This window comes from Quercus robur, chromosome 10 (genome assembly GCF_932294415.1).
Source record: "Quercus robur chromosome 10, dhQueRobu3.1, whole genome shotgun sequence".
Classification (NCBI taxonomy): Eukaryota; Viridiplantae; Streptophyta; class Magnoliopsida; order Fagales; family Fagaceae; genus Quercus; species Quercus robur.
This window is the reverse complement of record NC_065543.1, coordinates 43869174-43941262: the sequence shown is the minus strand read 5'-3', so window position 1 is coordinate 43941262 and position 72089 is coordinate 43869174. Positions and strand designations below refer to the sequence as shown.

The window sequence follows — 72089 nt, the reverse complement described above, 5'->3', positions numbered from 1 at the left end:
AACAATCACAATGCAGAACATTTAGATTAAAGTACTGATTTCAACATAGCATAAAGGCTGCACTTAAGCCTGGTACAAACCACAAGGCCTACAAACTATGCATAAAACATTAACCCTAAAAGCTTACAAAAGCACATGGGTACAAACACATTATATTGAATAAAAACTTAAACAATATAAACTAAAAGTGCTTAAAGTTTCTCCCCTTCAAAATGATGAGAAGCTGTGATGCACTTGGAACATATATACTTGTAACCTGAAACACTTGCACAAAACACATTAGACCCTCAAGGTAAAGCAAGTAATAAAAGGACAAGTATAATGTAACAGGCAAATTGCGATCAAGTAAACATGATGTAAAACATATGAGCAACTTGATCAAACACCAAAACAGTCATATAGAAATGACTACAATGATCACATAGCAAAGCAATTGATCATCCGAACATGCATTCAATGAAGCACAATAGCATAAGGAAGTATGCATATCCAAAACAAAAACATGATGCGAAGAGAACCACAAAACATAACTCAAAGCACCATAAAGCCTGTGCTTATTCAAAACAAAGTTTTCTTATTATCTCAATGTCTTCTCCCCCTTGGTATATGCATCTCCCCTATGGAATATCTCTCCCCCTACAAATGTGCATGAGAAATAGAATTTCTCCCCCTAAGGATGTGCATAAGAGTCATATAGAAATGACAAAACACTCCGACATACTCATTAGAGTATACTCTCCCCCTTTTTGTCAGGAATAGACAAAGGGTCAAGGAGAAACAAGGGCAAGAGATGAAGGTACGAACAATGCCAATGATGCATGAGGGGAAAAATGAAAAAAATTTTTTTTTTTTTTTTTGAAAACAACTTTGAAAATAACCCTCAATATGCAAAACACGCGATTTTCGCGACTGAGTTAAGTCGCCAGGGCAAGCCGCCAAAACGCTTAAAGACAAAATTTTGAAAAATTTTCTAAGTGTTTTTCGCGACTGGAGGGTCTACCCGCGAGGGAGTCGCGAGCTGAGCCGCCAAAAACTCTGAGTAACCCTCGCGACTGGACCTTCCACTCGCGAACAAGTTGCCAAAAATGACCCGCGAAGACGCGACTGAGTCTCGCGACTTGACTTACCTGCGACTGAGTCGCCAAAACAGGGCAAAACTGGATTTCTTGAAAAATTTCAGATTTTTTAACAAAATACTTTCCAAAAACACCTAAAACACTCAAAAATCTTTTTGGCTTGAATTAACAAAGATTGAGCATGTGAAAACACATTTCATCAAGTACAATCACACAAATGAATATGGCATTTATTGAACATAAACTTGTGTGTTGTGTGTGGATATCAACAATGAAATAGTCCTTAGTCTAATGTGAAGCTTCAATGATCAATTCAACCAAGGCATACACAATTAGCACTAGATCAAGTGATCCATCTCAATTATAGAAATATGTATATATGACCTCCCACAAAACTTGATAACATATCTTGGAGCTTTACATTTGACTCCATAACATTTGATCATTTTGATCTCTTGAGACAATCGCCTCTCATTGTGAGAGTGATATTTGATATTTCACTTTAATGAACAAGCCTTTGGCTTTTTGAATAAACATTCTCTTTAATATAAGGTCGCTTACCCTTTTTCCTAGTCGAATACTAGAATGTGCGACAGGCTTTTGCAGCTCAATATCTCTTTTCATTTGGAGATTTACATTTGGTGAGCTCTTCTTAGCAAAAACAAAAATAAAGAGTGGGAAGATATATAGACACAAGTCTATGCAAGTTTCAAGATCAACATAACCATTCACTAATCATTCATGACAAGTTTGAAGATCTATTTACAACAATCACATAGATTTCAAGATTTCTTCCACAGTGATATGAGTGCAAAGAAACAAGCAATGCTCGAAAATGCACAAAGCCATTAGCACAAAGGTACAAGGCAAAACAAGTTTTGAGACAAAACTCAACAACGTCGATCAAGCTTTTTGATTTTCTACTTTTTTATGTGGTTTTGGATTTTTATACACACAAACCAAAGACATAAAAGTAAGATCAAAACAAAAACAAAACAATGCATATAAAGATATGCATGATGCACAAATGCATGACAATGAAGCATCTAATGCATGAAGGGTCCTACAAAGATCGAAAGAATTAGATCAAGGACCAAAGGAGCAAAAGCTCAACCATAGGAACCCTTCCTCATCCAAACAGAACAATTGTTTGGAATGAGTGTCTCATGAGAAGTGAGACGAGGGTTGGAAGAATGAGAACCGGAGATGCACATAGACAAGGAGTTAAGAGCATTAAACACTTTCTTTAACAACATGCTATTATCACTCAAATCCGGTTTATCCTTTTTAGCACAACTTCCAAGAAGCTCAAGTTTTTCTTTTCTTTTGATTCTTTTAAAAGCATGAAACTTAGAGCATTGAGGTCTTAGATGACCAAAGGCACCACAATGGTGACACACAATGTGTTTAGGTCCACTAGGCCTTTTGGGAAGGGATCTAGCAATATGGTTTTGTTCCCTCTTCAACTTATGACATTGAGGTCTTATATGACCAATCACACCACAATGGTGGCAAGTTGGAACAAACTTAGATCCATCCAGAGCCTTAGGTTGAGACCTAAACAGAGGCTTTGACTTAACAGCCTTTCTCTCCACCTTTTGATTTCTTTTATGTGGAGGAATGTACACCGATTTGTCCTTTAAGGTAGAACACACACTAGGCACAAAATCGGGTATCACAACATGATTGCAACAAATATTTTCATCCTTTTTAACAATAGGTTCAGCAATCAAACACTTGGCATGCATCTTAAGAGATTCATTTTCACATTTAAGATCATCAACAAGTTTGTTAGACAAAACAAGTTTAGCATCCAAGTCCATATTCAAACATTCAAACTCTTTCAGCTTTTCAAGAGAAATTTCAGCAAGTTTTTTATATTTCTCAACCAATTTGTTGGATTCATTGAGCTTAGCAATCAAATCATCCTTTTCACAAAATAACTTGCTCAAATTCTTTTGAAACTTCTTAGCATTTTTATTCAAGAGTTTGTCAACAACACCCATGGATTCAATTAACATGTCATCACAATTATGAGGATTAGCACTCATAGAGACATTTTCACAAACACGTGGCATGTTACATTCATCACCAACCAAATCATGCAAAGAGGCATACAAAGCACAATCCATGGCAAATAAACAAAAGGGGTCAAGGATCACACTTAGGTATTTAAACCACAATAAGTGTACCCGCTCTGATACCAATTGAAAGTTCAAAAACGTGTACAAGAACACTTTTGAACGTTTAGACCCCCAAAAACCAACTTAACCAACACAAGCAATATGTTAAACAACTAGTGTGCGGAAACTTAACATATGCTACAATATGAAATTGGTTAAACAACTATCTAAGCCATAACAAAATAAACCACAGCAGATAATGTAAAGGCATAGATAGAGAGGAAGGAAGATGCAAACACAGAGATAACACCCGGATGTGTTATCGAAGAGGAAACCGAAGACCTCGGCGAAAAACCTCTCCACTGCCCTCCAAGCGGTAATCAATCCACTAGAAAATACAGTTGGAATACAAGGACAGCAATAGACCCTCCAAGCCTAATCTACCCAATGCACCTAAGCCCTCCAAGCTTCTTGCTCCAACGAGGTTGCGCCGAACCTTTTTCTTTTCTAGCTTTCCGGATTCCGCTACTACACCGTAGCATCAACCAATGAATATTGGCTCCTTCCTAACTGCTTCCCAGAACTCCAAACGACTGTCTCACAGAGATGATAATGGTGAGAACCAGGTTTGGTATAAAGCCTCTCAAGGATTTGACAATGGAGAGGAAGAGAGTGAGGGAATTTGATGAGACTCTAAGGTAGAGATTGTGGGTGAAACAATCTGGTTTTTCTTTAGGGTTTCTCTCTCAAAATTCTCTCTGGAAGCTCTCTTTCAATCGTGGGTTAAAAGGGTATTTATACTGAAGAGGAGTGAAATGCGAAACGTCAGGTTTTTCCAAAACAGGGGTGGCTCGCGGCTTGACCTCGTGGCTTGACTGAGTCGCGAGTTAACCGTATGGCCAGTTGTCCTGTTTTGTCCTGTAGTGCTCCAGCTAGCATGACTGTTCATCTTCCAGCATGCTTGGCACGTGTGCAGATTCTGGCGGGTTGAAGCCGCGAGTCCAGCCGCGAGTCCCAGCCGCGACACTCTGTTTTCTTGCACACTCTTGAGCAATCTTCACATTATCTCACTCACTACCCTTACAACAATCCCACCTAAATACAGGGTTACTAAATGCTGAATTACAAGCAAATTTGGCACGGAATAAAGCCAATTAGATGGTTGAATAAATTCAACCTTACAATCTCCCCCTTTGGCTATTCCGTGACAAAACCCTAAAACAGACTCTAGACTTAACATGTGAGTTGGGAACAGTTGATCAAAACTCACTCACACCTAATTCTAGAAGCTGTGAAGCACTTGAATCATATGAACATAAACTCCTGAAACACAACAATACACCATGATCATTGTAAGCAGAAAATTATAAATGCATATGAAACAGGCAAAAAGAGATCAAGCATAAGACGGAGTTAATGAACAAACCATGGCTTGATCAACCAAGTGAACACCACAAAGTAGTGATCACAGTGTTCATTCACACTTGGAATGAACACAAAGACATACAAGTTAACAAGCACAAGGCAAGACACTTGTATGCTCAACACTCAACCAATGCATAGCACACATGGCATATGCATCTAGGAACAATCCTACAAGGGCACAAGAGTGACAGTACAACAATCACAATGCAGAACATTTAGATTAAAGTACTGATTTCAACATAGCATAAAGGCTGCACTTAAGCCTGGTACAAACCACAAGGCCTACAAACTATGCATAAAACATTAACCCTAAAAGCTTACAAAAGCACATGGGTACAAACACATTATATTGAATAAAAACTTAAACAATATAAACTAAAAGTGCTTAAAGTTTCTCCCCTTCAAAATGATGAGAAGCTGTGATGCACTTGGAACATATATACTTGTAACCTGAAACACTTGCACAAAACACATTAGACCCTCAAGGTAAAGCAAGTAATAAAAGGACAAGTATAATGTAACAGGCAAATTGCGATCAAGTAAACATGATGTAAAACATATGAGCAACTTGATCAAACACCAAAACAGTCATATAGAAATGACTACAATGATCACATAGCAAAGCAATTGATCATCCGAACATGCATTCAATGAAGCACAATAGCATAAGGAAGTATGCATATCCAAAACAAAAACATGATGCGAAGAGAACCACAAAACATAACTCAAAGCACCATAAAGCCTGTGCTTATTCAAAACAAAGTTTTCTTATTATCTCAATGTCTTCTCCCCCTTGGTATATGCATCTCCCCTATGGAATATCTCTCCCCCTACAAATGTGCATGAGAAATAGAATTTCTCCCCCTAAGGATGTGCATAAGAGTCATATAGAAATGACAAAACACTCCGACATACTCATTAGAGTATACTCTCCCCCTTTTTGTCAGGAATAGACAAAGGGTCAAGGAGAAACAAGGGCAAGAGATGAAGGTACGAACAATGCCAATGATGCATGAGGGGAAAAATGAAAAAATTTTTTTTTTTTTTTTTTGAAAACAACTTTGAAAATAACCCTCAATATGCAAAACACGCGATTTTCGCGACTGAGTTAAGTCGCCAGGGCAAGCCGCCAAAACGCTTAAAGACAAAATTTTGAAAAATTTTCTAAGTGTTTTTCGCGACTGGAGGGTCTACCCGCGAGGGAGTCGCGAGCTGAGCCGCCAAAAACTCTGAGTAACCCTCGCGACTGGACCTTCCACTCGCGAACAAGTTGCCAAAAATGACCCGCGAAGACGCGACTGAGTCTCGCGACTTGACTTACCTGCGACTGAGTCGCCAAAACAGGGCAAAACTGGATTTCTTGAAAAATTTCAGATTTTTTAACAAAATACTTTCCAAAAACACCTAAAACACTCAAAAATCTTTTTGGCTTGAATTAACAAAGATTGAGCATGTGAAAACACATTTCATCAAGTACAATCACACAAATGAATATGGCATTTATTGAACATAAACTTGTGTGTTGTGTGTGGATATCAACAATGAAATAGTCCTTAGTCTAATGTGAAGCTTCAATGATCAATTCAACCAAGGCATACACAATTAGCACTAGATCAAGTGATCCATCTCAATTATAGAAATATGTATATATGACCTCCCACAAAACTTGATAACATATCTTGGAGCTTTACATTTGACTCCATAACATTTGATCATTTTGATCTCTTGAGACAATCGCCTCTCATTGTGAGAGTGATATTTGATATTTCACTTTAATGAACAAGCCTTTGGCTTTTTGAATAAACATTTTCTTTAATATAAGGTCGCTTACCCTTTTTCCTAGTCGAATACTAGAATGTGCGACAGGCTTTTGCAGCTCAATATCTCTTTTCATTTGGAGATTTACATTTGGTGAGCTCTTCTTAGCAAAAACAAAAATAAAGAGTGGGAAGATATATAGACACAAGTCTATGCAAGTTTCAAGATCAACATAACCATTCACTAATCATTCATGACAAGTTTGAAGATCTATTTACAACAATCACATAGATTTCAAGATTTCTTCCACAGTGATATGAGTGCAAAGAAACAAGCAATGCTCGAAAATGCACAAAGCCATTAGCACAAAGGTACAAGGCAAAACAAGTTTTGAGACAAAACTCAACAACGTCGATCAAGCTTTTTGATTTTCTACTTTTTTATGTGGTTTTGGATTTTTATACACACAAACCAAAGACATAAAAGTAAGATCAAAACAAAAACAAAACAATGCATATAAAGATATGCATGATGCACAAATGCATGACAATGAAGCATCTAATGCATGAAGGGTCCTACAAAGATCGAAAGAATTAGATCAAGGACCAAAGGAGCAAAAGCTCAACCATAGGAACCCTTCCTCATCCAAACAGAACAATTGTTTGGAATGAGTGTCTCATGAGAAGTGAGACGAGGGTTGGAAGAATGAGAACCGGAGATGCACATAGACAAGGAGTTAAGAGCATTAAACACTTTCTTTAACAACATGCTATTATCACTCAAATCCGGTTTATCCTTTTTAGCACAACTTCCAAGAAGCTCAAGTTTTTCTTTTCTTTTGATTCTTTTAAAAGCATGAAACTTAGAGCATTGAGGTCTTAGATGACCAAAGGCACCACAATGGTGACACACAATGTGTTTAGGTCCATTAGGCCTTTTGGGAAGGGATCTAGCAATATGGTTTTGTTCCCTCTACAACTTATGACATTGAGGTCTTATATGACCAATCACACCACAATGGTGGCAAGTTGGAACAAACTTAGATCCATCCAGAGCCTTAGGTTGAGACCTAAACAGAGGCTTTGACTTAACAGCCTTTCTCTCCACCTTTTGATTTCTTTTATGTGGAGGAATGTACACCGATTTGTCCTTTAAGGTAGAACACACACTAGGCACAAAATCGGGTATCACAACATGATTGCAACAAATATTTTCATCCTTTTTAACAATAGGTTCAGCAATCAAACACTTGGCATGCATCTTAAGAGATTCATTTTCACATTTAAGATCATCAACAAGTTTGTTAGACAAAACAAGTTTAGCATCCAAGTCCATATTCAAACATTCAAACTCTTTCAGCTTTTCAAGAGAAATTTCAGCAAGTTTTTTATATTTCTCAACCAATTTGTTGGATTCATTGAGCTTAGCAATCAAATCATCCTTTTCACAAAATAACTTGCTCAAATTCTTTTGAAACTTCTTAGCATTTTTCTTCAAGAGTTTGTCAACAACACCCATGGATTCAATTAACATGTCATCACAATTATGAGGATTAGCACTCATAGAGACATTTTCACAAACACGTGGCATGTTACATTCATCACCAACCAAATCATGCAAAGAGGCATACAAAGCACAATCCATGGCAAATAAACAAAAGGGGTCAAGGATCACACTTAGGTATTTAAACCACAATAAGTGTACCCGCTCTGATACCAATTGAAAGTTCAAAAACGTGTACAAGAACACTTTTGAACGTTTAGACCCCCAAAAACCAACTTAACCAACACAAGCAATATGTTAAACAACTAGTGTGCGGAAACTTAACATATGCTACAATATGAAATTGGTTAAACAACTATCTAAGCCATAACAAAATAAACCACAGCAGATAATGTAAAGGCATAGATAGAGAGGAAGGAAGATGCAAACACAGAGATAACACCCGGATGTGTTATCGAAGAGGAAACCGAAGACCTCGGCGAAAAACCTCTCCGCCGCCCTCCAAGCGGTAATCAATCCACTAGAAAATACAGTTGGGATACAAGGACAGCAATAGACCCTCCAAGCCTAATCTACCCAATGCACCTAAGCCCTCCAAGCTTCTTGCTCCAACGAGGTTGCGCCGAACCTTTTTCTTTTCTAGCTTTCCGGATTCCGCTACTACACCGTAGCATCAACCAATGAATATTGGCTCCTTCCTAATTGCTTCCCAGAACTCCAAACGACTGTCTCACAGAGATGATAATGGTGAGAACCAGGTTTGGTATAAAGCCTCTCAAGGATTTGACAATGGAGAGGAAGAGAGTGAGGGAATTTGATGAGACTCTAAGGTAGAGATTGTGGGTGAAACAATCTGGTTTTTCTTTAGGGTTTCTCTCTCAAAATTCTCTCTGGAAGCTCTCTTTCAATCGTGGGTTAAAAGGGTATTTATACTGAAGAGGAGTGGAATGCGAAACGTCAGGTTTTTCCAAAACAGGGGTGGCTCGCGGCTTGACCTCGCGGCTTGACTGAGTCGCGAGTTCCAGTCGCGAGTTAACCGTATGGCCAGTTGTCCTGTTTTGTCCTGTAGTGCTCCAGCTAGCATGACTGTTCATCTTCCAGCATGCTTGGCACGTGTGCAGATTCTGGCGGGTTGAAGCCGCGAGTCCAGCCGCGAGTCCCAGCCGCGACACTCTGTTTTCTTGCACACTCTTGAGCAATCTTCACATTATCTCACTCACTACCCTTACAACAATCCCACCTAAATACAGGGTTACTAAATGCTGAATTACAAGCAAATTTGGCACGGAATAAAGCCAATTAGATGGTTGAATAAATTCAACCTTACAATCTCCCCCTTTGGCTATTCCGTGACAAAACCCTAAAACAGACTCTAGACTTAACATGTGAGTTGGGAACAGTTGATCAAAACTCACTCACACCTAATTCTAGAAGCTGTGAAGCACTTGAATCATATGAACATAAACTCCTGAAACACAACAATACACCATGATCATTGTAAGCAGAAAATTATAAATGCATATGAAACAGGCAAAAAGAGATCAAGCATAAGATGGAGTTAATGAACAAACCATGGCTTGATCAACCAAGTGAACACCACAAAGTAGTGATCACAGTGTTCATTCACACTTGGAATGAACACAAAGACATACAAGTTAACAAGCACAAGGCAAGACACTTGTATGCTCAACACTCAACCAATGCATAGCACACATGGCATATGCATCTAGGAACAATCCTACAAGGGCACAAGAGTGACAGTACAACAATCACAATGCAGAACATTTAGATTAAAGTACTGATTTCAACATAGCATAAAGGCTTGACTGAGTCGCGAGTTCCAGTCGCGAGTTAACCGTATGGCCAGTTGTCCTGTTTTGTCCTGTAGTGCTCCAACTGGCATGACTGTTCATCTTCCAGCATGCTTGGCACGTGTGCAGATTCTGGCGGGTTGAAGCCGCGAGTCCAGCCGCGAGTCCCAGCCGCGACACTCTGTTTTCTTGCACACTCTTGAGCAATCTTCACATTATCTCACTCACTACCCTTACAACAATCCCACCTAAATACAGGGTTACTAAATGCTGAATTACAAGCAAATTTGGCACGGAATAAAGCCAATTAGATGGTTGAATAAATTCAACCTTACAAGATTGATTTGAGTGGTATTTATATCAAAGAGAAGGCTACAAGATGGAAAATTCCCGCCCATGTTCCAGTGGAATCCTCAACCGTTAGATCCGCATCGCGCAGTAGAACGTGGGGGACAAAGAGCCGTAAAAATTTAATGAAGGCGTGTCTCATATGCCGAAGTGTCAAGAGCGTGTCTTGGGCAGTTAAAAAGGAATCTACACAGGCAGAGGAGATGTGTGATGGGCATGGACTAGCTAAGGTGACATTGAAATCCTCTTTTCTTCCCGATGAGCCAGAAAGAAGAATCTTGAGGGGTATTGGGCCCAGGAGCTCATTATCTATGTTTATATTGGGCTTGAGGCCCAAGTCGAGGATAAGGAGTCGTTCGAGGAGGGGTAAATGTTGTAAAGGGGTCCCGTGTTAGTAAATGAAGAAGTTAGTTTTGATCATAATGGCCCAAGAGGTTGGGCCGAGGATGAATGCCTCCTCGGCTAACCAAAGTTGAGGTCCGTAGAGGTGGTTTGCCGTATGGGGGAATGTTCCAGGAAGTTTTGTTCGCACGGATAAGCATTGCAAAAACAAAGGACAGAGGGGAGTCCTAAAATATCTAAGGAGAAAGCAGCTACCACCGCATTAAATGCTTTGCAACTAACTCTCTGATCGCATTAATGTGGAGGTGATACCTGAACAGTAGTTTTCAGCCTTATAGTTACTATACAAAGACTTCAGGAAGGGGCTGATGGAGCAAGTATTAATACCAACCATTCGGCCTACACGTGGAGGGAAGAAATGAAAGGGGAAGATGGTATAAAAGAGGAAGGAGGCAATAAGAGAAGGAGATCGAGAAATCAAGAAAGAAACACTATAGCAATCAGGAACCAAACTTGTAATCAAAATTGTGAGAAATATTTAAAAACTGATCTCCTTGGACTATGCCGATGACGATTTTCTTTAGTTTAAATCAATCTATATTCCTGTTCTTGTCATTTGAGCCCAGTTTACTTGTTGTCAACTCATTTTAACCCAGTTTTCCAACACACTCTCTACAAATTCATTGTTTTGGGCTTTTGGGCGTAAGTCCATCCATCCTTTGGGTTAGGGATCCAAATCTGGTCCTTACATAATGTATTAAATGAAAATATAATTAATTTTTATCATTATTATTATGAGTCTAAAAAGCTAGAATGGCAAGAAAAAATATAAAGAAAAAATTATTAGAATAAAAAAAATAGTAAATGTTGATAATAATGAAGAAAATGTATATGGAAAATAATTTTGCAAGATGCTGAACATTATGATAACATTGACTTAGATGGAGCTTGTAGGGACACAACTTTTTTACGGCCCAATGATGATGTTGGGCTCGTAAATGAAAGATCCCTCACAATATGATTTGTAGAGAGTAGGCTTGAAAGGCTTGTCTTTGATCATGGGGCGATGGTCCGATTTTGTTTTTAGAGGAATTCGTGTAGAAAAAAGAGTTGGGTTTGAGCATTTAATCCTTATAGCGTCGTATCCTGCGGGGTTGGTCTCCTCGGACTTAGTCCGAGGATTATTAAGGTCTTACTCCGGTTACCCAACGGTGGGTTTTTTCCGTGATGTGCATGAGTTGTTAAGATGTTTTAATCCATGGGGTCTTTCTCCCCCCGGGATGGGAGTCCCTCCCTTTTCTTTTATACTAGCCTGCGTTCGCTGTCCTTCGTCCACGTGTAGGGTCAACCTTTACAAGACTGATATTTGTCCCGTCAGTCTAATCCCAGAATTGTTGGGGATGGTTGATAAAGCTGAAGAATACGGCTCTGTTAGGTGCAGAGTCTTATCTGGGAAGGGTAGTAAGGGTAACTTTCCCAAGATATTTTAGATCTCCTTACAGATTTGTTCCTATACCTCTTTTTTACCCCTCTTATTAAGGGAGCTTTGGGTCTGCCGAGGACTAAACTGTCCTCGGCTACATCTCTGGGCCATTTTTGCCTTATATTTTTGAGTTTGGGCCATAACCTTTTTCGGCTTGGGCCTTCGGATTCCCCATGAGCAAGTGGGCCTGGCCCATAAATTATTGGGCCCTACAATAGCCCTTCAAAACCCTGCTGTCCAACGTCATGGTTGGAGAGGGGGGTTTTGGTAATACCGAACCTTCATTATGGCTCATTTAATTTAGCCCTTGACTGACGCCGGCGATTCTTCACCTGCCCAGGGAGTGTACCGGTCCACAAGATGTTCCCCTTAATTTGCGCATGATGCGTTTATACCGTTTGGTTATCCGAAGCGCGTCTTTAATATCTTCCCTTTACGAGACCTCCCAAATTCAACGGTTTTTGATGGCGTGGGAGAATGAAACGGACGTATTCTTGTTTGCAGATTTCCTTGGAGATCTGGACGCATTAAGTACTCTCCTCTTCGTCCCCTATATAAAGAGAAGAAACAGGAGTTGTTTCTCCCACAGATGAATCCCTCTAATCCCCCCAAAATTTGAAACCCTTAGATTCCTTCCGGAGTTTACTTTTACTCCCCGGTTATACCTTAACCTGAAATACCCTCACCGTAGTAATAAGCAATGAAAAAATCATTCCCCTCCCAGAAACACCAGGTTTTAACGAAGCTCGAAATGGCTCGGTCAGGGTAAGGATGGCGGAGACTCAAGATTTGTCTCGCCTTCCTTTCAGCCAAAATCCGAAGCAGGGACTCGTTACGTCACACTTTCGGCGTGATTGAGCCGAGGAAGCACATCATCAGTACCACCCGCTCTCTCATGAGCATATCTAACATGGCACCAGTGTGTTAGGAGTCAGGACTGGGGCAGGGACTAAGTGCCCCTGCTTCTTCCTCTCTTCGTTCACTGGCGCCTCCCTTTGCCTCTCTTTCTTCTTCTTTCCACCACCAGATCCATCCTGGTGCTTTTCCTTCTCCCTCTTTTGCTCCTTTCTCTTCTTTTCCTCCTTCTTTTACTCATGTCCTCCATCTTCCTCATTCATCTCCTCCATCTTCCTCATTTATCTCCTCCATCCTTTTCTTCCTTCTCCTTCATCTTCTTCTTCCTTCTCCTTCATCTTTTTCTTCCTTCTCCTTCATCTTTTTCTAAAGAAGGTTCTTCTATCGATATGAGCAATACTGAGGCAGAGATTGGAGAGACTTTGAAGACGAGTTTAAAAGACACCTGACTGTTTATTTATCTGTATTGCGGATGTTATCGCTGCTTCCGCAGTTCACCTTTTGTATAGGCTTGTTTAAGCCCCTCTTTGTACGTTGTAATAATTTTTCATATTAATAAAAGTTGTTGTTATTCTACTTCGCATGTTCTGTTTCTATGTTTTTACAAGTTTACAAGCGCTGCTCGGCACAATAATATAGCATTTGAATCAATGACAACTAAGGCCAAAATACTTGCTAATAAAAAGATGTCACCATAACTTTAATAGAATTATTTGACACAGCAATGCCTATCTGTAAATAACGATACTTACCCAAAATAATGCCGAGATTAGAACTGAAGGCTCTATGCGGTGTAGGAAATAATCATCCGAAGACATATTACCCGCAAGAATGAACAGCCCTCGTAGGCCACCGAATAGTGGGGCATCCAGTCATCATCCTAACACTTTTATCGGCCTTAGCAATTTACAGTATTTGAGCCGAGGGCTTTCCCCATCCAAGTAGTGGGCGTCCCAATAGGCATGAGTCTGAGGACTTCGCAACGCCTTGGCTCTGTCCAACACCTAGTTTTGTCATCCAAGTAGTTGGTCTCCCCATAAGCTTGAGTCCGAGAACCATGCAAGGCCTTGGTTCTGTCCAAAACTTTTTGAGTTCTTGGTTTCCCCATAGGCTTGAGTCCGAGGACCATGCAAGGCCTTGGTTCTGTCCAAAACTTTTTGAGTTCTTGATTTCTCCATAGGCTTGAGTCCGAGGACCATGCAAGGCCTTGGTTCTGTCCAAAACTTTTTTTTTTTTTTGAGTGCTTGGTTTCCCCACAGGCTTGAATCCGAGGACCATGCAAGGCCTTGGTTCTATCCAAAACTTTTTTTTTTTTGAGTGCTTGGTTTCCCCATAGGCTTGAGTCCGAGGACCATGCAAGGCCTTGTTTCTGTCCAAAACTTTTTTGAGTTCAGTTTCTCCCTTTCCTCAGGTATTTCACGAGGTGCCGAGCAGGAGGTTGCCCTCGGCAACGGCTATTCCTCGACGTGGGCCATTGTCCCTGGGCCTCCATGTAGAACGGGCCTGGGGCGCGAATTCACTAGACCCACAAATGAAGGGGTATTTCTGTAATCTTTGGTCACGCGGTACTCTTTGGCGTCCCAGTGTTCGAGGTGCACCTTCCCGAGACTCCTTTAATCTCATGGTTGCAGGTGGCGTTGGAGATTGAGCCAGAGCCCTTTTGTCTGTAGCGTTCCTTGGGACGCTGCGTGAATTAAATGCCACCACCTTATCTTTTTTAAATAAATAGGAGAGAAAGTTGCTTCACCTACGCACCAATCCTTCAGTTTCCTCCCAAATCACAACTCCCATATCCAGTGCTATCCCTCCTTAGCATAACATGTTTGAGGCGAGGGTTGGGGAGAAGGAACTCTCTCCGCCACAGAGGCGCCGTGTCCTCCTGAGACTCGAAATAGTGAGGTACGGGCAAAGGAAGCATAAATTCAAAAGAATATTCCACTTTGACAGAGGGGAAAGGGTGTTTCTCCCTCTTTTAGTCAAAATCCGAAGCAGGTTCTGTTCATGCCAGGATTTTGGTGTGTCAGAAGAAAGATTCTCCGCCATCATCGCCTCTGCCCTGTCGCAGGCAAATTTTTGGTGAAGGCTCCTCAACTTCCAGGTCCCTGCACCTTTCCTTCAGCGGTGTGAGGCTCAAGTTGGGTTTCTTTTGCTGCCTGAGTTGTGGGCATGTAAAAGCATTGAGGAAGAACAAGGTCTTGGAGCAGTAGCCAACCTCTCCTCTGTGCCACTTCCTCGGCTTAATCTTATTCTCTTGTATCTTTCTTTTCGGTTATGTAATGGGTTTTGACATAAGCTGATTCCAGCTTTTCATTGTACGATGTACTATTTCTTTGTTTTAGTAAAAAGAGAAATTTATCTACTTGTTTTGAATACTATTCTTTTCGCAATACTACTTTGTGAATGAGTGTGCCCCATGTGTGTGTTTACTCAATGATACTTAGAGCAGGAAACCTTGAAACATAATCCAACTAATTCTGATTTACCGACACCACCAGGCATAATAACGATAATTCACAGTAAATTAGACTTAGGAAACTAACCGAGATAGCAGCCGAATATTTCGTAACAAATGCGAGGATGTCGTCCGAGAACGTTAAATTCTAAGTGATTTACCCGAGGGGGTAATCGAGCAACAAAGGACTCTGATTGTGTTTATGGTAACATATTGCCTTAGATAGCATCAATCCCTTGGGTACTGAAGATCCGAGGGCAGACTTGAGAGTCCATGCAGTTCAGGAGTTGACACAATTGTTAACGGAGAGTTCTCCTCGGATAGAGTCTAAGGTCCATATAATGTAGTTCTTCTTTTTAAGTAGTTGGTTTCCCCATAGGCTTGAGTCCGAAGACCATACAGTGCCTTGGTTCTGTCCAAAACTTACGTTTTTTCTTGTGTGTACTTGGTTTCCCCATAGGCTTGAGTCCGAGGACCATGCAAGGTCTTGGTTCTGTCCAAAACTTACGTTTCGTGTACTTGGTTTCCCCATAGGCTTGAGTCCGAGGACCATGCAAGGCCTTGGTTCTGTCCAAAACTTGTTTCGTGTACTTGGTTTCCCCATAGGCTTGAGTCCGAGGACCATGCAAGGCCTTGGTTCTGTCCAAAACTTGTTTCGTGTACTTGGTTTCCCCATAGGCTTGAGTCCGAGGACCATGCAAGGCCTTGGTTCTGTCCAAAACTTGTTTTGTGTACTTGGTTTCCCCATAGGCTGAGTCCGAGGACCATGCAAGGCCTTGGTTCTGTCCAAAACTTGTTTTGTGTACTTGGTTTCCCCATAGGCTTGAGTCCGAGGATCATGCAAGGCCTTGGTTCTGTCCAAAACTTACGTTTTTTCTTTTGTGTACTTGGTTTCCCCATAGGCTTGAGTCCGAGGACCATGCAAGGCCTTGGTTCTGTCCAAAACTTGTTTTGTGTACTTGGTTTCCCCATAGGCTTGAGTCCGAGGACCATGCAAGGCCTTGGTTCTGTCCAAAACTTGTTTCGTGTACTTGGTTTCCCCATAGGCTTGAGTCCGAGGACCATGCAAGGCCTTGGTTCTGTCCAAAACTTGTTTTGTGTACTTGGTTTCCCCATAGGCTTGAGTCTGAGGATCATGCAAGGCCTTGGTTCTGTCCAAAACTTACATTTTTTCTTTTGTGTACTTGGTTTCCCCATAGGCTTGAGTCCGAGGACCATGCAAGGCCTTGGTTCTGTCCAAAACTTGTTTCGTGTACTTGTTGTACTTATTTGCTTTTTTCGCAGGTCAGCCCCTTGACCATGGCGGGGAGAGTTAGCTTGAGGTCAGAAGCCTCTAGAGCTGCCCTTGCCGTTGGCGCTGCAGGACGTAGCCCCTGGCATAAGTTTATGTCGGAGCAACAACTGCGTGTCGCCGGAGACGGGGAAAAACCCGCGAATCTCCGCTTGCTGGAGAGTTGACTCAAACGCCACCTGTGCCGACGCGCAAGCCTTCCCACAGACGGCGCCAATTGTAGGGACACAACTTTTTTACGGCCCAATGATGATGTTGGGCTCGTAAATGAAAGATCCCTCACAATATGATTTGTAGAGAGTGGGCTTGAAAGGCTTGTCTTTGATCATGGGGCGATGGTCCGATTCTGTTTTTAGAGGAATTCGTGTAGAAAAAAGAGTTGGGTTTGAGCATTTAATCCTTATAGCGTCGTATCCTGCGGGGTTGGTCTCCTCGGACTTAGTCCGAGGATCATTAAGGTCTTACTCCGGTTACCCAACGGTGGGTTTTTTCCGTGATGTGCATGAGTTGTTAAGATGTTTTAATCCATGGGGTCTTTCTCCCCCCGGGATGGGAGTCCTTCCCTTTTCTTTTATACTAGCCTGCGTTCGCTGTCCTTTATCCACGTGTAGGGTCAACATTTATAAAACTGATATTTGTCCCGTTAGTCTAATCCCAGAATTGTTGGGGATGGTTGATAAAGCTGAAGAATACGGCTCTGTTAGGTGCAGAGTCTTATCTGGGAAGGGTAGTAAGGGTAACTTTCCCAAGATATTTTAGATCTCCTTACAAATTTGTTCCTATACCTCTTTTTTACCCCTCTTATTAAGGGAGCTTTGGGTCTGCCGAGGACTAAACTGTCCTCGGCTGCATCTCTGGGCCATTTTTGCCTTATATTTTTGAGCTTGGGCCAAAAACCATACCTTTTCTTGATGATTTGGATAAGAAACGAAGCACCAAAGGGGTTTGAAAGAAGGATTCACGAAGTGTTCGGAAGGAAACAACAGTTTTAAGAGAAGATGAACAGTTACAAAAGTTCGAGGGAAAACTGAAAGAGGTTTAAAAACTGCTCCTGTTTCTGCAAAACACGCGATTTTCGCGACTGGATTAAGTCGCCACATAGTCGCCAGCTCAAGTCGCCAAAGCACTCAAGAACAAAATTTTGAAAAATTTTTCTAAGTGTTTTTCGCGACTAGAAGGTCTACCCGCGAGTGAGTCGCGAGCTGAGCCGCGAAAATCTCTGAGTGAATCTCACGACTGGACCTTCCACTCGCGAACAAGTCGCCAAAACTGACCAGCGAAGATGCGACTGAGGCTCGCGACTTGACATACCCGCGACTGAGCCGCCAAAAACAGGGCAAAACTGTATTTTTGAAATTTTCAGATTTTTCCAACAAAATACTTTCCAAAAACACCTAAAACACTCAAAAATCTTTTTGTGCTTGAATTAACAAAGATTGAGCATGTGAAAACACATTTTATCAAGTACAATCACACAAATGAATATGGCATTTATTGAACATAAACTTGTGTGTTGTGTGTGGATATCAACAATGAGATAGTCCTTTGTCTAATGTGAAGCTTCAATGATCAATTCAACCAAGGCATACACAATTAGCACTAGATCATGTGACCCATCTCAATTATAGAAATATGTATATATGACTTCCCACACCACTTGATAACATAACTTGGAGCTTTTCATTTGACTCCACTTTCAATCATAACATTTGATCTTTTTGATCTTTTTGAGGCAATCATCTCTCATTGTGAGAGGGATATATATAACATTTCTCTTTGAAGAACAGGCCTTTGGCCTTTTTGAATGAAATTTCACTTTTAATATAAGGTCGCTTACCCTTTTTCCTAGTCAAATACTAGAATGTGCGACAGGCTTTTGCAGCTCAATATCTCTTTTCATTTGGAGATTTACATTTGGTGAGCTCTTTTTAGCAAAAAAAAATAAAAAGTGGGAAGATATATAGACACAAGTCTATGCATGTTTCAAGATCAACATAACCATTCACTAATCATTCATGACAAGTTTGAAGATCTATTTACAACAATCACATAGATTTCAAGATTTTTCCCATAGTGATATGAGTGCATGAAAACAAGCAATGCTCGAAAATGCACAAAGCCATTAGCACAAAGGTACAAGGCAAAACGAGTTTTAAGACAAAACTCAACAAAGTCAATCAAGCTTTTTGATTTTCAAATTTTTTATGTAATTTTTGGATTTTTGACTCAAGAAACAAAAAGATTGATAAAACACAATTAAGAAATATTCACAAGAAGACAAGCAAACAACCAAAGTCAAAAACAACAAGCATACCACACAAACATAGTCACAAAGCATAGGAAGTATTAATGCATGGACATGTTGTAATGCTTATGCATGAGTACCCCTTTTCACCCACACGTCACTTGCGTTTGGGGTGATTTCCTTAAAGGATTGGGTACGGGAGTTAGGGCTTTCAAACCTTCGTGAGAAGCTTTCCAAGCAGTTGGTGAATGCACCAATCATCTTCATCACGTTCATCATTCCGGGATCTCCATTTTGCTCTCTAGGTTGATCACCTGCCCAAGTTCTCCTATCAATTCTTAGTCCTCCTGACCTTTGAGGAGTTGCACTGTTCTTTGCTCTCATTTTTTGGCAATTTGGTCGAGTGTGCCCTTGAAGTCCGCAATAATGGCACACATACATTCCTCTAGGACCTCTTTGTGGTCGTGGACGTGACTTGGCACGAGATTCAGACCTTCCCACAGACTGATTACGATGATTCAGCATCCGTTGGTCCACCACATTCTTCTTCTCCTCCACCTCGAGCTTCACACCAGTAGGGTCAGCTACAACTGGATCTTTGGCCTTTACAAACTTCACTTCTTTAGTGACATTTCCAGTTGAACTACTTCCTCCGGTATATCCCAGTCCGGATTTGTCTGAAAAGCTCTTTTGAGATGATATAACATCATCTAGCTTCTTGGTGGTGACCCTCTCTATTTTTGCATTTGCTTGCATCACCTCGTTCTCAAGAAATCTCACTTTAGTGTAAGCTTCGGACAGCTCACCATTCAGAGTTTCAATCTCGCATTTGACCTCCCTATACCGGATTAGGAGACTTTTGTAGTCCTCCTCAGCCTTCTTCATCTTTCTCACAGCAACCTTGGCTACCCTTGTGTATTCGCCCGACTTCTCCAAGAGTGAGTTGTAATTTTCTTGAAGAGTTGCTGTGCTTTCTTCTTCTTCAGCTTCTGATTCTTCAACAATTCCTAGTGATTCATCATCACTATGTTCTCCAAGGTCTTGTACAAGCAAATTCAACTCATCCGACGACTCAACATGAGCAATAGTCATGAAAGCTGAATAGTTCCCCTCTCCATCACAGCTTTCTTCAGATTCTGAGTCAGACGAATCTGAGTCACTCAGGGTCGTGGCATACACCTTGCCTTTCGATTTCAAATAATTAGGACATTCCTTCTTAAAGTGTCCATGCCCGTTGCATTCAAAACAAGTGACACCTTGTGTGGATTGGGATTCTTTTCCATCTTTCCTTTTGAAATCCCTCTTCTCCCTTCCAGAATTTTGGAATTTTCTCTTATCATCAAATTTTCCATTGTTTTTGAATTTCAAAAACTTTCTGAAATTTTTAACAAGATAGGCTACATCTTTGTCCACCATATCTTCTCCCGATGAGCCTTGATCTTCCACCTTCTCATTAATGGTCTTTAGAGCAAGGGATTTACTCTTCCGTTGATTTGGCAGCGACATCTCATAAGTCTGTAGAGAACCAACCAGCTCCTGTACCTTGATGTCGTCAAGATCCTTGCTCTCTTCAATAGCTGTCACCTTAGCACGAAAACTTTCCGGCAATGATCGAAGGATCTTCCTCACAATCTTTGAGTCCTCCATTTTCTCCCCCAAGTTAAACTTACTGACAACCACTTCATTTAGCTTCCCATAGAAAGAGTCGAAAGACTCATCCTCACTCATCTTGAGCTCCTCAAACCGAGTGGTCAGCATTTGTAACTTGGTATCTTTCACTTTCTTCGTGCCTTCATAAGTTGTTTCCAGAATCTCCCATGCATCTTTGGCAATGGTAATGTGAGAAATCCTGTGAAATTCATCTGGAGACACACCACAGAAAATAGCATTTAGTGCTTTACTGTTAGCATTAGATGCAGCAAGTGCTGCCTTATCCCATGTGGATTTGGCTGCCTCAGGTTTGGTCCAACCAATCTCAACAGCATCCCACACGGATTCATCAATAGAGCATAGAAAAGCTCTCATACGAACCTTCCAAAACGCATAATTACTTCCATCAAAATATGGAGGTGCATTAAGGGATTGAGACCTATCCATCTCAAAAAGGGAGTCAAGGATCACACAATGGTAATGAAACCAAACAGCTGTGTACCCGCTCTGATACCAATTGAAAGTTCAAAAACGTGTACAAAAACACTTTTGAACGTTTAGACCCCCAAAAACCAACTTAACCAACACAAGCAATATGTCAAACAACTAGTGTGCGGAAACTTAACATATGCTATAATATGGAATTGGTTAAACAACTATCTAAGCCATAACAAAATAAACCACAGCAGATAATGTAAAGGCAGAGATAGAGAGGAAGGAAGATGCAAACACAGAGATAACACCAGATGTGTTATCGAAGAGGAAACCGAAGACCTCGGCGAAAAACCTCTCCGCCGCCCTCCAAGCGGTAATCAATCCACTAGAAAATACAGTTGGGATACAAGGACAGCAATAGACCCTCCAAGCCTAATCTACCCAATGCACCTAAGCCCTCCAAGCTTCTTGCTCCAACGAGGTTGTGCCGAACCTTTTTCTTTTCTAGCTTTCCGGATTCCGCTACTACACCGTAGCATCAACCAATGAAGATTGGCTCCTTCCTAACTGCTTCCCAAAACTCCAAACGACTGTCTCACAGAGATGATGATGGTGAGAACCAGGTTTGGTATAATGCCTCTCAAGGATTTGACAATGGAGAGGAAGAGAGTGAGGGAATTTGATGAGACTCTAAGGTAGAGATTGTGGGTGAAACAATCTGGTTTTTCTTTAGGGTTTCTCTCTCAAAATTCTCTCTGGAAGCTCTCTTTCAATCGTGGGTTAAAAGGGTATTTATACTGGAGTGAAGAGGAATGCGAAACGTCAGGTTTTTCCAAAACAGGGGTGGCTCGCGGCTTGACCTCGCGGCTTGACCAAGTCGCGAGTTCCAGTCGCGAGTTAACCGTATGGCCAGTTGTCCTGTTTTGTCCTGTAGTGCTCCAGCTAGCATGACTGTTCATCTTCCAGCATGCTTGGCACGTGTGCAGCTTCTGGCGACTTGCAGCCGCGAGTCCACCCGCGAGTCCCAGCCGCGACACTCTGTTTTCTTGCACACTCTTGAGCAATCTTCACTCTATCTCACTCACTACCCTTACAACAATCCCACCTAAATACAGGGTTACTAAATGCTGAATTACAAGCAAATTTGGCACGGAATAAAGCCAATTAGATGGTTGAATAAATTCAACCTTACACCTTTAATTAACTCCATAAGGATAGGTAGGTTGGTGCAACAAGTAAAATATGAAGGAATTTCTTCTCTTTGTTTTTGCTGTGGAAGGCTTGGGCACAAACAAGAAAACTGTTGCTACCAAATTAAGGAAAGGGATAGGAGTGAGAGTGAAGCAAAGAGAAGCCCGAATCAGGCAAGTGAGGAAGAAAAGCAATCAAATCCTAACTTTGGTCCTTGGATGTTGGTTACAAGGAAAAAGAATTCAGTTAGAAATGGACGGGCAAGATTTCCCTTAGGGAGTGATAAAAAGGGAGACGTTAGTCCGAAGGGTATTTTTTTCCAAAGAAAGGCAAATTATGAGGGTGGTTTAGTCAAGTCCAATAATGTGGAGGTGCTGTCTAATCACCCTAACCCAACATGTGCCGTGTGTGATGTTTTTGACCAAGGGGCAGCACCGAATGTAGATTTGGGCAATCTTGAAGGAGGCTTCAGAGCGGTAAGCCCGGTACAAAAAGCTGAGGTGAATCGAACTGATGGGAAACATCATCTTGTTCCCTTGGGCATGAAAACACGGGGCAACAGGTCTATTGGAGTGAAAGGATCCAAGTCTTTGAAGAGACAACACCCTTCAGCTTCCCAGAGAGCTTCATCCTCAAAAAATTTGCGCAGCAATAAGAATCAAAGGAAACTGCTTGAGTTGAAGCAGTATAACACGGTGTGGTTGGGCGGTATGGCACCGAAACAACCTAATAGCGGTGCCAGACGAGATCATCCTTCAAATTAGATTAGCACCGATAGAGAAGTTCGGGTGGTGCGATGTGGAAATGGGTCAGGCAAGGAAGAACATCTTCCCCACCACTCTGGCGAGCTGCAGGTTGGGGACACTTCTATTGGACCACCCAGCTTGGGGTCAGACACCCAATCCTTGGAGGAGTTTCATAATGGACATTCCATTGCTATCATGGGAGGAGGCCGAAGCTTTGAGCAAGCAAAGAAGACCATCGGTGGTGCCTCACTTCGACGAATCCAGATGGTTGATACAGGAAAGGAAATTAGTGGACTCAAGGGGAATGGCAACAGCATTTATAGGGAACCACCTGATGCTGAAGCTAATTCAAATTCTTGCTTCGGTCAAGAAGTGCAATGCCCTGATATGTTGCAGGGAAGATGTGGTAGGAATACTGAAGTACATGATGATATGGAAACCAGAGTGGAAGTACTCAAAGGATTTGTTAAGGAGGATAGGATGGAATATGGTAGAAAATGCCACAATGAATCCTAGTTAAGTTGAGGTCCCCATAGGTCAATTTGTGCATATGAACATTCTCATGTGGAATTGTAGAGGAGCTTTAAACCTCGATTTTAAGAGGGGGTGTTTGAAATGGTTGTGAATCACCATCCTTCGATTATGGTTATTACCGAGACTAGAGTGGGGGGAAGTAGAGCTGAAAAGATCATTGAAGGGCTTCCCTTTGATGGTTTTATCACCACGAATACTATTGGGTACACTAGTGGCTTATAGATCCTGTGGAAAAGAGAGGATGCGGAAGTTAATCTCTTATCAACAATAGAACAGGAGATACATGTCTTTGTTAAGGTATGAGCCTCAAACCTTTCTTGGTTATTTTCCGCAATTTACGCCAGCCCTCATTTAGTTGAACAGAGAATCCTTTGGTCCAATATAGAAAAGGTAGGGCAGTTGCATAATCATCCTTGGCTAATGATTGGTGATTTCAATGAAGTGCTTTATGGGGAGGACAAACTTAGGGGGAATCATATTAACTTAAAACGGGCCCTAGAGTTTAAAGCATGTTTGGATTCATGTAGTTTTGTTGATCTTGGTTTTGTCGGGCCTAAATATACTTGGACCAATAAAAGGCAGATTTCAGACCTGATCTTGGAGAGATTAGATAGGTGTTTTACCAATCCTATTTGGAGAATTTTGTACCCTAAGGTGGTAGTTACCCACCTCCCTAGAACTTTCTCTGACCATCACCCTGTTTTGATTGAATTATGGAAACCCAATGTGAACAGATTGGTGAAGCCTTTTTGTTTCCTAACTATGTGGCTTCTTCATCCGGATTTCCCTAGGATTGTTAGAAAAGCTTGGCCCGAGGAAGCCCCCTTACAACTAGCCATTTCAAATTTTACTAAGAAGGCTAAGAAGTAGAATTATAAGGTTTTTGGAAACCTTTTTGTGAGGAAAAAAAGAGTGTTAGCTAGATTAAATGGGACTTAAAAGGCATTGGCTGAAAATCCTAGGAGGCTTGAGAAACAACTTATTGATGAGTACTCCTCTATTTTGCTTCAGGAAGAAGAGTTCTGGGCACTTAAGTCTAGGATTAATGTTGCTGCCTTTGGGGACCGAAACACCTCTTATTTCCACGTAAATACTGTAGTTAAGAGGCAGAGAAATAAAATAAGGTGTTTGAAGGATGGCATAAGGGAATGGATAGTTGAGGAAGAGGCAGTGAAGGAGCATATTTTGAATGTGTTTAAGAGACTTTACTCCATGGGTTTGGAAATGTCTCACAGTTATTCTCCAATGTCTAAATTCTTTGGTAGCTTTCTCTTTGAAGAACAGAAAAATTGGATGGGTAGGGAAGTTTCTTATGAAGATGTTAGGAATGGTTTGTGGGCTTTAAAACCTTTTAAAGCCCCAAGGCCAGATGGTCTTCCTGCTGGTTTTTATCAACATTTTTGGCATGATGTGGGGAAATTAGTTTGTGAGGAGGTGAAGGCTATTTTCAAGGATGACTTAGTTCCGAATCACCTCAATGATACCCTTGTGACCCTTATTCCGAAGTGTAAAAGCCCTAAATAACTATAGACCGATTAGTCTTTGCAATTCGGTCTATAAGATCATTTCAAAGATTTTAGTGGAAAGGATTAGACCTTATTTTAGCAAGCTTATGTCTCTAGTCCAATCAGCTTTCATGCCTGGGAGGAAGGGAATAGATAATGTCTTAATTGCTCAAGAGCTCTTCTATGCATTGGATAGAAAAAAAGGTAAAGAGGGGTATATGGCCATTAAGGTCGATTTGGAGAAGGCATATGATAGACTGGAGTAGTGCTTTATCCACAAAGTTCTTCAAGCAGACCACTTTCCCTAAAACATTATTAAGGTGATAATGAGTTGTGTGACTTCAACCAAGATATCTATTTTGTTTAATGGAGGGGCGTTGGAGTCTTTTAATCCTTTGAGAAGGCTTAGACAAGGAGACCCAATATCGCCTCATCTGTTCATCTTGTGCATGGAGTACCTAGGGCACTTAATTGATAAGAAATGTATGGAGGGAGTGTGGATACCTTTGAAAGCCTCCAGGGACAATATAGGAATTTCTCATCTATTTTTCACGGATGATTTAATACTCTTTGTCAAAGTGGATAAGGATTCTTGTAAAGTTATTTCGGAAGTGTTGGATGAGTTTTGTGATGAGTTAGGTCGAAAGGTGAGCATGGAGAAGTCAAGAATTTACTTTTTCCCCAATGTGCAAGTTGAAATCAGAAGTGAAATCTATTCAAGACTGGGAATTCAAGCCACGACTAATATTAGGAATTACCTTGTTTTTCCGATTAACCATAAAGGGGTTCCAAGGAATTGACTAAACTTTATTGTAAATGGGGTGATGAGTAAGCTAGCTAGTTGGAAAGCAAGGTTCTTATCCTTTGCAAGAAGGTCTGTGTTGGTGAAATCTGTTATGTCATCTATTCCTAACTATGTAATGCAGGCCACCGTCCTCCCTGCCCATCTTTGTGAGAAATTAGACAAAATTAATCGTGATTTCTTATGAGGCTCAACTAGTGAAAAGAGGAGGCTGCATTTGGTTGGTTTGAGCAAGATCATTAGGCCAAAGGAAGAGGGAGGCCTTGGGATTCAAGCTACTAGAGCTAAGAATTTGGCATTATTAGCCAAGCTAATGAATCAGGAGAAAGTATTTGGGCTAAAGTGATCTTAAGGAAGTATTGCTCGGTAGATAGAAGGAGAGCTAAAGACTCAGATAAGCTCCTAGCCTCACCTAATTGGAGAGCCATCAAGGCAGTCTTCCAAACCTTTGCCGATGGTATATGTTGGTGGATTGGAAATGGAGAAAGGATTAAACTTTGTTTTGATTGCTGGATAAGGGGAATTTCCTTTGAGAGAGCTGATTGAAGGCCCTTTGACACAAAGGGAAGTTGATATGAAGTTGTTTGATTTTCTCCTGGCTAGAACAGGGGTGGAAGTGGGAAGTTTTATCATTTGAGCTGCCTCCAAGTATTGAGGAAAGGATTAAAGCTATTCCAAGGCAGCAAGTTGGTAGAAGGGAAGATGTTATTATGTGGAAACATTCAAAGAATGGAGAGTTCACCACCAACTCCGCCTATGCACTGATAAATGGCCCTCAGTAGAATACTATTCCTTTCCAAGGGCAGTGGATATGGAAAATAGATACATTGCCAAAAATTGTTAATTTTCTTTGGTTGTGTATGCACAACAGCGTGCCTGTGAGGTCTATGTTGGCTATGAGAGGCATAATACCAGATAGTTGCTGCCCTTTATGTAATAACTTCCAGGAGACCATAAGCCATTTGTTAAGAGATTGTATGGTGGCAAAAGATTTCTGGTATAATCTTAAGGTTCCCTTTGTGATTGTTAGCTCGTTTGTTGATATGGATTTGTTCTGTTGGCTGAGGGTTAACAATCAAAGCAAGGTGTCTCACCCATCTTTAATGCCGTGGAGTTATGTTTTTACCTTCGCCATATGGAATTTGTGGAAACATAGAAATGAAATGGTTTTCAATAATACTGCCTTGAATGTTAATTTACACAGATTTAGTACAAGCCAAGCTTTGGAATTTTATTACTCTGTGGGAAAGCTCAAGAGCCAAAGGAGTATGGTGGTTTGTAATGCTAGTTGGAAAAAACCTCCCTCAGGTTGGTGTAAGTTAAATACAGATGGGGCCTCTCTTGGTAATCCGAGCAAGGCAGGAGGAGGTGGGATTATTAGGGATAGTGATGGCAAATGGATGAAAGGCTTTGCTAGGTCAATCGGGTTCACAACCAGCATCACAGCTGAGTTTTGGGCACTAAGGGATGGACTGTTGCTTGCAGATCAGATTGGGGTGCAGAATCTGGAAATTGAGTTAGATGCTAAGGTTGTTGTGGAATTAGTTCAATCCAAAAACCCCTCTAAGAGCATCTCCAACAGTCACTCTATCTCTATTTTTTCCCCAAAAAAGTCACTGTTCACACAAAAAAAAACCCCTCCAACAGCCTCTCCATCTCCAAAATTTTTTTAGATTTGCTACAGTAGCTCTCCAGGCCTGGAGAGCTACTGTAGCTCCTCTAAACAATATCCTCCCTTAAAATATTACCTGGTTGAATAAAAAATTACTTTTTTCTCTTTCCTCCCTTTCTCTTTCTCTATTCTTTATCTCAACGGCTACAAAACGCAAAATACAATCCAAACATGAAAATAATTTTTCTCATAAACCAAATGAAATCAGAAAAATAAAAGAAAAAAGAGAAAAGAGAGAGACCTGTTCATGAGCAAAAGAATTAATTCAATCTCAATAATCACAACCGATTAAAATATTTAATTTTTACTCAATAATCACAACAGTAACAACATAACTATTCTTGATCTTTTCTCTCAAACATCTCTAAACTCAGTCTTAATCAAACATTCACAACGGCTACAAACACAACAATCATTTCTCTTAAACATCTATAAACTCAAGCATAATCAAAATACAAACTCAAAAACACAATCTTAAAATTAATCAAATCATAACAAAAAAAAAAAAAAAAAAAAGAGACAGAAGCCATCTGACCCACGGTGGAGCAAGCAAGCAACCCACGGTGGAGCAAAAATGAGACAACGCCTGCCTCTGTCCTTCAATCAACGGTGGAGCAAGCAATGACTTGTTCTTAATTTCTCTGTTTCTTATCACTATCGAAAGTGTTCTAGAAGCAAGTAAAAAAAAAAAAAAAAGAGCTAGAAAAAGAATGAGAGAGCTGAAGAAAGTGAAAGTGAGATCCGGAATGAACTAGAAAAAGAAAAAGAAGGGTAGATAGAGATGGGAGTGGGATAGGTGTGGGGTGGAGAAAAAACCAAGAGAAAAAAAGAAAAAGAAAAAAAAAAGTAAAAGAAACGTATGGATGTAATTAAGTTTGGGAAAAAAAATTGCAACTAAGAAATTTACCACAATATTTTTACAATAAATTTTAAGTAATAGATTATTTTTAGCTAATATTGGTGAGTAAAAAAACAATTTCAGTGGTGGGTTCAAATTAGAATTAGTAACAACTTTCCACATAAGATTTTGATGTGATTTTTGTGAAAGTATTGTGAAAAATATTGTGAATATAACATTTTTTTATTAAAAAATATAATTGTTGGGAATGAATATAGGAAGAATAAATGATGATAAAAAAAGAATAAATAATGAATGAAGAAATAATATTTAAATGAGATAGAGAAAATGATAGAGAGTCTGTTGGAAAATGTATTTGAAAAAGTAAGTAAGCAAAGGTAAAATGAACTGTTCACTCTCCAAACAGTACAAAAATTTGAAGAGGCTGTTGGAGATGCTCTAATGCGTTCTATTCCTCTCTGCTGGCTGATTGCAGGTTGCTTATGAGCAGGTTTCAGCATTGCAAAGTGCAGCACGCATTCCGTGAAGTTAATAGAGTTGCAGATGCTCTAATGCGTTCTATTCCTCTCTGCTGGCTGATTGCAGGTCGCTTATGAGCAGGTTTTAGCATTGCAAAGTGCAGCACGCATTCCGTGAAGTTAATAGAGTTGCAGATGCGCTGGCTAAGCTAGGATGTGAAATGCAAGAGGATTTTGTAGTCTTGGATATATCCCCATCTGATGTGATTTCTTCTTTTGTGTATTATGATGCTAATGGGGAGAACTTTTGTAGGCTTACTGCCACTAATTTAGCAATTTTGGCCTAGTTGAATGAAATTCTTATAACCAAAAAAAAAAAAAAAGTATTTCAAACGCGTAATTACCCAACAGTGGCTTCACTTGAGAGAAGAAAAAGAACGGACAAAAATGCTTACCTAGATAAGTAGAAAGCTCCTGCTATCAGCATCCTTGATCAAACCGAAGGAAGTATCCTTGATAAACCGAAGAAACTTCCTTGAAAGAAATGTGCCTGGCCCAGTTTTCACTATTCATTGGAGGCTTTTTTTTTTTGATTTGTCATTGGAGAAGCATATTTCTATAGCCCCAAGTCTCCGATCACCTTTTGGCAAAGTCTTGGCCTTTTTGTATTTTGGTGCAAAGTCTTAGTCTATGACGTTGTTTAATCAGCCAAAAATAAAAAACTAAAAATTAAAGCAAGTCTTGGTCAATAATTTTTTTAATCCAATATTCACGTTATAATCTGCATAAAAGCTAAAGGGTATTTGCATTTTGCAGTATAAACAAACTACTTCCTTGCTTCAAGTTCTAACTTAAGAAAGAGCAAGAAGAATGGCTAGTTTAAAGGTTGGAGAAAACAAAGAAATCAATACAGACCTAATCCAAAAGGCTTGCTCTCTTGCAGTGAAAGCTCACAGCAAATCTTCACAAAAGTCATATATTCTTGAGAAGACTGGTGGTTCATCATATGTGATCTTTAGCTTTCCTGGATATTGGTCTGAAAATGACTGGTATGATGGAGAACCTTTTGGAGAAACCAAGATCAATCTTGATTTGTTTCCTTCTCTTAGAAGTATAGGCATTGATGAACATGCCAAGGTCAACAAAGCCTTTCTACAAAGATTTGTTGACAAAATCTCGAGGAACCGAGATTTCAGAAATGAGGTATATTTTGCTCTCTCTCTCTCTCTCTCTCTCTCATTTTTTTTTTATTTAAAAATTTCCTGACCACTTGCTTGCTTGTTCCTACTTTTGATGAGTCTTTTGGCTGAATATTGTAAAAATTGAAGTTTACTTGTGATATGGGTACTGTTCAAATTTATTTGATGAAATGAGGAGAGAAGTTATTTTCGGCAATACCATTGTCGAAATTCTAAGAAAAAGTAGGAGAGAGGAGAGAGAAATGATGTGACGGATGTGAGAGAGAAAAATGAATTTCGGCAATGATATGGCCAAAAAAAAATTGAATTGTGGCAATTGAATTACTGAAATTGGAGGATTAAAAAAAGAAAAAAAGAAAACTAAACAGTGGCAAGAGTAATACTATGGCCACACACTATTTTACCATATTTTTTACAAACTGTTTTTATAGCCAATTTTTTATTAATTTTCATTAGGGCCCACTAATAACATCATTTTTTTTATTTACCAATAATTATTTATCATATCAACAGTTTATGAAAGTTTTTTGTAAAAACATTTGTATCTCTAGCATTTTGCCAAAAGAGGAGGATATATATATATATATATATATATATATATATATATATAAAAACTCAATTGTGGCAATTGAATTGCTGAAATTGTAGGAGTAAAAAAAAAAGAAAAAGGAAAAAAATAAAGAAAAGGATTGTGGTAAGATTAATGCTACAACCACACTTTTGGATGACTAAAAGTGTGTATCTCTATAATTTTACTCCAAAAGTGTGGCTGTAGCTAGGCCTGTTCAGGATTTGACCGGCATCGATGAAACCGGTTGGTGCCAAACCGATCTGACCGATTCAAAGCTCCACCGTAGATGCTCGGAGAGGTGGTCGGCAAAGGCAGCCGGTGCGACGATCGGCGACCATTTTTCACTCCGATGAGAAACTGCACCGCACCGATGTGTGTATATATATATATATATATTTATATGTTGTATAATTTATATATGTAGTTACTGTAGGTTTAAGACTTTCGATAGAGAGAAGGTGAGACTTTGAGAGAGGTAAGGAAGGAAGGATGAGGAAGAAGGGGAAATGGCGCAAGAGAGAATGAGATAAGATGTAGGGTTTTTAAATTTTAACTCTACAATACCAAAACAATGTCGTTTGAGCCTGATATTAATTTTAATAGCAGTTCCAAAACGACGTCGTTTTGGTATTAGATTTAAAATTTAAAAAAAAAAAAAAAAAAAAAAAAAAAAAAAAAAAACTTGTAATGTTGCCATTTTATAAACCCTAAATATATTTTATCCCCATCCCAATCAGTTCACTGCCTCTCTTTCTCTCTCTCTTCCCGTTAGTCTTTCTTACCCAAGCATCTCCACCTCTCCTCTCTCTCCCCTTCCTCTTCAACCTCCACCACTTGCTGTCAGTCTGTCACCATTCTCTACTACTTGATGCTTTGTTCTTGGAATTTCACCCATGTCATTGTTCTTGGAGTTTCACCCTCTCCCCTCCCCCTTGTTCTATCAAGTTTGTTAATCTATTTTCCTTTGATAGTTTTGTTTCATCTGTTATGACTTAGGTTTAGGTTTATTATTTATTTATTTATTTGAAATAGTATATTTTTTAGAGAGATTGTGAATTTGTGCATATTTTGTTTGTTTTCTTTCGTGTTTTTTTTTTTTTTTTTGTGCTGAATATTTGGGTTATCTAATGATTATGTTGTGGTTTGGGAGTGTTAAATACTGTGTCTGGATTCTGAGAAAATTGAGGAATTCATTGAACTAACCACACCAAACCAGTATCTTGCACCGCACCTTGTGCAAACCGGTTTTACTACTCCACTAGTGAGGTGCGTTCAAGCACTTGGGGAAACCGCACCTTATAGGTGCAATGCTAAAAACACTCTCATAACCAACCGCACTGCATCGTGTACAAGCCTAGCTGTAGCATTAATCTTACCACAATCAAGGTTTTTTTTTTTTTTTTTAAATCATCCACTTTTGGCAAAATGCTAGAGATACAAACTTTTATAGAAAAACTTTCATAAATTGTTGATATGATGAGTGATTATTCGTAAATAAAAAAGGAAATATTATTGATGGGCCCTAATGAGAACCAGTAAGAAATTGGCCATAACAACAGTTTGTAAAAATATGGTAAAATAGAGAATTTATTTTTTCGTGCTTGGTGTCAATTTATTTTTGTGTCTAATGTTAGAGTTGAAGTATAATATCATCATTATTATGTTTAAGGTACTTCGTTATTTAAGACGACTCATCACACGTGTAAAGTGCGTGCAATAATACTCTTTTTTTTTCTTTTTTTTAGTGCTATAATGTTTAAAAGTGATATATAATACTCCTAACTGTTTGTATATTTCCTTTTTTTTTTTTAAAAGGTAAAGTAACGTAGAATAATGTTAAAAATGAGATAGAGATAGTGTCTTAAGATTTAGGTTGAGTGAAGAAGATAAAGAAAAAAGCCTAAAACTTAGGAACAATAGATTACTCTTTTAACCAATTTGTATTTTTTAATTTAAAATTATTTAGCTAAAAGATAAGAGTATTTTAGAGATTTTAAAAATTTGTGTGAGGTTATTTTAGTACGTAAAATATTGAAAGTTGAAACTCAAACATAGAATTCTATTATTAATAGTATAGAAGTATAGATGACTAAAAGTAAAGTATACTTTAAATATATAGTAAAAGATATGAATAAAAATAATTAATATATAGTAATTAATAGATGAAGTTAAAAGAGTAATTTTAAGATATTCAAACAAGTTATTTTGATGACTTAAAAATTAAAATAAAAAATAAATTAATAAGAAGTATTAAAATTATAAGAATGTACTCTAAAATTTTAAATTTTTTTATACAAGCCTTGATTTTTATTAAATACATTATATAAATTTATTTTAAATTAACTCAAAAGTACTAAAAGTTTATTCTTTCTTTATTACTTAATATTTCAAACCAACAGAAGGTGAGTTTATTGCCAAAAAAAAAAAAAAAAAAATTTTTTAGTACTGGCACATTGGTTAAGGAATGTTGTGATAAGATACCATTTGGTAATATCGGAAGGCTTCATAAAGGGTTTTTTTCTCTCTTTCAAGGAGTATGTGTATGTGTTTTTTTTTAAAGTGACGATTGTACAGAAAAAGAAGAGGGGGGAAAAAAAGAAAAGAGAAGGACAAAGAGGCAGACCCGCGAGAAAAAAAAAAAAAAAAAAAAGTAGAAAGAGTTTGGTTTTGTCATGGCCATTATGATTTTCAACTTATTAAAAAAAAAAGGCCATTTAGCAATATTACTTAAAAAATTAAAAAAACTAATATAAATGAGTTTTCAAAATACATGTTCTAAACACCTTAATTTGAGAATTGTAACTCAAACACCCAAAATAAAACATCACTACCAACCCTTTTTTTTTTTGCCCGTAGTGTTTAGTGTTTAAACACTTCAAATTGTTGTTTGAACATCACTATCAAACATGCCCTTAATTCCTCATCGCTAGTTTGTATTTGATTTGATTGAGTAATTGCTTGGATTTCCATCAAGATAACTCAGTGTTTTTTGTATTTTTCATGTAAGTGCTTAACTTCTATTTATATTTATTGACCTAGATTTGCATGTTCTTTATTGTTATTGTATTATCGAAGTACCTGTTGTTTTGTTTCTTTTAACTGACAAAACACATATCACTATAGAGAGAGAACAAAAATCATGAACAAAAGCCATTTTAACGGCATTGAAAGTTTATTCATTACAAGTTACAACACCTATAAAAGTTTTATAATAAATATAACCCAATTGAACAAAAATTCAGTTCCAACAGAGTAGAGGCCAGGTCTTTATATAATATCCTCATTTATTGTTGCTGAATCAAAGTCTTCTTAATTGAGACAATACCAAACCCATTCGAGAATACCAATGTCACTCAATTTTTCTAAGTAAAAAAATACTTAGTGTTCCATATTTGGTCACGCATATGTATCCTACTATTTTTATTGATTTGCCAATTGCATCCTGCCATTACAGTAAAACTCTTCTTTGATTGTCTTTTTAATAGCTCTAAAAGTTTATTTGGTAAAAATTATTTTTACCAACTTATTTTACTATTCAGCTTATTTTTGCTATTATTTATGGGCCCAACTATACTTTTTAGTACTATTCATAAGTCTCACTGTATTATTTTAGCTAACTTTTACTTTTGTTTACAGTATTTTCAGTAAAAAATTTTCAATTTTAGCAAAATAAGTGGATCACAAACAAACTCTAAATATGTTAGGATTCAGCTTGATTTGGCTAGGAACATGGATAGTTTCAAAAGACTTTTTTTTTTCTTTTTTTTTAAGTCTAGTGTTATAATTTTCCTTTTTTTTAAAAAAAAATTTGGATAATTTTTTTTTTTTTTTTTGAAAATCTGGATTAGTTGGAGAGTATACTATTTTGTAGATATTTTAAAAAGAGTTAAAGATATATTTTTACCGAGTTGTCCTCAAGTTTTTTTCCTGTTAAACCTAAAGTTTAGGGGTATTTTTGAACCACAAAAAGTCCAGTCTAAATATAGGAATCCTCTTTAGAGATAGTATAGATAAAATTTAAAAAATAAATTAAAAATTAAAAAAAACAAAAACAAAAACAAAAACAGATGTGACTGAATATGATTATATCATTCAGGTGGAAAAGGCTAAGTATGAGAAGAAGCAAATAGTGTTCACAGGACACTCCACTGGTGGTTCAGTTGCCACCCTCGCAACAATTTGGTTTTTGGAAAAATACTGGAGATCAGATGCCTTAGCAGCCTCACCTCTCTGTCTGACTTTTGGATGTCCTCTAACCGGTAACCATATATTTTCCCATGCTCTTAGGCGTGAGAAATGGGCTCCATACTTCATTCATTTTGTCATGAGATATGACATTGTCCCACGGATCTTGCTTGCTCCTATCTCATCAATTAAACAAGAATTTCAGCCAATTCTCCAGTTTCTTAATCCAAAATCCACTCGTGCATTTGCTAACACACCCCCAGAGGCTTCGAATTTCTATACGAATGTAATGAAGAATGCATCGTCTATGGCAAGCCATGCTGCTTGCAGCCTCATGGGGAACACAAACCTGTTATTGGAAACCATGACAAACTTCACAGCATTAAGCCCTTACAAGCCCTTTGGAACATTTGTCTTCTGCACTGGGAATAGAAAACTGGTTATCTTGAGTAACCCAGATGCTATTTTGCAACTACTGTTTTACTCCTCTCTATTGGACAATGAAGCAGAATGTCCAGATGTTGCCCAAAGAAGTCTTCAACAACATTTCGGCTCTGGGAATGAATTGAAAGACTGCTTCAATAAGCTAGATGCGGTTTTGTTGGAGTCATTGGAAAAACTTCCATTATCTGCAGACTCTACAACTACAAGTAGTGATATTACAACAATTAATGCAGCCTTGAAGGACTTTGGCTTGGTAAGTTCTATTTCCTTTGCTTGTTTCAACAAATTCCAAAATCTTGAAATCAATCTCTTATCAAAAAGTAATTAAACATGACTTGCAATAGACTATAAAAAGAGAATAAAAAAAGAATTTCAATGCTAGAAAATATGTTGAATTTAGAGTACAACTCACCAAAGAATCTTCTTAGTCTTTTCTTTGTGCTTATTTCCTGTGTGACGTGTTCTAGAGCACAAGAGCCAGATTGTGTCTTTGTGCTGCTGGAGAGTTAGAGAAGCGGAAGATTGGAAATAAGAACAGCATCGATCTCAAGAAGGCAGATATAGCAATGAAATACCTAGAAGACTACAAATTGAGTTGTGGGCGTCAAGGCCTAGGTTATTATGATGCCTTCAAGATTCAAAAATCCACCGAGGATTTCGAGGCTAATGTGAAGAGACTTGAGTTAGCAGGTATATGGGATGAAATTATTGAAATGTTAAAAAGGTATGACCTCCCGGATGCATTTGAGGGTGAGAAGGAGTGGATAGATCTTGGAACAAAGTACCGCCGCCTTGTTGAGCCCTTAGATATTGCCAACTTCTATAGACACTTGAAGTACGATGTTAGCGGACCTTATACGGAAAAGGGCAGGCCAACACGTTACAGGTGCACACAAAGATGGCTTGAGCATGCTCAGAGGATGCCTGCTGGATCTTGTGGAGAATCATGCTTTTGGGCCGATGTAGAGGAGCTGCGCATTAAAACTAGCAGCAAAGAAGGGTTTGCACCATTCAAAGTTAAGGTATTGCAACTAGAAGAACAAGCAAAGAAATGGATCAATGACAAAGTGTTGGATAGAGATGTGTTGATGGAGAATTCCACCTTTGTGGCATGGTGGAAAAAACAACCTGAACCGCACAAGTTAGCATCTTGCATTAAAGATATAGAAGGATTCAAGATTACGAGTGTCTAGCATGTTGATTTCTTAATTGGCTACTATCAACAGCCTGCAATTGCTCAAGAGTTTGTGTGGTTGTTTGTAACATATTTCTTGTTTCAATAAAATTTAATCATTACCTAAAGAGAAATTCTGTTTTGTGTATATGCTCATCCTTGTAATGACTTCATGCACACATTAAATTGGGAAAAAACTTATTCAACAGAACCACCATCCAATTCCAACCTCAAGGTGGCATCACTATTTGATTGATTGGTAATACTTTAGTGTTCTTGTGATTCCTCCTACATATTGAAAAGTGCCACGTGTTTCTTATATTCACTGAAAATTTCGTGGACCACGCTACTATATTTTATCCAAAAAATAAAACAAGAAATTGAGAATGCTAACATACTTCAGGCACCCCTCTCTAATGGGTTTGGCCAACAAAGTTATATGCCATATTAAGATGTGAATAAAACTCGGATTTGAGCATAAATTAATTCAGTCCGATAAATACATAATAAGATTACAACATAAAAATATACGAACATGATGTCATTATTTCCAGAAGATAAAAATTGTTATTTGGTCGTATATAACATGCATGAAACCAAAATCCACCCTACTTAATCCCAATTTCGATTATCGCACCTCCACACTTAGCAAAAGGAGGACAACTATCCTCTAATAATTCACAATTTATACTACCATATTTTCCTTTCCACTTCTCGACTCTTTGAGCACTTTGTGCATGGAAAAGTGTCAATTAAGCAACAAAACTTTTAGCTTAGACTAATTAATATTCAATGAGATGGAAAGGAAGTGATTGCATGAAAACTCGTATTCAATGAGATGGAAACTTACTTGCATTAAATTAATTCCAACGTCACAAACTTTGACTTGATAGTTAATGTAATTGCTATGCTATCCCTAACACTCTTGAGCACTAGCATCAGTTTTTATGCCAAATGCCAATTCAACACAACAAAACCTAGTTTTTCTATTTTAACATTACACCCTATATCACATCTTCTATTCTTCCATACACCACATTAAAAAAATATAAACAACTAATAAAAAATCAATTTAATTTCTCCAAAAACTCCTCTCTCTCTCTCTCTCTTCCCTCTACGCTAAACCAGAAGTCATCCACCATCTCTCTTCTCTCTACTCTTTGAACCTAGCACCCATCCATCGTCATGACCACCACCCATAACCACCACCGCCATGGTTCTACAAAAATACAAAAAATAAAAATAAAAACCCAAATGCAAAAACCTAGTCAACAACATCCAAACCCACCTCCAAATCAGATCCCACAAATTCGAACCCATTACCACAATGGGAACCACCAAGACCACCAAAATCAGCCACTACACCCCAAACAAATCGACCCAAAAAAAAAAAAAAAACACACACACACACACACACACACACAAACACAAACACAAACAAACCCGAATTAAAACCCACTAAAATTAGCCACAACGACAACCCAAAAAACAAACAAACCCAAAATTAAAACCTATTACTCGTCAATCAAGAGAAAGAGATCTAGCAGTAGGGCACTGTGGAGAAGTGGTGTGGGATGGTGGCCAATTTGGCGAGGCTGAGAGTGTGAGTGAGAGAGAAAGAGAGGAGAGGTAGGGTGAGAGTAAGAGAGCAAGAATGAGGGGTTGGGTGAAAGTGAGGGGAAGAGAGGCCGAGAGTGATGAGAGAAATCAAAAGAGAGAGAGAGAGAGAGAGAGAGAGAGAGAGAGAATAAAAAATAAATAAAATTTTTACAATTTATGCTCATATCATTCTAAAATTGAAATTGTACTATTCATCAATGCTAAAATTTTTAACATTTAGAACATTTGATGTGTGGAAGGCTTTTTAGTGTGTTGGTGTGCCAATGCTCTAAGACTAATTCAACAATAATATTTATGCTAAAGATAACACATATAAATTCTAAGACTCTATAAGTTTTAGAAAAATAAATAAATCTTATAATCTTCCGTTTTTCCTTGGATATATTTTGTTTACCATTCTTCCTTTTTTTTAACCATCCAATTCTTGCATTTGAATTTCATAGAAAAACTGATTGACTTTATCTTCTTCCATGAATGATAAAGCCCCACGTGTTTTTTTTTTTAAATCTTTTTGAATATAAACAATGCCTGCAATTTTATTTCTGTTTTCATTGGTAGGAAAATATTGGTAAGGCCGTTATGGAAAACTTTCTTTTGCCGAACTCTAATGCTGTTGCTGTGAAGGTTTTAAAATTAAAATTTATAAAAAATGAAGAGCGAATGACACAAATCTTTTGAATGCAAATAATTTTACATGAGAGAGAGTGCCTGTAATTTTTATCCCTTTTATTCTCCATGTAGGTTCTATTTAGACATTGGCTAAGTGGGTGGGTGTTGCTATTATTACACCGAAATTGATCTTCTACTTCCTCAACAAAAAAAAAAAAGAAAAAAAAGAAAAAGAAAGAAATCGATCTTCTACAGCCTAATAGTGTGATAGGTGCCCTGTCCATTTCCTACCGTTAAGCTTGGATTATATTATTTTCAGTGAAATTTTGGGGATTTAGTGATTTACAAATGCAATTCCACTAGACATGTTCTCAACGTGTCATGTAGGCCAATCCTACTTTTTCCAAGTTCACAGTAAGAACAATAGTATTGCTACATTTAAAGCGGAAAAGAGCATTCACATCAGAATTCTTATCGATGTTAGCATGAAAATTTATTTTTATTATCATACAATCATTTTTCAAAGACAGTCATGTTAGACTATTCTAAAAATATTTCAATAAAACATTCATTTCTTATTCACATAACCACTTTTTTAAAACATCCACGTTACTCAAACACACGCAATTGTGAATTGAGAAATGTGTAAAATATCTTTACACATGAACTTTAGCTATGTAAATTTACTTGAGTATTGTAGATGTGGACAAGATATGCATAATTGTGAACAAATTGATGTGGGTAATTTTTTGGGTTGTTTGGCCAAAATGTTATTGTAGGTACTCAAGAATTTTTGACTTTGGCTTTGGCTTTTTGGCTTGATTGCCTTGCCTTGAATTCTTTTGTCCCACATTGGAAAGATGACTTCCCTCTTTCTACCTTATAAGGCATGAACCAATGAGAAAGAGTACCATTAGAATTCTTGAGTACCTACAATATTTATACTTAAAAAAAGTGAAAAAAAAAAAAAAGAGAGGTTATACATAAAAGCTAAAAGCTATCTTTTTTTTTTTTTTTTTTTTCAAAGAAGGGATTTTTTTATTATTTTACTTAGGATTATCTTTTAAAAAATAAAAATAAAAATAAAATGAACCGATCAAATTATTTATAGTTCCAATAATTTTTTTTTTTTTTAAAGGGAGAAGTGCATTGATAAATTGTTAGATGCCACATAAATTTACTTATAGTAACCGAATTGTACACACCAAGTCCAAGTCCCAACTCACTTTACACCAAATGAAGAACTAGCCGAACCACACCACAGAAAACTATTCATTCTTTGCTCCACAGGACCACAGCTTTAATGACTTTTTAGAGTATTAGTATTCGGAGTTGTAAAAGGCTGCAACTATTATTTTTGCCTCGGAAACACCAAAAAAAAAAAATTAAAAAAAAAAAACAAGCAATCTCAGATCTATGTGTATTTCTAAAATAATTTACACACTAGAGTAAACTCTTACTTATAGAAATTGTTGTAGCAAGTTGTATTTTTTTTAATTGTTTTTATTCTCTATCTCTCGCCTTTGTTCCCCCTCTCTCTCTTGTGTGTGTATATATATATATATATATATATGTATGTATGTATGTGTGCGCAAGAAAATTTTGCATAGATGCATAATCTGTTGAGAAATTAGAGATGCCTCTTAAAAATATAATAATTTTAGCAATTTTGTAAGATGGCATTTTTTTTTAAATTGAACAATAATAATAAATTTAAACACAAAGTTCTATTCAAAAGATATTGCAGTTATGTTAATCCCAGATTAAACCTTTGCATTTGAAATTGTTATATAATTTAAGAGGTTTTTTTTTTTTTTCTTTTCCATAACCCAATTCCATGGATTACATAAGCTTTTTTAATTGCTTAAAAAACTATACATAATTTCATGTATAACTAACCAAAAACAACCATTAATTAATAATTTGTTTTGATCAGCGGTATTCTAAGAACAAATAACTCAAAAGATTTTACCAATTGAGTTAATTAGAACCCACTGATTGCTTAAAAATATGACAAAGTTAAGTATTTAACCATTATGTCAAATAAGTAGATTTCATTCAATGGGCTCAAACTTTCTTTTGTACGTACTATATAAAAAAATTAAAAACTATGATTGGAAATTGTTGAGCCCCTAGATATTGCCGACTACAATCAATACTTGAAGTTGAAGAACAAAGACGTAAGCTTATTTGAAGAGGGGCAGGTCAAAACGTTACAGGTTTACGCAAAAATGGCTTAAGCATGCTAAGAGGATTCCTGCTGAATCTTGTGAAGAATCATGCTTTTGTGCCAAGGTAGAGGAGCTGCACATTGAAACATGCAGCACACGATGGTCTGAACAAGTCAAGAAAAGGTTTTGCAACTAGAAGAGCAAGCACAGAGTGGATCAAGGACAAATAGTTGGTTAGAAATGTGTTGTCTCCACCTTTATGAAGTGGTGGAAAACACTCCCTGAAGAGGAGCATCAGTTGAAATCTTGCATTAAAGATATCTTGGTTCGGTAGTTCATTGCTGTTTTAATCAAGAGTTTGTGCGGTTGTTTACTATATTTCTTGTTTCAATAAAATGGGGAAAAAAACCACAGAAATTATGTTTTGGTAGTTGGTTGCTGTCTTAATTAAGAGTTTGTGTGGTTGTTTACTATATTTCTTGTTCCAATAAAATGGGAGGAAAAACCAAAGAAATTATGTTTTGTGCATGCTCTACACTCATCCTTGGCTCAGTATCACTTTGTGCACATTAAGGGCTCGTTTGGATTGAGGGGGGAATGGAAGAGAGTAGAGTAGAGTTGAGTTGACTGAAAATAAACTAATTTTGGGCCAACGCTACTCTACTCCCCCTCCCTCCCCCTCAATCCAAACAAACCATAAATTGGAGAAAAAAATTATTCAACAGAGATGGGGTTGATCTGCAGAACCATCATCCAACCTTGCGGTGGCATCACTATTGATTGACAAGTGCCACATGTTTCTTAGATTCTCTGAAAATTTCGTGGACCATAATTTTGTGTTCTTGTGATTCCTCTACCTATTGAAAATTTCGTGGACCAGAAAGTAAAAGAAGAAATTGAGAATGGTAACAAACTTCAAGCACCACTCTCTAATGCGAACTGATCGGCCAAGTTATATGCCATATCAAGATGTGAATAAAGCCTGTAATTGAGCATAAATTAATTCAGTCCGATAAAACCATAATACGATTGCAACATAAAAATATACGAATATGAATTCATTATTTCCAAAAGGATAGAAGTTGTTATTTGGTCATATATAACATGCATGAAACAAAAATCCATCCTGCTTAACACCAATTTTGGTTATCGCACCTCCACACTTAACAAAAGGAGAACAACTATCCTCTAATAATTCACAATTCATAGCTCCCCTAAAAGTAAAATTACTTCATGTAATGTACTACAAAAAATAACCAAGATTTCCCGAACATGCCAAGCATGAAATTCTTGTTTTTTGGTTGGAAACGAACAATGAGCTCCCACGAAATTCTAGCATACCCCAATCACCCTAAATACACTGTAGATGAAAGAACTAAGGAGAAATAGAATACCAGTATAGAACAAGAACTTTTCAAAAGGACATTTATCCACTTATTGAGTAGCACTTTGTGTGAACCAATTTGTTAGATGTACCAGCATTACATATCAGACTACAAAGTAGAAGCCACACCACAGTGATTTCATTATCAAAGGCAACCTCATGGCAAAACAAAACCAAGAAGAATGTGGAATTGCAAATCACAAAACAGTCCTAATGTAGAAAAAACTGATTATATAACAGCGGGAAACTTGTCTAGCTCCAGTCTCCAACATAGATCAAGGAAAACTAAATGTCCTAAAGTCATCAGTGACATAATTCAATGAAAAAAAAAATCAGTCTAAATGGAAGAAGATAATCATAAAACTTTTTCCCTTGTCGGATTCTTGATTCCCATGAATGGAACACCTGACCTAAGACTGCAAAACAGCAAGTGCTAAACAGATAATGTTACAGACAGGCTATGTTGGGATCTTTTATTTCGTATGTATTCAGACAGCTATGGACGAGTACGCACAAGATGTTAACATATAAATTTTTAACTGCTAAATTTGTTATCTATAAAAATATAAAGGACATCATATAAATATTAGAATAGTAATGAATTTGTAATGATAATGTGAACAGTGGACTTCCATCAAAGCTTATGCCTTTTTCCTTTCACCAAGATGATCAAAGTTCTGTATATTGCTCCGAAGAATATCATAAACTGAAAGACATATAAGCACATACCTCTTACAATACAAGCATAAACGCTGCAGTACCCAAAAAGTTTTTGCAATAACTGCATTACCAGCCTTCTGATGCTCCATCAACTCACCAAATACCATGGACACCAAGGAAATTACAACCACAAAAATACAGAGCTAAAATTTAGTCAGTCATTTAAATGAATAAACAAATAAATATATGGGTGCTCATAACAAAGATTTTCTTCAGATGGGGGCAGATAACATATAATCACAAAAGCTGTTCCCATCTATAGGGGGAGATGAGGATATGACGGCCATCTCTACTTTGTTCAAACGCTAGATGTTACGCTTGCCTTAATCCCTTAATAATGTTTTCCTGGTAAAATTGCTCGTAGACCAATCCAAACCATGATATGGTGATGGAAAGCAAAGTGCGAATGAAGAGGGAATTGAACTCCAATTGACTGAGTATCAAAACTACAAGTACCTTGAATTCAGGGGAGGACAGGTAAACCAAAAGTACAAGCAAAGTAGAAAATTTAAAATTTAAATTAATATTACTCAAAAAGATATTAATCATGAGAAACGAAAACCACTCAAACCAAAAACTTTGAAATAACGTCAGCCAAAGATCCTCTCACAGGATTCTTAAATAAGTGACTACACTACTAGCATGACTTATCATAGCAAATGATAAGATAGATAAAGAGAGCAAGAGTCCATATTTAAGTGATTTCCTTTTTGATAAGTCATAATTAGACATGACATTCTATTCAAAAACCTCAAACAGCGATGCAATTACTAAGAAACTAAGTTTGAGAACTGTATAGTATCCATATATAGGTGATATCCCATGAAGTCTGAAGGGGGGTTGAGCTAAATTATTTACAATTATAACCATAAGAATTAATCTAGGAAAGTAAAATCAAAACCTCTTCTATAAACCTGGAAAGCACCGACGCGGCATTTCGGCCGCCGAACCCATGTCCGACGCGGCCTGACACGGGGTTCAGTGGGCAACACCGCTGCCTGCGCGTCAGTCCGTGTCCCTTTTTTTTTTTTTTCCTCAGCGCGATACGCGCCAACACAGCACAAAGTCGGGCCGACACGCACGGAATCAAGTTGATTCACATCAATTCAGGCCGAATCGGTCCGTATCGGCCTCAACCACTGATACCGACACCGAACCGGCCAATTCAGGCCGAAATTCAAAAAAAAAAAAAAAAAAAAAAGGAGTTGCAAAACACACCGCTTGGGAAAAAATAACAAAACCCTATCTCTATCTTAGTTCTCACTTCTCACCGATTCATTCTCTCATTCTCATCTTCAGCTCTCTCTCTCACTCTCTGTCTCTGGTCTCTGTGCTCCACGGCTCTCTGCCGCTAGCCTCTGCTCTCCGTCAGTCCGTCACCCCTCTCTCACACAATCTCACTCTCACACTCACACGTCACAATCTCACTCACAACCTCACCAACCCGGCGACCCACTCTCAAGTCTCAACTCAACTGAGTCAACTCAAGTCTCAAGTCTCATTAATCATTATACTTTCACGTGGAATGTTTTAGTTTCAAACTTGTGGGCTGTATTTAATTTATGAACATCATATTTTAGTTATTATCTACTATTGTTCTTAAATTTGGTATATGTTTATATAATGTAAAAATGTATGCTTAGCAATATATTAAAAATATAAATAAAAATATTTTTAATAATTTTTTAATCGCCACACCCCACACCCAACTTTTTCAAAAATTGCCAAGTCCCGCACCCACACCCGAGTCCGGAAACGCACCCGTGCTTCATAGCTATAAACTCTTTCTTGCATTAGTCAAGCATGTCCTCATAGAGCAATAAGTGTTATTACCATGTGACACAAGTTGATATACAGAGAGGACACCTCCTACGTGACAAATTGCTCAGACAACAAAGGCAAAGAAATTAAAATGAAAAATTGAGCAAAATAATGGAATAACACATGGAAAGTCCACACAATTAAGGAATCATAGGAAAGCATATGCAGAAAAGAGAACAATCATGTTGTAATCGTCTTTTATGTATTGAATTTCTATACCACCATATGTATTCACATACCAAAATAGTCCTCTATATCAACAAATGCACCATACATATAAGAGCCAAACTCATTAAGAGAAGCAGCTTAATTCCTGGGTGCTCAAAACCCTATGACAACATCTACCTTTTAAGAAAAAAAAAGGTCTCAACTAAACAGAACACACACAAGACATGCAAAAAGAGACCCAGCATACATCTCAAATTGAGTAATTGACCAAAACAGAGACACGCCTAAGACCTTGCGATCATACTACAAGAACGAGCCAACCTGAAAGTCAGGTTGCCCCCATGAACACTTGTCTCTGCCTCAACAGCATCAGTCTCATATGGCTTCCTGCATCCAGGACAGCGGCCATCCTCCTCAAGAATCCTCTTGTGGCAGAAAAGGCAGAGCCGGAACCCACACAAGCAAGGCAAAAAGCTCGAGTCTGTGAAATCCAAATCCTCATAGCATATAGGACACGAAGTTGGCATAGACACCACTTTGTTACAACCCCACGTGACCCCTCCTGCTCCTCCGCCATAATGCCGATCTGGATTAGGCAAGCTTTGCTGCTTAGACAAATTGGGTAAACTCCGAGGCCTAAAAGCATCATCCGGCCTCCACGCTTGGCTGTTCCCACAAGCCCCCCTCAGAACCATTTTTGGACACTCGGGCTTCAAATCACCACCTCCTAATCCCACCCCATCATTCGCTTCCCTAGAAGAAACCAATTCAGCAACAGATTCACGCTCCGGAGAAGATTCTGAACACGGGTTTTTGTTTTCTGCCACTAAAGCATCCGCCACAGCTTCCCAATCATCCAAACACCCATCATCTCCTCCTCCTTCTTCACCTCCTTCTTCATCTTCTGTAATATTCCCAGAGCAATACCCACCACTGCTACTACTACTACTTCTACTGCTACCACTGCTAGTCCCAGTGAAATTCGTACCCGAACCAGTACTACCCCCCAAGACACTACTAGTCACACTGGTTGGACTGTTCGCCGGCGAGTCCAAATCGCTGTATTGATGAATCAACATCGACCCTTCCATTTCTTCACCTCTAGAACTCATCTCTAAATTCTTCAACGAACTGTTCACCCCTTTACGTGACTGAACGCCGTCGTTTTGTTCCTCCTTACACCCTTTGTTTTTCGCCGTACCTAACCCAACCCCACCCATTATTTCCAAATCAATTAAAATTACCAAATAAAATAAAATAAAAAATTAATAAAAAAAATTTTGTTTTTTGTTTTTTGTTTTCATATACATGCATGTGTGATTCTGATTACATAAATAGCTATAGAATAAAAACACAAAGAATAAGAGATCGTAAGCGTACCTTGAGATAGCCATTGTTCGCGACGAGCGTCAAGCTTGCACTGCTTCAATTTGGCGGACCTGTTTGCCTGAAAATCCCCAAAATTCCAAAAATGAAATCTATTTTTCCCCACAAAAAAAAAAAAAAACACGAAATCAAAAAAAAGGAGAAATTGCAATTCTCACCCTCTTCTTCTTGCCCAAATCCCTCGTGTTCGGACCCGAAGACATCGAAGCTGTGGTGATCGAGTTTGAAACCATGGCTGACACAGTCAGATTCGGATTCGAAAAACACACAGAGAGAGATTTTCAAAAACCCTAAATTTTCCGATGAAAGAGAGAGAGAGAGTTTTATTTTTTATTTTTATTTTTGGTTAGAGAGAGAGAAAGATTTTGATGAATGGATAACGGAAACTCCTCTGCTTGGCCTCTTGACTATTCAGAAACTCTGCTAAATCAAGGCCGTGTTTGATATATATATATATAATACGCCAGTTATGAAAATGCCCCTGGGTTTTAAATTAATTTGCGGGGATACCAAATGCAGAGCACGCGTATTTAAGGTGACAATTGCGGGGGGTAATATTGGGGTCAAGATTATCTCTCGAAACGACACCGTTTTGAAGTTTCTTTTTTTATTTTAAAACTTGAGTACCACGTAAAAGCACTGTCATTTGCTGAAAATTTTTAAGTAAAATATTATCCGAGATTTTCTTACTTGGGAAGTGGCATTAATTGCACAGTTTTTTTCTTTTTGGATTATTATCTAAGATTTTATTTGGGTGTAATAAATGCATAGGAAGGTTTCAAATTCGTCATAGCTATTCAATTTGATCTTATCTAGTTAACTCAATTGGTAAAATTTTTTATGGAGGTATAAAAGATTTAGAGTTCAATCATTGCTTATATCAAAAACTTATTGGTGTCTTGGTTTGATATTATCAAGAGCAAACAATATAAGTTGAAATTCTCTTTCAAACAAAAAAAATTTGATCATATTGCATGCATCTAATTTATATATATAGAGAGAGGAAATAAGTATCTATTAAAGAAAAATAAAAGCTAAAAAAAGCAAAATCGTTTGCCTCAATCGTGATAAAGACTCAAAATAAGGGGCTATATCAAAAAAAACCAAATACATTATGATTGATAATCCTCAATATAAATGTCAAGATTGTGTTTTGACTTTTTGTGTTTTTTTTTTTTTTCCATCTATTTTTTAATGAAAAGTCATACTGCTACTAATTGTGATTTACTTTTATTTGCAATTACATATTCTTGTGTTGTGTAAAACTATACACACGTTCTTGTAATGTATTTCAAATTTTCCAACATCATTCACAATTTCTTGTTATTCATAAATGGTTTAATGATTCAGCAAAAGAAAAAAAAAAAAAAAAAAGATCAATGGTTTTATGGTTTCTTTTTGTAATTACAATTGATTAGTAATTATAAATTAAATCTTGGGACTAAAGTCAAATTGCTTTACAAAATACGAATCCTAAATTCAATTTAGGGAAGTTCACAAGGCTATTGGACAGTTTTCCTATGTACTTTTGATACATTAGGCTTTATAGTTTGAAGTTTGAATTATAAATTTTATTTAATTCTTATTATATTATAATTTTATATTAAAAATAGCGTTTCTTTATATATAAATGCATTTTTTTTTAAATCTTTTTAAACGTAAACATCACTATAAAATTAAAATATCATTTTGGATATGAGAAAGTTAAAGATAAAAAGAGAGAATAATTGAAAAGTTAATTGAGTCTTTCTTTGCTTAAAAGAAAAAAGGGATCGCTTTATAAATTTGTTTCTAGAAATGTAACAAATATAATATTAAAAATATGAAATTAATCAAAAAGAGTCTAATTATAACAAAATAATACAACAAAAATTAGCAATGTAAAAATAATCATAATGATTTTTATACATGTAATTTATTTATTTATTATTATAAAACAACATTAGGTTCTTTTCCCAGTACTCTCTCAAAAAAAAAGTTTCTTTTCCCAGTACATATATTGGTGCGTTAGTGAATTGACAGAATAAAAAATTTTCCATCATCTAGCCTCATAGCTCCGTCGGCAAGTCAAAAAATATAACTATAGTAATTTTTTATACTAAAAAAATTATATATAATAAGTTTTTTATATGGACAAGGTTTGATTATAAATTTTATTGTAACCTAAGACTATAACTTCTTTTTAAAATTTTAACATGATTACATATATTAAAAATATAATTATTCGATTGTATGTTTTTTACACTTTTAATACACGTCAAATTTTGTGTTAGTTAGATATTATTTACTATATAATCCAATAATCCATAAACATATTTTTTATGCATAATGTTAGATTATAAAACTTGCAATTTAAACAATTGATTGATGGTATAACTATTAATCTTTAATTTTATGTAAATTTTACAAGCATGAAGGATATAAGAAAACAATATAATTAATTGTTGGATATGTCAAAATTCACATCCAATAAAAAAAAATTAAGTGAAATTGTAGTTTTAGGTTACAACCAAATTCATAGTCAAATTTTGTCCTTTCTATATAAACAAAGTTTAGCTATAACCAACTATTAATCTTTAATTTTATGTAAATTTTACTAGCATAAAGGATATAAAAAGAAAATATAATCAGTTGCTGGATTTGTCAAAATTCGCATCCAATAAAAAAATATTCAGTGAAGTTTTAGTCTTAGGTTACAACTAAATTCATAGTCAAATTTTGTCATTTCTATATGGACAAAGTTTAGCTATAAAATTAATTGTAGCCTAAGACTACAATCTTACTTAATAAAATAAATATTACTACTGTGGGGCCCAACAGTCTATGGGCCCGGCTCGTTCGCTTATGGGGAGTCCACAGGTCACCAAACTAAAGGAGGCCAGGGCCCAAGCCCAGAAATAGTGAGCCCAATGTGGTTCAAAGGTACGTCCGAGGACCGCTCAGTCCTCGGAAAGCCCCAAACCCCATTGACAAGAATGGGATATAGGCAGACTTGAAAGATCAGAAAATATCTCACGAAAATAGTCTTTAAATATCCTTCATTGACATGACATCGCCCCAGACAGAGCCAGATTTTTAGGCTTTATGGATCATCTCCCACAATTCAGGGATTAGACTGATGGGACAGATATCTGCCCTGGAAAGATCGACCCTACACGTGGACGAAGGACAACGAACGTAGGCTAGTATAAAAGAGAATGTTACGTGACCAAAGGGAGGACTCCCATGGAGCTCCTGAAAAAAGAACTTGATGAAAGAGAATGTCTGAAGAATACACGCCGGACATCACCTAAAAAACCCGCCGACGGGCAATCGGGGACAACACCACCGCTCCTCGGACAGTATCCGAGGAGCCAGATCCTCCTTAATACAAGGACGAAGGGCCTGAATATCCAGCCCAAAGCTTTATCTCATGTTGGTTCATCTAAAGTCTGGCCCAAAATGCCATCCTGTGATCCAACGCTGGCTTTTTAACCCCACTCTCTACAAATATTATTGTGAGGGACTTTCCGTGTGCGAGCCCAACATCGTCGCTGGGCCGTCACAGATTTTGTGTCCTTACAATTGGCGTCGTCTGTGGGAATCGCTTGCGCGTTGGCGTAGGAGGTGTTTGAGTCAACTCTCTAGCCAGCTGAGGTTTGTGGAATCCCCTCCGTCTCCGGCGACATGCCGTCGTTGCTCCGACCCGAATTTCTGCTAGGGGCTACGCCCTGCAGTGTCAACAGCGCGGACAGCTCTAGGGGCTCCCGGCTTCAGGCCAAATCCCCCCTGCCATGGTCTAGGGGCTGATATCTTAAAAGTAATGGACAGAACCAAGGCCTTGCATGGTCCTCGGACCCAAGCCTATGGGGAAACCAAGTACAAAGAAGAAGACATCTTAAAAGTAATGGACAGAACCAAGGCCTTGCATGGTCCTCGGACCCAAGCCTATGGGGAAACCAAGTACAAAGATGAAGACATCTCAAAAGTAATGGACAGAACCAAGGCCTTGCATGGTCCTCGGACCCAAGCCTATGGGGAAACCAAGTACAAAGAAGAAGACATCTTAAAAGTAATGGACAGAACCAAGGCCTTGCATGGTCCTCGGACCCAAGCCTATGGGGAAACCAAGTACAAAGATGAAGACATCTTAAAAGTAATGGACAGAACCAAGGTCTTGCATGGTCCTCGGACCCAAGCCTATGGGGAAACCAAGTACAAAGAAGAAGACATCTTAAAAGTAATGGACAGAACCAAGGCCTTGCATGGTCCTCGGACCCAAGCCTATGGGGAAACCAAGTACAAAGAAGAAGACATCTTAAAAGTAATGGACAGAACCAAGGCCTTGCATGGTCCTCGGACCCAAGCCTATGGGGAAACCAAGTACAATGAAGACATCACTGGAACCCCCCTATATCCCAGTCGATTGCTCAGATGGATTGCTTAGAAATCATCAGCCTTGGACGATATTCACGCGCTTATCACAGAATATCCAACTGATATCTCGGTTAGTTTTCTTAAGTTTCATTTATTATGAATTATCGATGTAATGCCTGGTGTTGTCGATAAATTGGAGTTAGTTGAATTATGCTTCAAGCCACTCGGCTCTAAATACTCTTGAAGAAACGCACACATAGGGCACACCCATTCAAGAAACAGTGTTGTCAAAGAAACAGTGCTCAAAACAAGTAAAGAAATTTTCATTCTTATTATGAAGAAGAGATAGTACAGTGTACAATGAAAAGCTGGAATCAGCCTACGTCGAAGCCTACTACATAAGCAAGAAAAAGAAAAATACAAGAAAGCTGTAGAAAGCCGAGGAGGTATGTCGGGGGAGAGGTTGGCTACAGCTCCGAGACCTTATTCTTCCCCCGCATCTTTGCCTGCCCATAACTCAGGCAGCCAAAGAGACCCAACTTGAACCTGACACCGTTAAAGAAAAGGTGTAGGAAGTTGGAAGTGGTGGGGCTTTCTCTAAATATACGCCTACCGCAAAGCAGAGGCGCTGATGGGGAAAAACCCTTCTTCTGCCGCACCAAAACTCTGGCAAGGACAGAACCTGCTTCGGATTTTGACTGAAAGAAGGGAAGATTCCTTTCCCTCTCGGTGGAGATGGAGTACTCCCTTGAACTTGTGCTTCCTGTGCCCATACCTTACTGATATAAACCTCATGAAGACACGGCGCTTCTGCGGCGGAGGAATTTCTTTCTTCCCAACCCTCGTTTTCAACATGTTATGCCAAGAAAGGAGGACTCCGGATATGGAAGGCGTGATGTAAGAGAAAACCAAAAGGAGGGGTGTATATATATAAAGCAACCTTTTCTTCCTCCTATTTATTTGAAAAGACAAGATGATGGCAGTCAACTCATGCGGCGTCCCAAGGAGCACTACAGACAAAGTAATCTTGGCTCAACTTCCAACGTCAACTGCAGCCCAGAGATTCAAAGAGCCTCGTAAAGGCGCGCCTCGATCCTTGGGGCGTCAGAGAAGTACTGCATGGCCAGAGGTTGCAGAAATATCTCTTAATCTGCGGGTCCATTGAATTCGCGGCCCAGGCCCGCTTTGCGTGAAGGCCCAGGGACACCCTGTTTGGCACCTCAAGAGATGCTCAAGTTAAAAGGGAAAACCAAGTACTGACGCAGACGTTGGTCTTGGACAGAACCTAAGGCTTGCATGGTCCTCGGACTCAAGTTAAAAGGGAAAACCAAGTACTGATGCAGACGTTGGTCTTGGACAGAACCTAAGGCTTGCATGGTCCTCGGACTCAAGTTAAAAGGGAAAACCAAGTACTGATGCAGACATTGGTCTTGGACAGAACCTGAGGCTTGCATGGTCCTCGGACTCAAGTTAAAAGGGAAAACCAAGTACTGAGGCAGACGTTGGTCTTGGACAGAACCTAAGGCTTGCATGGTCCTCGGACTCAAGTTAAAAGGGAAAACCAAGTACTGACGCAGACATTGGTCTTGGACAGAACCTAAGGCTTGCATGGTCCTCGGACTCAAGTTAAAAGGGAAAGTCAAGTACCGACAAAGACACAAGCCTCGGACTCAAGCCTAAGGGAAGAATCAAGTACATAAGATAAAATGTATAAGTCCTGAACAAAGCCCAGGTTTTGCAAAGTCCTCAGACTCAGGCTTCTTGGGAAATCAACTGTCCTAATGAAGGAATTTTTTCAGCTTAAATACTGGAAAGGGTTAAGTCTCACGTATCATGAAAGGGGCAGGACAACCTGATGATCGTCAACCTAAAGAGGCCATTCATCCGGTGGGTAACACGTCCTCGGATAGCTACTTCTTACATCTTATCGAAGCATTTCATACCCATCATGGCTAATTTTAAGATAAGTCCCATTCCTCACTAGTCGGATTGTTATGTTGAATAATAATTTTGTTAAAGTCATCGTGGCATCATTTTATCAACGATTACTTTAGTCTTATATATTATTGATTGAAATGCTATACTATTATGCCGAGCAGCGCTTTCACATTCGTTAGAATATATAAACAATACATACGAAATAGAGTAACAATCACTTTTATTAATATGAAAAATTGTTACAACATACAAGGAAGGGCTTAAACAAGCCTATACAAGAAATAAACTGCTAAAACAGTAACAACAACTGTAACATAACTAAGTAAACCACCAAGTGTCTTCTGAATTCGCCTTCAAAGTCTCTCTGAAATCTCTGCCTCAGAACTGCTCATATCAGGAGAAGAACCTTATACAAAAATAATGAAGGACAAGGAAGAAGAATTGGAACACATGGAAGCACTTCAGCAAGCTCTTGTTGCTGAAAAAAGCAAGGGAAAAAGAAGATGGAGGACATGAGCGGGAAGGAGGAGAAGAAGAGGGAAGCAATGAAAAGAAAGTAAAAGGAGCAAAAGAGGGAAAAGGGGAGCCATATTAGGTATGCTCATGAGAGAGCGGATGGAGATGACAAGGGAGGCTTTCGACTCAGTCACACCAGAAATGGGGTGTGACGAGTCCCTGCTTCGGATTTTGGCTAAAAGAATGGGGAGGCAAATCTTAAGCCTCCGCCATCCTTGCCCCGACCGAGCCATCTCAAGTTTTATCAGGACATGGTATTTCTGGGAAAAGAAGGGTTTGTTCATGGTGGATTATTATGAGATAAGTATTATTGAATAGGGAGTAACCGGATGGAGGAAATGGATTCTGGGAAGAACGTGAGGGATTCGGATATGAAAGGGTCACCCTCTGTCTTCTCTCTTTATATAGGGGACGAAGAAGAGGGTATGAGACACATTCAAATCCTCAAGGAAATCCAGAGTATGACGCGCCGTTTCGTTCTCCCACACCATCAGTAACCGTTGCATCTGGAAGGTCTCGTAAATGGCAAGAGATTAAAGGCACGTTGCAGATAACCACGCGGCATAACGGCCACGTACGTAAATCCAGGAAAAACGGCTCGTAGACCGGCGCATCCCTCGTGGAGGTGAAGAGTCATCAACGTTGATCAAGGGCCGAATTAAATGAGCCGCAGTCAAGGCTCGGTATTACCAAAACCCACCTTTCCAACCCAGACGTTGGACAGCAGGGTTTTGAGGGGCTATTGTGGGGCCCAACAGTCTATGGGCCCGGCTCGCTCGCTTATGGGGAGTCCACAGGTCACCAAACTAAAGGAGGCCAGGGCCCAAGCCCAGAAATAGTGAGCCCAATGTGGTTCAAAGGTACGTCCGAGGACCGCTCAGTCCTCGGAAAGCCCCGAACCCCATTGACAAGAATGGGATACAGGCAGACTTGAAAGATCAGAAAATATCTCACGAAAATAGTCTTTAAATATCCTTCATTGACATGACATCGCCCCAGACAGAGCCAGATTTTTAGGCTTTATGGATCATCTCCCACAATTCAGGGATTAGACTGATGGGACAGATATCTGCCCTGGAAAGATCGACCCTACACGTGGACGAAGGACAACGAACGTAGGCTAGTATAAAAGAGAATGTTATGTGACCAAAGGGAGGACTCCCATGGAGCTCCTGAAAAAAGAACTTGATGAAAGAGAATGTCTGAAGAATACACGCCGGACATCACCTAAAAAACCCGCCGACGGGCAATCGGGGACAACACCACCGCTCCTCGGACAGTATCCGAGGAGCCAGATCCTCCTTAATACAAGGACGAAGGGCCTGAATATCCAGCCCAAAGCTTTATCTCATGTTGGTTCATCTAAAGTCTGGCCCAAAATGCCATCCTGTGATCCAACGCTGGCTTTTTAACCCCACTCTCTACAAATATTATTGTGAGGGACTTTCCGTGTGCGAGCCCAACATCGTCGCTGGGCTGTCACAGATTTTGTGTCCTTACAACTACATATTTTAAAAATCTAACCATTAAATTATATGTTCTTTACGCTTTTAATACACCTGTCAAATTTTGTGTCAATCGGATATTATTTATTAAATGATCTATAAACTCATATTTTATGCATAATTTTAAACTACAAAAACTTGCAATTTAAAAAATTTATTAATGACATAACTATTGATCTTTAATTTTTTTTGAAATTATGCAAGCATGGAAGATATAAGAAGAAGATGTAATATAATAATGGATTTGTCAAAATTTACCTCCAATAAAAAGATATTGAGTAAAGTTACAGTTATAAATTACATCTAATTTTGTAACTAAACTTTATCATTTCTCTATTACGAATTTACCTTGATTACCTCTTTGGAAAATTAAAATGTTTTACACACGTTTCACGGATAAAATGTTTTCCTCTCATTTCACGGGGATTTTATTAAAAAATAACTATAAAACGCAAACTATATTATTAGTTAGGCAAGGTTTGAAACAAATTTCATTTCTAACTTTCCAAGTGCAAATTCATTGGGCAAAATCGAGTACAGAGAACTCGAATTGTTAGAAACCAAATATGTTTGAAACGTTGTCTAACTAATAATATAGATTGGGTTTTATAGTTATTTTTTAATAAAATCCCATTTCACGCCATGGAAAGTATGGAAAACATAATCGTGTTTTGCTGTAATTTAATTACTGTTCCAATAGCTGACATTGCACACAAAGAAAGAGCCAACTAGCCCATGCTACCATCACATGACATGAAGTCTCTTGAAGTAACATTCTTGCCAAAAACAGAATGGCAGATGGGTTCTACTCTAAATAGTCATGCTCAAATTTAGTGACTTTGCATTGCAGTGAGAAACACATTGAATGTGAAAATTCATCCAAAAAATAAATAAGTAACGTGAAAGAACACAAGGTGGGTTTGGTAGCCATTACTACTTCCACACTACCAAACAAGTTATCCTCGGTAAGAAGCTTTGCTACGAAAGATAACAATCCCGATTAAAACTTGGTTCGGAATCTATCTTTTATCTCAAAAAACTTGGTTCAAAATGACTTTTCATTGTTTCCTTAAAAGTAAGGAATTTCACCAATGTCTTCAGACTTTCAATTTGAACAAATCCCCTTAAGATCGGGTTTATGAAATCAAACCTTATAGTCGTATTTCGTTAAAGTCTTACTGATTTTAATAATGTAACGTGCATACGGATTTTGTTACATCATCAATAATTTCGAAATTTCATTATTACTTTGTGTATAATATGTGGTTTGATCTACGGGTGCATATAAGTTTGGATAAGAGAATTTTTCAACTCAACCCAACCTTATGGAAGAAAAAAAAATCGGACGATGAAGCCAGTAGTCCATAATTGAAAGAGCCTAGCCAATAAAAAAGGAAGAGGTGATACCTCTAAGGATATACCTTTCAGTTTTGTACTAATAACAACAGAGTGGGATTGCAGAAAAAGGAATTAATCAGACATTATTACTAGAGGCTCCTTTTTGAGCTGATGAGGTGCCTGGGCCACGTCTTTGGAATGGAGGTTTCTCCCCCCTCCACTCTATACATATAGCCCGGCTCAATTCCTCGTCCAATTAGCATTCTTGCTTGTTCCTTCCGGGACGAAAAGATTGGGATGGGGATGAAAGAATCCATATTTGATACTTATAAACAAACAAGACTGGGATGGGACAATGACTAGTCTTTAGTTTATTCTATCAATCACAAGCTGAGGGAAGCGTAAGCCCCCAAACTTTATCCTTTTTTGGATGATCACTGTGATGCAATAAGGGAATTTTTCAACTTAGTTCAACCTTGTCGGTGAAAAAAAGAAATATCAAGTGATGAAGCCCAATAGAGCCTAGCCTGCACGACCAATTTTTAAATGTAAATAGCATTACCCCTCTAAATCTGCATTATAATGGAAAAGAATGTGCATCTGCAACAAGAAATTAACCTATCAGGTAATGTATATCTAAAGATTTTCAAGCAAACCATTGGAAAGTTTTTCACCCCTTATTTTATTGTCTAATCAAGCTCCTAATTCCATTTTAATAGATTTTTTCCTGGGCTATTATTACTTATCCTTTTTCCACTATTCATGCTTTTGCTCCTCTTCTGTGTACAGTCAGTCGAGTGGGTCCCACAAGTTTTCTAAAATTTGGGGTGTTTGAGATGAAAACTCCACCGAGAATGACTACCCAAAAGCAAGGCTGGTAGAGTTGTGGGGGGAAAAAAATGCCAGTTACATACAGATATGAATGTCATCTACATAAGGTCATGAATTCAACATAGCTTTAGCATAGAGATCAAGAAGGAATAACAAGAACCTCAAGGAAGAAGTTGTAACGATGCTCATCATCGATAAACTGTTGCTGTAATTAGAATTGAAATTTGAAACATCAATATGCTTGCATTTTTTTTTTTTGTACTTTTATGCTGTACCTTATCTTGGTTTACAAAATTTGTTGCTCTTCCAAAATCAGCATTCTTCAAAACCGGGTCACCTTGGAGTGGCGCGGTGATCTCAAATCCTTTTGGCAATAAAGTATTGAAAACGAAAAGTTCTTGGTGCCCCCAGGGCCGGCTCAACAATTTAGGGGGCCTTAGGTGAAAATTGTAAGTGGATTTAAAAAAAAAAAAAAAAAAAACTTTAAAGTCTAAATTTGTACAAATAAAAATCAATTTATTACATGGTTCAATAAATTAGTATGACTATAATACAAATGAGTTGATATAATATACATCAAATTATTAATTGGTGTGATAATTTATAATAATTGATAAAGTAAGAGTTTGTATTAAAAAAAAATGTGATAACTTATTAATTACCGTGGGGCCGTGTGGGGGCCAGCTTAACTTAGGCCTTGTGATGTGTTGGGGCTTGTGGACAAGACAGTACTATGTGCATTGTGCAGTCTTGTCCTATCAAGTTGTGTGCATTATTATTGTGTAGTATTCTGCATTTTAGGACACAATATGGCTTTCTTAATGCATTTTATTGACCAATAAAAGTACTTAATTTTTTTTTTTTGTAATTAAAATATATAGATAAATATTATATATATATATATATAATTTTCTTTTCTTTTTTTACAAATGGGGGCCTTTTTTTATTTGGGGGCCTTAGGCGATTGCATCAATTGCTTATATGGTTCAGTCGGCCCTGGTGCCCCCTTAAGAGTGTTTAAGCCTTGAGTGACAAAACATCTGTGATGTCAATCCTACACAAATGGACCTCTAAAATATTAATGTACCTCCAACTTGAATAAAAGTTTGGAAGTTTTTTTTTTTTTGAGAGAAAGTTTCAACCTATGACGTTCACTCCTGATGATAGCTCTTTATCATCAAACTAAAATACCAATTAATTTTTGGTGTAAGCGGGGTTAAACAAAGTTACAAACTTACAAAGTCTAATATTTTTGTCATGACTAACCAACAGAGAAGTAGCACTAAACTTCACTTAAGATGTTTCTAGTGTTTCTTCCACGGGCCATTAGGTTTTCAACTATAGACTTCATTTTGCAACCCTCCATTTTTCTTTTTTTTATGGGGTAAAATTTAAAATGGTAAGTATGTAAGGAAAAATTTTGTAAACGGCATTGACCCTAAAATATATATCCGAAGTGGTCATAGAGCAATTAAGGGTAAATAATAATTGGCGAGGTTATAAATAATTAATTTCATAATTCTACCATAGAAAATAAAATTTTTATCACCAATAATATTTACTGAGAAAGTTTCTGAAAAAATAATATATTTGAAGTGAGTCTTCACATCTTGTATTAAAAAAAGAGAACAAAATATATACTACAAATATTAACATGAAAAAAATAATAATCTCCAAAACCATACAAATAGAAAATCAAAATATAGAGTATTAAACCTTAACAAATTCAAAAAATTAATTAAGAAAAAATGTATTATAAATATAACAATACACCTTTATTCAAAAACATAGAAATAAACAACACACTCTACTTCTACCATTTTTTTGGTCCTAAATAAAACAACACCTCTGTCTTAATCTAGTTTTTAAAACAATGTTTTTTTTTTTTTTTTTTTGGATAAGTGAAAAAAAAAAATTTCAAACAACAATAAATGAAAAACTAAGATAACAAAGTTATCAAGGTTAAATGATTAAAATGACAATTAACCAAAATTATAGGGTATAAATTGAATTTTTGTCTTATTTTAATTGTGGTAGACATGCAAGCATTACATACTTCTATGTGGATATAATATTATCAGATAGTGCATTTATTTTATTTAATTAATCAGAATTTGAATGGTGGAAGAACATAAAAGTCCAAATACGTTGAAATTACTGAATCATCTCTTAAAAAACAGGTAAAATTCAGAATAAAATTGGAAAGTCATGAAAGTACTCAAGTAGTAGGTGTTGGTTAATACCAGAATGACACTATGGATGTACGGCTGGAATAGCTCAGTTGGTTAGAGCGTGTGGCTGTTAACCACAAGGTCGGAGGTTCAAGCCCTCCTTCTAGCGCTGAATGACTTTATATTTTTCTACCAAAAAAAAAAAAGAATGACATTATGGTGTTATTGGATATTTTCTATATATGCTTATTACAACAGAACTATGATATAAGACTTTGCACAATACCTAGTGCCATTGATTTTTCTTTTTTCTTTTCTATATATCTTATTGCAACAGAACTATGATTAAAGACTCTACACAAAAACTTGTGCTACAATAGATCTATGATTTTTTTTTTTTTTTTTTTTGTCCAGTTTTTGTCATTATGGCATCTGGCTTATGAGTTGCTCCAGTATAATAGTTAGGAAGGTATTGGTGAACATTCATAAAAAAATAAATAAATAAATAAACAATAAAAAAATAAAAAAGAGAAGAAGAAGAAAGAGAGAGGTATTGGTAAACAATGGATGGCCTATAGAACCAATAAAGGATTGGGACAAGATGTGGAAATGATTTTTAATTTTCACTAATTGAACCATTGGATTAATAAGTGTTTTTTTTTTTTTTTTTTTTTTTTGAGAAAGTAATAAGTGTTAATTACATAGAAATTCACAAATGATAAGACTTACATTTCTAAATTTAAAATTCTTGTAATTACAAATTTCTTTGTTTAGATGTAATATACATTGAAAATATAAAAAGAAGTTATGTAAATTCTCTAATTTAGATGTCATTAGATTTGTTAAATCCTTGTATATAAAAACACAATAGGTCATCAAATCTCATATCAATTATCCATCAAATAGAATAGTATTAAACTAAATGATTCTCTTTTTCCCCTCGTGTCATTTACTTCCCTCTCATTCTCTATATAGTCTACACATTATAATGGCCAATTGGCCACAGCAAACATAATAAAATATAGACATGAGATACAATTTTAGGATTGGATAATTCCTAACGGGCAGACATTGCATTGATAGACAGATTGTGAGATGGAATCCAAACAATTTTTTTTTTTTTTTTTTTTTTTTTTTTTTTTGATGACATTGAAGAACTTCACTTAGATTAGTTGCACGTCGCAAGGCATATTGTATAACAATCCTCACTGTTAATCAAACTCCTATGGGCAACTAACCCCACCCGCTATAACCAATTATCGGGTAATTCAGGGGCTTTTCACCCCTGACGGGCTAAGCAGTTTATCCTCATGCAATTAATCAAACTCCTACGGGCAACTATTTTTTGATGCAATGAAAAACTTTTATTGCAAACAAAAACAAAACCAGGAAAATTCAGTTACACTAAAGGCAGGGCTTCTTTCAAATTATACCCACAAAAGAAGGAGACCAAACCCTTCCACAAAGAAACCAAATTCGTGATTTGCATCAAATAGCCAGTATAGATTCAGCTTTAGCTTGAAGAGGGATGTTGGTGTTCACATTCTTAGATGAGGTGAATACCGAATTCCCTCTCCAATCTCAAGCTACCACTGCAATATAAGAATGGGATTAATCCAGACAAACAAAGTCCAGCATACGAGAGGAGATTCCATATGCTTAGAAAAGTCGTGCTCAAAATTTAAGAGGCTGTTTGGATGAATTTTTTTCATCACTTAATTTCCGTCACTCAATTTCCATCAATCATCATTCATAACTCATCACTTAAGTTTTCACACCCGTTTGGCACCATCACTCACTTTCCATCGCTCAATATTTTTCACACTATTTGTAAATCTCATATCTGTCACTCGGTGCAGGTTTTTTTTTTTTTTTTTTTTAATTATTAACTGGATTTAGTGAGTTTGGGTACTAAAAAAAAAAAAAAAAAAAAAAAAGAGAGAGAGAGAGAGAACTGAACCCAAAAAAACCCTACCAAAAAAAGAACCCAGTGAAAGAAAAAAAAAAAAAAAAAAAAAAGAGAAAGAACTGAACCCAATGAAGAACATAAAGAAGCCACTAGTGTGAAAAAAAAAAAAAAAAAAAATGAAGAACACACGCACCGAACCCAGTGAAGAAGAAAAAAAAAATGGTCAAAAGTTGCAACTGTGACTGACAGTGAGTCCCTCCATGTAGTGTTATTTACGGAAATGCCATTGAGTTATGAGTTATGGAAACTAAAAACAGCTAAAATGTGTTTTCAGTTTCCATAACTCATAACTCAAAAATTAAAGAATTGAATGATGGAAACAGAGTTATCGTACACCAAACGGATATTGAGCTATAGGTTCCACCATTTTTTTTTGAGTTATGAGTTATGAAAACTGAGAATTGAGTTACGAAAACAGACTATCCAAACAGCCTTTAAGATTTACAAGGTGCAGCAACAGAAAAAAGAATGTGAGAGAGAAATTAAGCATAGAGAATATTCAAACTAAGAAAGGTGACCTGTTAACATAAAATAAAAATTTACCAAAGCTAACCAACATTATTAGTCATCAATGGAATTTTACTGGGTAATCACTCTCTATGGGCCACACACATTCAGAAAACTAAATAAACAGCAAAAAGCCAGGGCACCTTCTACAAGCTCAAAATTGTTGGCAGGCAACAAATAAAAAAGGTTAAGGCTGCCATATAAAACCAAAAGTTTTTGAATACACATAAAAATAATAATAATAATAAAAATACCCACCACCTGTTCTCAATTCAACCAAATAAAGCACAGATAAAACTACAGCAGGAGTTAATCAGTTTTCCCCAAACCATAAATAATAATTAGACACAAGCTAGCAGAGACATTTATCTATTAGCTAAGATCCAGTTGCTTCAAAACATGCAAAGGTATTTGGCTTGTACATTATCAAATAACATAACAGTACCCTCTCACAATGTTCAAGATATCACAAAGGAAAAATAACTAGGGATTAAAAGCAAATAAAAATGATGACCTGGTCATTCTCTTCCACTGTCTTCATCAGGGCCTGCTGATTCTTTGATATCAACACTGAAGCTACACTCCTGGTCACAGCCCATATATGAATCACACATGAAATAGAGGTTATATTGCTTCTCTCCAGCATCTGCAGGGGCAGCAAATTTAAGCTTAACTTTTGCATTCCTTTGCAAGGAGACTCTCTTGATGGCAAGCAACTGGTTACTTTTGGTATCACCAACAACAAGCCACCAACCTTCTTCTTTGGTCTTGGGATACCTGGGAGCATCAACAGGTCCCACCTCTGTCCTTCCCTCAAGATCCCGCTCAAGAGTGACTTGCAGTGTGATGTCCTCCCCAGCTCTCACATTTCCGTTCTCAAGCACTTCATATGTCATATCAATATTGGGAAACCGATTGCAAAATCGTGCAATATCCAGCAACTGTTCATCTGACATCTGCAGCAGCTCACGCCTCTCATCATCCTCCATCTCTGCAAAATCAAAAACAGTCTCGATATTCTTTCCAGGGTATTCTTCGCATTTCTTGGCCAACTCCTTTGTGAAGTGGGGAAGCTGTAAAAGCATGGAATCACGCTCCCACATGCCCTGTGTCACCATTTGGCAGACTTCCATTGCAAGAAGGGAAAGGCTCAGCCAGCCATTGCTAGAAATAACATCAACCATTGACAGAAGCAATCTACTTGCAGAAAGAAGCACCTCACGTTGGTCCAATGCTAGGTTCCCACCCACAGTTTGCCTTGCAAAATGGGCCTGAAGAAGTGCATTAGCTTTCACATGTGGACTTGTGCATTTGGGATTTTCAAATGAAAACCTCAGGTGAGTAATCAACCTCTGAACCACCTCTTCCTCCCCAGGTCGTATAGGAAGTTGTGCATACTCTGTAGCTGAAGCCAGGATCTCCAGAAGACCTTTCATCTTTGTTTTGGAAGTCAAAGAACTGAAACATTCTATAGTAGTGTAAATGATGTAATAATATGAAGCTATCAGGCCCAGATTTGAAGGAGAAAGGTCCATATCATCCTTAATAGCAACGCACTTACTCACTTCCAAATCATTCAATGTGTTCTCTACAAGCTCTGACAGGTGATCAGAAAGATGCCTATGACTAACTCCCTGAAGATTGTAATAGTTGGGATTTTGTGTGAGCCTCCTGTACATAAATGTCCATGTAAGATAATCCACAGCATCTTGCTTGTTCTCAATAACTCCAGCAACAATTTCTGCATTCAGATTATCATGTAAAAAGTGGTGCAAATGGCTTTCAACTGGGAATGCTTCATACAAGAACTTCTTGTAGTACTCTTTGCGAGGCGCATGGCAAAGGATGACACATTTACCAGAATTATCTAACAAAGGGCGACTGGCATGACTCATCATTTGCAACAGATCAGTAACTGGGTAATCAATGTGAGCAGTTTCCAGACCATCATAATATTGTGTACCCATCACCACCACCAAATGGGCTGACAATGGAACTCCCCAACACATTGAACTGCTCATGACACAGACCTGAATCCACCCAGCCTCAAACAGCTGTGACACAACTTCTTGATCCAAATTAGTTAAACCCTCATGCAAGTAGCCCACTCCATGACATAAAGTGGCTTTCAACATTTCATCTTTAATTTTGTCAATGAAAGGCTTGAGTTCTTCAGGGGTCTGCAATAAAAATTGCTTCTTCTCACCATCATCCACATCTGAGTATGTCATCAGATCCACAGCAGTGAGTTGGACATGCTTCCTTGTTGGAACAAAAATAAGAGCAGGCTTCCCATTTTTGGCATGTTGAACAATTGCAGTGTATGTTGGTTTCGTCATTGCTTGCATCCTTGCTTCAAAATTAACTATATCCACCCCTTGAATGTGTATTTCCAATGGCAATGGACGGATGCCAGGAGGAAAGTTGAAAAGGCCATGACTGGTAGCACCAATCCATTCCCCAAGATCCTTTGCATTTGCAAGAGAAGTTGAAAGAGCCACAAGACGAATCTTGTTCTCAACATGACTTGCAATATATCTCATCCTGGAAACCACCGCCTCCAAGATGGGACCACCTTGACCCCCAATCAAGTGGAGTTCATCAACAATGAAGAGGCTAACCTGTTGAACTTGTTTCCTCTGTTTCCAGCGACGTGACAAAGCATCCCATTTCTCTGGAGTGCTGATTATTATCTGACCACTCTCCACAAGTTTCAAATCTGTAGCTGAATCCCCTGTTAATTCAACCACCTGCATTTTAAGACCACCCTTACCAAACTTCCTCTCCCAATCACAATAGCGTTCCTTAGCTAGTGCTTCAAGGGGTGCAATATACACAACACGCATAACACTGTCAGCTCCTTTTTGAAAATTCCTTAAAATAGCAAACTCAGCACATATGGTCTTGCCACTTCCAGTTGGTGCAGCAACCAAGATATTGTCATCCGTATTATACAAAGCAGCAAATACCTGAGTTTGAACAGGATTAAAATGCTTGATTTCCTTATAAAGAGCTTCATAAGTTGGATTCCTTAAGGCTGTCACAGGCAGTGGTTGCAAGTCCAATAGCTCTGTCGGTGGAGGATACTTTTCTGGCAGGATGAGGTGCCTGAAAGATACAGGTAAAACAGTTTGTGACCCAAGCCATCTATCTGACACAACACGGATGAAGTACTGAGGCGGCAACGGTTCATAAATTGGCACTGTGAAATTCAAAGTGTGATCTTCATCAATACACTGCTTCTTCAGCATAAAATACTCATGATGAAGAATATGTTCACCACCATTATCCTCCACAATTACCCAAAATGGTTCCACATATCCATGAACTTTGTCCTCCCACTGAAAGTCCGCTGTAATTGTCAGCTCAATCCTCAAAACTGTGTGAGTGATTGGCTGAACGTATGCTGCAAGTTTAAGATTGGGGAATTGATGGATTAATTTATGCAGCTTTCTCCCCATCTTTGGAATGCGAATAAGCTCCCCTATCTCCTGAGATGAAAGGTCGTAATACCTGTCCCAGGCCAAATCCTTCTTCTCCAACTTCATCAAAATATCACTTGGAATTCCATGGAATTGGCGAAGAGGTGTTTGAACACTCCACATCCTCTTGTCAACCATTTTGCATAAGTTCAAAGCCTTCTCAGCCAATTGAGCCCATCCACGTTTCAAGACAATCTCAAAAAGAGCTCGCATGAGACGTCCTGCACTCTGAGTTATAAACACCATGTCAGATGTTAATGAAAGGCCTTCAAGCCTCAACTGTGAAATATATGCTTGCAGCAAAATGTTAATCTTGGCACTAGGCTCTTCCAAGCTTTCCTTGATAGGAATGGGAACACGATCTAAAAGCTTTGCGAGTTCCATCTTCTCATCTTGTCGCACTGTAACATATTTGAATTCTTCACTGAGTGAGAACAACCGACAAAGCTCAATATCACCCATTGTGGGCTTCAAATGCTCGTTATACGTGGATATAGTCCCATGAGTAATATAATAGTAGCTAGCAATGCGACCCAAGTCCGTGACCTGGAAATATCCACTTTTTCTATCATACTTCACCAAATTATTTTTGTTCAATATGGTTGCAGCAGAATGGATCAAATCAGCCCTCCTCTCCTCCAAATCCCTATCTCTTGCGAGAGCATCAGGTGCTAAACCATATAGTGTAGGGTTCCGCAACATTCGGACATACAAGTAAGTGTACCCAAGCCAATTAAAGGCTTCCCTAGCATTTTGAACAGTTCCAAGAACAATTTCTGCATTCAATTGATCAGCCAATTTGGACACAAACTGACTTTCAATGGGGAGCTGTTGATTCATTAGTGAAAGATAATATTGTAGTTCACTATGACCAGTAATGATTATGCCCTCCCCACAAGAATCATACTGGGGCCTTCCTGCACGACCCAGCATCTGCATAACATCCAGAGGACTAAGTTCAGTCCAAGCTCCCTTTTCTGGATTATAGATCTGGGTCCCTTTAATAATCACTGAGTGAGCTGGCAAATTCACACCCCAAGCAAGTGTTGCAGTAGAAATCAAAACTTGCACATGCCCATAAGAAAATAATTCCTCAACAAGCTGGCGGTCAGCCCTTGTCAACCCAGCATGATGAATTGCAAAACCATATGGCAAAAGATCTTTAAGTTCATTGCTCATGACCAGATCTATTTGAGAACGGAGAATCTCACGACTTGCACTGTCCTCTTTCAAAAATCTACCAAGAGTATCATTAGCAAGAGCAATATCCCGTATGGCACGAGCTGTTTTGGCTGTTTCTTTCCTCGAATGGACAAAAATAAGGACTTGATGCTTTCCTGCTACAGCTATTACCTCTTCGTAACAGACATCATTCATCAACTGGAACCTTTGCAGTGGCTTCTTTACTGTGATTCCAATATACTTCTGAGAAAGAGGGACAGGTCTGTAACTATTGTCAAAGTGGAACAATCCTTTCTTCAAATCAACCTGTAAGAATTTTGCCACATCTTCATAGTTAGGTAATGTAGCAGATAGCCCAACCAACCGAATATGCACTTTTGTAGTTTCAATCTGTCTAACAGTTCTAGCTACAATACTTTCAAGCACAGGTCCTCTGTTATCATGAAGAAGATGAATCTCATCAATGATAAGAAGTTTCACAAGCTGTGTATAAGTACGGTCACCTGACTTCCTGGTAATGATATCCCACTTCTCAGGAGTTGTGACAATAATTTGAGTTTCTTCAAGTTGTTGGCGAGTTAGTGACTGGTCTCCACTTAGCTCCCTGACATTGACATCATAATATTGCAAACGATAGGATAAATTGCTGACAACTTCAGCAACAAGAGCTTTCATAGGTGCCACATATACAACCTTATAATCATTATGGTTAAATGAGCCATCTGAATTCCTGTTAAGTAATATCTGCTGAAGTATGGTGAGCACTGCAACATTAGTTTTCCCTGCCCCAGTGGGAGCACATAAGAGGATATTATCAGCTTTAAAAAGGGCTGTCTCATAGACTCCACTCTGTACCCTGTTCAACTCCTTCATTCCTTCAAAAGCTGGTTGTGCCAAGTCTGGCATGTCTGATACTTTTATAAGTTTCTCATTTGGATCAAATGGTTTTGGCTTTAATGCGGGCACATAAATTTCTACGTATCCCTTGCTAGAATGCCTATAAGACCCATCCGGAAGCTCAGTCTTTTTTTCGGACACCAAACAACCACCTTGTTCAAAAGCAATACTATCAAGATCAAGCAACTGGCGCTGGCGCCAACCACTGTCCGCATCTCTATCAACAACCCCTTTCTTGCCTCTGTCCTCATCTTCACCACTCACATCCTTCAATGTTTGAACCTCTTCTTTAGTACTCTTCTCCAAGTTCTTTTGCCTTTCTTTTGCACTAGCTCTTGTGGGATGCAACTGATCCACAATTGCAGCAAATTCCGGTCCCATTCCCATCATTTCCTCCTCAATCTTCTTCTTCTGTTCTTCGTCTCCAGCCCTTGCCAAACGGGTACACCAAACAATCCTCAGCCGGTTCCTCAAAAGATACTTAATAAGACTAAATTTATCAAACTGGAGAAGCACCAGCAGCTTTGATTCAACTTCCCTGTCATCACCATCAGCGAGTATCTTAAGCGCATCTTCTGCAAGCTTCTGGCATTGTTGTGGATCAATCTCTTTTTCAAATGCTTCAGAGATCTTCCCTTGAAGCCAATAAGCACCAATGCTTAGAGCATTAAGGCTCATATCATCATCAATTGCAAACCCCATTTGCATAGCCCCAGAAACATAAGCTTCCACCACATCATTGTCCTCCTCTTCATCCTCCTGTACCATATCAAGATCGCTATCCTCATCCTCCACCCCAAAATCAACTGCAACACCCACATCATCATCACCGGTATTCCCAGCCACATCCCCACCCCCATCTTGGTAATCCGTAATAAGCCTTCCAATCGATACCAACTGATCAAAAATGGCATTCGGTACAGAATTCAAAAGCTTCTCAATCTCCTTCTTCTTGTCATGGTTCCTAAGCGTCTCATTCTTAAGTAAAGCCAATATCTCATCGGCAGCATCACTAACAACACTAAGCGGCTGCCCACCCAATTGTTGCTGAATCACACCAAGCATAGCCTCATAGGCAACCCTCGTCTCCCTCGTCTTGGGCTGGTAAACGCCGTCCTCAAATAAATTCAATACACTCTCTTCTTGAAGGCGGTGACGCTTGCTCTGGCGACTAGGTGAAGGCTCAAAAAACGGGTCATACTCCTCCTTCCTCTTCGAATTCTTAAACTTCTCATCCAATTCTGAGGGTTTTCCTCGGTATGCTCTGTCACCAAAGCTCTTGGGGTCAATCTTTCCCCATAAAGATTCAGCCTCACCCACAGGCTCACAAGTATCACGAGATTCAGTGGTCAAGACCAGACTCAAGTTGGCTCGATACTCATATTGCTTGTCCCTGGCATGTGCTTCAGCACCGCCACCCATATGTGCCATTTCCAAAATTCCTCCTCTATCCAAAACAATCTCACACCCTCTAAACCTAAAATCAAAACCCAAAACAAAAACTATATAAGCAAGTTTTCTCTTCTATAAACAAAAACAAAATTTCACCAAACCCTAAAATCAAAATAATAATAATAAAAACAAAATGTGTATAACAGAATATGGGGTTTAACAAATTCAAACCTAAAATAAAAATAATCAAAAGAAAGAAGAAGAGACTCACGTCTGGTATGGCGAAGCAGTACCGTTTTAGAATTGCAAGCACAAGCAGAGCTTCTTCAGCAAAGAGTACATAAAAATCAGTATCAAAAAACAAACACACAAAAGAAAGATCAAAAGATGAAGTAAAACCAGAGGCTCACTTTTGGTCCATTGAGTTGCAACCGAGTTGGCTCAGTCGAAAAAGTCTTCAGGGCTCTTCTGAATTTTCAATCTGAAGAAGAGAGAGAGAGAGACAGAGAGAACGCTTATTATGACCAAAATTCTCTGTTTCAGAAACCTTGTGTAAGAAAGAAAACAAATGTTTATAGTCTTCGCCAACACCGACTTTAGGCCAGTTAGGACTCTATGGGCTTTGTTAATGGGTTGAGTTATGTGACAATGATTAAGGCCGAATAATGTTTCTAATAAATAACTTTATTTTGAAATAAAATTATAAAATAAATCTAGGTCCAAATAATTATTTAGACATGCTTTTCAAGTAAAATAATTTATTTTCTTTTTTTTTTCATCCAAATAAAAAAAATTCTTTTTATTACTTGCACTTGTTAATTTCATTATCCTGTTATTTCTATTATTATTTCTTGTCTTGTTACATGATTTAGTTTTAGGCCACCATGTCATAAAAATTATCAATTGTTTGATTCGATGAAATAAATCCAAATAATTTTGTGACCATTAAATAATTAGTTAAACATCAAATAGTCCTTATTTAGTAGAAACTGGTAAACATTCTAGGCTCCCATAGGTGCTTCACACCTTCTTGCGAAACCCAACACCCAAACTTGTCCTTAGTAGAACGTAAATCATTTTAATCCATGGAGTTATTTCAAAATAAAAAGGTTTTATTACTTGTTTTTATTTTTCTTTTTTAAAAAATATTAAAATAAGTGGCAACTCCTCAATTTTCAAAAAATTCATGATTTTTCCAGACAAAACTCTTGAAAGAATTTATTTTCTAAAAACACTTTAGGGGGCCATCACATGGCAGTGTCCGCAATCATGTCACTTATACATTGGTTCACTATTAGTACTTAATAAATGTAATCCAATCAACGCTTGTCATGAGTCTAAATGAGAGTAGTAATTATGAACCCTATATATCATCTCCATGGGGGAGGTGAAGGGAGGGCCCCAATTGCTAGATAATTGATAAGTGTAATTTTTACATGATTTTTATTATCCTCTTATTTATTAAAATTGTTAGTTTTCCTTTATTTCTTTTGATTTGATTTGATTTGTATTTATATTTATCTATTCATTTATGCTTTGAAGGAATGAGAAGATTTCAGATTAATCTACAAAGGCCTTACATGCAGAGTGGGGCTAGGCCAATTGAATCAAGTCAACTTACATCCAGCCAGGCATGAATTCAAGAGAAGACCAACCCAATTAAATTTAATTCCAACAGGAGCAAGGAATCAAAGGAAATTTGCACCAAATCCAAGTCCAATTCAGATTAGGATTCCAGACTGCACATCAGTTGGTATTTTTGGCATAACTTTTGGCTCAGATGTCCAATCAAGATGATTCAAGTTGGGCTGGAAAGTTAATTTAAAGGGCTACAACTTTGTAGTTTACCAACAGTCCAAATTCTGACGTTGAATGGGCCAAAAAAGTCGGTAAAGTGAAGCCTAAAAATCTGAGATTTTCTCCAAACAGGAATTTAACTTGTAATAGGATACCTTGACCTATTTAAAGGCTCTTTAGGGCAAAATTCAGGGGGCAGAGGCTAGTGCTAGGGCTGGAGGTGCCGCATTGAAGTATTTTTTTTTGGGGAGTCTTTCTGAAGAGGAGGATTTAAGGACAAAGGTGAGAGGTTCATGTTGATCAACCAATTCAGATGAAAGACATAAGTTTTATTTGTTTTCTTTTCAATTTTATTATGAACTAAATTTTATTTTCTAGAGCGTTGATGTAGTCTAGCAATGAAAACACAATTTATATTCTGAGTTATTTTATTTTTAATATTTCCATGATTGAGTGTTTAATTCTTATTCTTAATGCTTACTATTTTTTTTACGAATTATTGTTTGATCAATTGAATTACAATGAAACCGAGAGGTGATTTGTTATTTTAGTTCTAGAATTAAACACCATTAGTTGAGCGAAAGTAGAGATGCTTTATTGCGATTAGTGTGATTTTTCAGAAAATTCAAAATACATAATGAGTCTCCAATTAATTAAATTCGCATAGAGATATGGAATTGTTAGTTGAAGATATTTTTGATATTATTCGAGAGAAGATATTGAATACTTGAGGAATTTTTAATCATCAACTGGAGATTATTAGAATTTAATAATTAGGAAGAATAAATTGTGTGGGATTTGTTAGGTGAAATCAACCGCTCTAGATCCATTCTTATCATATTTTTTTTACGCTTTTAGATTTTTATGTTTTGTATTCGTAGATTTATTTTTATTAAATAGTTTAATTTAATTCAGATAGTAGAACATTCCATTTATTTTCAATTTTCCAAATAGTAATTAAAAACTTGTTCTCGTAAAATAATCTGCAAGCGCACAGAATCGTAACAAGTAGTAAAGTGTGTTTAGAAAACAAATGTCGAACCCACAAGGATTAACTATGTTATTGAATACCGAAATTCACTAAATTAATAACTATTTGGAAAATTGAAAATAAATGGAATGTTCTACTATCTGAATTAAATTAAACTATTTAATAAAAATAAATCTACGAATACAAAACGTAAAAATCTAAAAGCGTAAAAAAATATGATAAGAATGGATCTAGAGCGGTTGATTTCATCTAACAAATCCCACACAATTTATTCTTCCTAATTATTAAATTCTAATAATCTCCAGTCGATGATTAAAAATTCCTCAAGTATTCAATATCTTCTCTCGAATAATATCAAAAATATCTTCAACTAACAATTCCATATCTCTATGTGAATTTAATTAATTGGAGACTCATTATGTACTTTGAATTTTCTGAAAAACCACACTAATCGCGGTAAAGCATCTCAATTTTCGCTCAACTAATGGTGTTTAATTCTAGAACTAAAATAACAAATCACCTCTCGGTTTCATTGTAATTCAATTGATCAAATAATAATTCGTAAAAAAAATAGTAAGCATTAAGAATAAGAATTAAACACTCAATCATGGAAATATTAAAAATAAAATAACTCAGAATATAAATTGTGTGTTCATTGCTAGACTACATCAACGCTCTAGAAAATAAAATTTAGTTCATAATAAAATTGAAAAGAAAACAAATAAAACTTATGTCTTTCATCTGAATTGGTTGATCAACATGAAGCTCTCGTCTTTGTCCTCAGATCCTCCTCTTCAGAAAGACTCCCAAAAAAAAATACTTCAATGCGGCACCTCCAGCCCTAGCACTAGCCTCTGCCCCCTTGAATTTTGGCCTAAAGAGCCTTTAAATAAATCAAGGAATCCTATTACAAGTTGAATTCCCATTTGGAGAAAATCCCAGATTTTTAGGCTTCACTTTACCGACTGTTTTGGCCCATTCAACGTCAGAATTTGGACTTTTGGTAAACTACAAAGTTGTAGCCCTTTAAATTAACTTTCCAGCCCAACTTGAATCATCTCGATTGGACATCTGAGCCGAAAGTTATGCCAAAAATACCAACTGATATGCAGTCTGGAATCCTAAGCCGAATTGGACTTGGATTTGATGCAAATTTCCTTTGATTCCTTGCTCCAGTTGGAATTAAATTTAATTGGGTTGG

General features: G+C 37.8%; 3 protein-coding genes and 1 non-coding gene across 5 annotated transcripts; 2 read left to right on the top strand and 2 right to left on the bottom strand.

The window, feature by feature from the left end:
• Nucleotides 1-29384: 29384 nt before the first annotated feature.
• Nucleotides 29385-36359, top strand: LOC126701987 (protein EDS1-like). Its single transcript, XM_050400517.1, has 3 exons — nucleotides 29385-29767; nucleotides 34431-35216; nucleotides 35431-36359. The coding sequence occupies exons 1-3, from the start codon at nucleotides 29435-29437 to the stop codon at nucleotides 36154-36156; spliced, it is 1845 nt and encodes a 614-aa protein (XP_050256474.1). The 5' UTR covers nucleotides 29385-29434; the 3' UTR covers nucleotides 36157-36359.
• A 5778-nt stretch (nucleotides 36360-42137) lies between these two features.
• Nucleotides 42138-46447, bottom strand: LOC126702052 (uncharacterized). The gene is made up of 3 exons (XM_050400659.1): nucleotides 46175-46447; nucleotides 46011-46077; nucleotides 42138-45831 (listed from the first exon to the last, which is right to left on the bottom strand). The coding sequence occupies exons 1-3, from the start codon at nucleotides 46247-46249 to the stop codon at nucleotides 44915-44917; spliced, it is 1059 nt and encodes a 352-aa protein (XP_050256616.1). The 5' UTR covers nucleotides 46250-46447; the 3' UTR covers nucleotides 42138-44914.
• A 12319-nt stretch (nucleotides 46448-58766) lies between these two features.
• Nucleotides 58767-58840, top strand: TRNAN-GUU (transfer RNA asparagine (anticodon GUU)). The gene has a single exon. It is a non-coding gene; the product is annotated as a tRNA-Asn (tRNA).
• Nucleotides 58841-61500: 2660 nt separating this feature from the next.
• On the bottom strand, nucleotides 61501-68663 carry LOC126703576 (DExH-box ATP-dependent RNA helicase DExH12-like). Of its 2 annotated transcripts, none has more exons than XM_050402533.1 (3): nucleotides 68511-68663; nucleotides 68372-68424; nucleotides 61501-68185 (listed from the first exon to the last, which is right to left on the bottom strand). In XM_050402533.1, exon 3 carries the CDS (start codon nucleotides 68137-68139, stop codon nucleotides 61666-61668), a length of 6474 nt encoding a protein of 2157 aa, XP_050258490.1. In that variant the 5' UTR covers nucleotides 68140-68185; nucleotides 68372-68424; nucleotides 68511-68663; the 3' UTR covers nucleotides 61501-61665. The 2 variants fall into 2 exon arrangements, with proteins under 2 accessions (XP_050258490.1, XP_050258491.1); XM_050402534.1 differs by having other exon boundaries at nucleotides 68372-68421; nucleotides 68511-68660.
• Between the last annotated feature and the right edge of the window lie 3426 nt (nucleotides 68664-72089).

Bases quoted from the DNA above. Each gene is read 5' to 3' on its own strand.
- LOC126702052 (XM_050400659.1), bottom strand. From the start codon at position 46,249: ATGGTTTCAAACTCGATCACCACAGCTTCGATGTCTTCGGGTCCGAAC. The intron at 46,078-46,174 runs GTGAGAATTGCA...GGGGATTTTCAG, and splicing joins ATTTGGGCAAGAAGAAGAGG to GCAAACAGGTCCGCCAAATT. The intron at 45,832-46,010 runs GTACGCTTACGA...GGGTTGGGTTAG, and splicing joins CGAACAATGGCTATCTCAAG to GTACGGCGAAAAACAAAGGG.
- LOC126703576 (XM_050402533.1), bottom strand. From the start codon at position 68,139: ATGGCACATATGGGTGGCGGTGCTGAAGCACATGCCAGGGACAAGCAA.
- LOC126701987 (XM_050400517.1), top strand. From the start codon at position 29,435: ATGGCTAGTTTAAAGGTTGGAGAAAACAAAGAAATCAATACAGACCTA. The intron at 29,768-34,430 runs GTATATTTTGCT...TATATCATTCAG, and splicing joins ACCGAGATTTCAGAAATGAG to GTGGAAAAGGCTAAGTATGA. The intron at 35,217-35,430 runs GTAAGTTCTATT...GACGTGTTCTAG, and splicing joins CCTTGAAGGACTTTGGCTTG to AGCACAAGAGCCAGATTGTG.